General features: G+C 35.6%; 4 protein-coding genes across 5 annotated transcripts; 1 reads left to right on the top strand and 3 right to left on the bottom strand.

The window, feature by feature from the left end:
• Positions 1–6,246: 6,246 nt before the first annotated feature.
• On the bottom strand, positions 6,247–7,533 carry LOC107892730 (uncharacterized). Its single transcript, XM_016817784.1, has one exon. It carries the CDS (start codon positions 7,531–7,533, stop codon positions 6,247–6,249), a length of 1,287 nt encoding a protein of 428 aa, XP_016673273.1.
• A 29,491-nt stretch (positions 7,534–37,024) lies between these two features.
• On the top strand, positions 37,025–38,766 carry LOC107892168 (30S ribosomal protein S21, chloroplastic). Of its 2 annotated transcripts, none has more exons than XM_016817174.2 (2): positions 37,025–37,673; positions 38,512–38,766. In XM_016817174.2, the coding sequence occupies exons 1-2, from the start codon at positions 37,249–37,251 to the stop codon at positions 38,618–38,620; spliced, it is 534 nt and encodes a 177-aa protein (XP_016672663.2). In that variant the 5' UTR covers positions 37,025–37,248; the 3' UTR covers positions 38,621–38,766. The 2 variants fall into 2 exon arrangements, with proteins under 2 accessions (XP_016672663.2, XP_016672664.2); XM_016817175.2 differs by having other exon boundaries at positions 37,066–37,673; positions 37,790–38,766.
• A 746-nt stretch (positions 38,767–39,512) lies between these two features.
• Positions 39,513–42,078, bottom strand: LOC107892731 (uncharacterized protein At4g15970). The gene is made up of 3 exons (XM_041100173.1): positions 40,134–42,078; positions 39,992–40,005; positions 39,513–39,903 (listed from the first exon to the last, which is right to left on the bottom strand). The coding sequence occupies exons 1-3, from the start codon at positions 40,386–40,388 to the stop codon at positions 39,513–39,515; spliced, it is 660 nt and encodes a 219-aa protein (XP_040956107.1). The 5' UTR covers positions 40,389–42,078.
• A 24,316-nt stretch (positions 42,079–66,394) lies between these two features.
• LOC107892169 (uridine kinase-like protein 1, chloroplastic) lies at positions 66,395–71,252 on the bottom strand. Its single transcript, XM_016817177.2, has 14 exons — positions 70,646–71,252; positions 70,351–70,442; positions 70,189–70,258; positions 69,973–70,091; positions 69,608–69,704; positions 68,873–68,952; positions 68,343–68,537; positions 67,938–68,021; positions 67,781–67,841; positions 67,570–67,630; positions 67,286–67,379; positions 67,124–67,196; positions 66,882–66,964; positions 66,395–66,783 (listed from the first exon to the last, which is right to left on the bottom strand). The coding sequence occupies exons 1-14, from the start codon at positions 70,788–70,790 to the stop codon at positions 66,637–66,639; spliced, it is 1,401 nt and encodes a 466-aa protein (XP_016672666.2). The 5' UTR covers positions 70,791–71,252; the 3' UTR covers positions 66,395–66,636.
• Positions 71,253–72,089: the final 837 nt, after the last annotated feature.

Below are 72,089 nucleotides of genomic sequence, written 5' to 3'. Positions count from 1 at the left end.
TTTTCAAAAGTTGTCTGACACTCTTCATCCCATACACCTAGATTGTGTTTCTTAAGGAGACGAAATATGGGGTCACATTTCTCAGTTAATTGTGAAATGAACCGAGCGATGTAGTTTAGTCTCCTTAAAAAACCTCGAACTTCTTTTTGAGTACGCGGCGGAGGTAGTTCTTGTATAGCCTTTACTTTTTCTGGATCGATCTCAATTCCTCTCTCACTGACCACGAACCCCAGCAATTTTCCTGATCTGGCCCCGAAGGTGCATTTCGCTGGATTTAACTTTAGCTGGAATTTTTTTAACCTTATGAACAATTTTCTAAGGACTCGCACATGTTCACCTTCTGTTCTAGACTTCGCGATCATGTCATCAACATAGACTTCTATATTTTTATGCATTATGTCGTAGAATATGGTTACCATGGCTCTCTGATACGTTGCTCCCGTATTTTTTAGTCCAAACGGCATCAGTTTGTAGCAGAATGTTCCCCACATCATTATGAAGGTGGTCTTCTCTATGTCTTCAAGATGCATTCTAATTTGGTTATACCCGGAGAAACCATCCATGAAGGAAAACAACGAGTAACCGACAGTGTTGTCAACTAAGGTATCAATATAGGGTAACGGGAAATTATCTTTGGGACTGGCTTTGTTCAGATCTCTGTAGTCCACACACATTCGCACTTTCCCATCTTTCTTAGGTATAGGGATTATGTTGGCTACCCATTCCAAATACTTGACCACCTGTAAAAAACCAGCATCAAATTGCTTCTTAATTTCTTCTTTTATTTTCAACAAGACATCAGGTCTCATCATTCGGAATTTTTGTTGATCTGGTTTACATTTTTTCTTTATGGAGAGTCGGTGTACCACTATATCAGTGTTTAACCCGGGCATTTCTTGATAGGACCATGCAAAGAAATCCTTGAATTCTTGGAGCAACTTAATGAGATCTCGCTTCATCTCCGCGTCAATGCAAGCTCCAATTTTCACTTCTTTTCCCTCCCCTAAGCTCACTACTTCTACCGACTCTTTATAAGGTAGGATCTATTTTTCTTCTTGTTCTACCATTCTTAACAAATCAGGAGATAAGTTACAGCCTCGATCATCTTCAAAATCCTATGAATCCTCTATACCCATGTCTTGCTCAAAAGGGGACTCTGAGTTAGTAGCAGTGTCGCTCATATCATTAATATCTGAGGACCTGTTATTGAGGTGAAAAGTAGATTTAAAGAAAGAATCTAAGAATAATTATATGCACAGTATGTTTATGAATGAAATGGAAAGAATAAAAGAATATTTGCTCAAAATGAGACTGAATGATATATTTCATTGAAATAAGATTTTAGACATATACCTTTTACAAAAGATTCTTGTTACTCCCAGGCTCAGAGCAACAAGTGTGTTCTGAATATTACTCTGAATTGACTTTAAAAGTTACAGGGATCTTCTCGGCAGTCCAATTATTTAGAACGCTTCCCGGCTCATAAGGGCGAATGCCTGATGAATTCTCTTATCCAATTTCTTCCTCGTATATGACATTAATGCTTAGATCCCCTAACATCCCTTCTGCAGTTCCTTTTCTTGACGTCCTTCGTTAAGGGTGAATAGTTCCCCCTGACACGAATGTTTTGGATATGTGGGGGAATGTCATGGGTTCCCATTTTGTTTCCTCCCCACTCAAACGTGCCTTTCTTCTTTCCTACTTCCTCTCCACCTCTTTCCTCTTTTGCCTTGCATCTGGCCTATATCCCAAGCCAAAGCAGTCTCGTTTGTCCACCAATCTGGGTACCTCCATTCTCCCTTGGAGGTATTTCCCAAGTCCTTTTCTAGGTAGAGCCCCTCTTCCAGCCATCATTTGTAAGCTCATCCTCGTTGTTTTGGATATTCTGGGTGTGGGGATCTTATTCCCTTCAACAATGAAGGTTGCGTTTACAAATTCCAAAGATTGGAATGAACATTCAATTGCTTATTCTTCTGTCCCTATATAAGGTGCGTCACTAGTTACAGCCGCAATGATGTCCTCCTCTACATTGATTGTCACCAGCCGACCCTCTGTTACCAGCTTCAACTTTTGGTGCAACGATGAAGGTACTGCTCATGCTGAATGAATCCAAGGTCTTCCTAACAAACAATTGTAAGAATGCTTGATGTCCATTACCAGGAAATCTACCTCATACGTGCTTGGGCCGATTAGGAGGGGTATTTCAATCCTTCCCATTACTCTTCTTTCAGTACCATCGAACGCCTCACTATGTTCTGGCATGTTTTCATGTGCGAGCTGTCCACGGGCAACCTATTCAGGGTAGATAAGGGTAAGACCTTTAGGGTTGATCCATTATCAATTAGTACCCCTGGCAACGTATACCCCTTGCAGCGGGTTGTAATGTGCAGAGCTTTGGTCGATCCCATGCCTCTCGGCGGTATTTTATCATCATTAAAGAAAATAAAGTTATCAGCGCTTATGTTACCAACCAAACGGTCTAACTTGTTCACAGAGATGTCATTAGTGACGTAAGTTTCATTTAATACTTTCATTAACGCGCTGCGATGTACCTCCGAGCTTAAGAGTAACACTAGTTGTAATAGCCCGATTTTGACCCAAATCGGAACAGTGGCTTCGAAACCACACATCTGAGTCTGAAAAATATTTTAATATTTTTTTTCTGTGTTTATTATGTGTGAATTTATATGTGTGAAAGTTTCGTGAATTAATTTTATTGTTTGAGTGCTTAATTTGAGAATTGGGCTTAATCGCATAAAATAAAAATTTAGTGGTTATTTTTAGAAGGGCCAAATAGTCGTTGTTCTTTTAATATGAAGGTTTCATGTTGCAATTTTTCCATTGAATTAATGAATGGACGGCACTATGTATATATTATATAGTTTTTATAATAATTATAAAGGTTATAATAATAAATAATATATTATAAAGTTATTATAATAAAAACAAACAAACATAAGTTAAAAAGCCATTATCATTTTTTTGTTTCTACTAACCGAATGTAAAAGAAAAGAAAAAGGAAAGAACAAGCTAAGGGTTCGACCATTTTGAATTTTGATTAATGTTAGTTCTTTGTTCGGTTTTTGATAATTTTTACGTTTTTGATATCGTTGTTTTGTGTTCTTCAAAACCCATGCTTCAATTTTGTGAATTGATGATGATTTTGAAATGTGCCATTGATGGATGTTTGAGTTTTATGATGTTAGTTGATGAAATATGAAATATATGTGTTAGATTAACATGTTTTGTTTTGGAATTTTTGATAAATTTGAGTATTTAGGGCTAAATTGTGAAAATAAATTTTTGAGGGACTAAAATAAGTAATAATTGAAATGCATAGACTTGTATGAGTATAATGAAGTTTCAGCCTAACCATAGTATAGTCAAAATTTGAATGTTTTGTGTTTTGTGTAATTCGGACTAAATTGTGAAAAATGTAAAATGTTAAGGGCAAATTTGTAATTTTCCATTTATGTGTTTTTGGATTAAATTGAAGTTAATAATATTTAAACTAGCTCATTTTGTATATGTTTAGATCAAGAACCAAAGAAATCGGAGCTAGATCGGGGAAAAACCAAAATCGTCGATTAATTATCCGATTTCAATTTTTCACTATCCGAGGTAAGTCTAATAGCAATTTAAATGTTATAAAATTGGAATTTATATAAATATATCTGTCATACATTTAGTAAGCTGGAACTAAAAGAATATAAATTGAATAAAACTTAGTGATTTTTTTATGTGATAGCCGAACATTGAAATTGATTTTGGGAGGTTGATATTAATGGTATAAATTATATGTATATTAGCTAAAGTATGCTTTAAGTTCAATGATATGAAACTAATAGTAGAATTTATATGGATAAGTATTTCAAATGTAAGATTTAATTTCTTGAGTTGAAATTAAAGTTATGAATTATATGTATAAAGTTTGAATGTATGATATAAGTTCTTTGAGCTGAACATAATATTATGAATTATATGTATATGCACATATGGTTCGAATATATATATTTAAAGTTCTTCAGCTATATTTAATGTATGAATTTTATATACATATGTGGTTCAAATATAGGTTACCAAGTTTTTGAGCTGAATTTAATGTATGAATTTTACATACATATGTGGTTCGAATATAGGTTACAAATTCTTTGAGCTGAATTTTAATGTTGTAAATTATACATATGTGGTTCGAATGTTTGTTTGCTATGAAGAATTGAATATAATTCAATTCTTACAGAGATACGGTTATTGTGTAAGACTTATGTAAACATAAAGAATTATACGAAAGATCATCCTTGTATCTGAGATTTTTAGGCTTAATGCCTAGCAGACTTGATGTCGGTGAATTACTTCAGATTTTATGTCTAGCAGGCTTTGTGCCGGTGAAATGTATCGGGCTTTGTGCCTAGCAGGCTTTATGCCGGTGTTTTATACAAGGTTCTATGTTCTATAAATCTTATGTGAAAAATAGTAAAAGCAAATAAATGTGTTAAGAAAGCTAAATTATTCAGGCATGTGTTAGCCATTTACTTAATTAGTGTTAAGGTAAGTTGATTATTTTAAATTGATAATAGTTTCAAATGAAATATCGAGTATGAGTTAACCATTTGAATATAAGCATGTTTTGGCATAATGATTTGTTGAAAATTTGGCTTTGCGAAATATTTATGTGTATTTGGCCATATGGTTTGTTTATATGAAAATACAATGTGATTTTTATTAAATTGTTATATGGTACAAAATATTAGAATATTTGGTTTATTTTAACTTAATGATGGAATAAGTATTAGTATATATATATATGAATTTTTTCTTATGACTTACTAAGCTTTAATAGCTTACTGTGTGTGTTTTTGTTTACCTCTGTTTTATAGATTTTGGGAGCCGCGTTACGAGCTCGGAGATCATCAGCATAGTCTATCACACTATTGACTTCTTTTGGTATTTTGTTAAAGTTGAACTCGATCTTATGGCATGTATAGGCTTGATTATGTTTTGGTTAGTTTTGGATCATAATATATAAATAGCCATGCGAAAATGGTTTAATTTCCATGCTTGTGTTCGGTTTGGTTTAAAAATGGCTTGTGCATGATCATTTTGTTTAAATTGGGTTTTATGTGTTTTTGAATGGGTGCTTGATGTGTTTAATTTTTATGCTTGAATTTGACTACATTTGATCATGATTTGAGCTTGCATTTGAATGAGATTTTCAAGTTACATGTATGTGATAAATTTGATTTATGTTAGATATTAAAGTCTTGTGATATAAGTTGAATAAAAAGGTGATATTTAGTTATGTGTTTCGGCAATAAGATTAATATTGGATGTTAGTTGAATTAAGATTATGTTATGTGATAATTAGGTATTTAGAAATTTTGTATATACATGTGGTGTATTTAAATTATGTTTGATTTGAAAATGTAAGTGATTATATGATTCAGTTTTGGTGTTCATATTTATATTGATAAGTATGTGTTTTGGAGAATATTAAGAAAACATAAATATGCTATGGTTTGAGTGTTATAATGACCGAATATGTCTTAATTAGTTTTGTAGTGATAATGAAATATGGATGTTCGGAAATAACCCATTTGGAATACACACATGCATAATCTTGTAATAGGTTAATAAGTGTTTAATATATACATAATGAACTAATTATGATTAGTGTATTAAGCCTACTTACATACGGACATGTTATATATATTAGTGATGAGTTTGTTATAAATTGCTAATTTTGGAACAATATATTTTAGTTCGGTACTATGTAATATTAATTGCGTGCCATGTAATTTAGTTGAATGAAAATAGTTATTTACTAAAACATATGAATTAGCAAGTTTATTTTCAGCTTTTGTATTTGGGTTTGACCATTTGAATAGTGACTTGTGTTATAATAAAACTAGAAGGGTATACGTGTTTTAAGTAAATTGGTTTTGTTATTTGAATTTTAATGACTAAGTTGTATATAGAAATATAATGATAAGTCTATTAAATTCAGTCAATGTAAGTTATTGAATGTAAACGCATGATGTGCCGATTATGAAAAAGTGATTTTTGATTTATTTGATATTTTTGCTTATGATTTATGTGACTATATATATGTTCGTTTTAAAATATGGAATAAATTATAAAGAGTTTATGTTAGCTTTATGATTTAAAATTTCATTGATTTAAGAGACTTGTTTATGTGTACTTGTAAATTGTTCGGATGTGTGCTTTGTTTAGTAATGCCTCGTAACTCTAATCTGGAAATGAACGCGGGTCAGGGTGTAACACTAGTACCGAGATACGAGCTGGTTGTTTATGTAACTGCTCTACGACACTGTATTCACTATGTTTTAAGAACTTTAGAAACTCCCTAACTTCATTCTCCGTTACTAGCTCGTTGACAGGTGATTCAGTTAGGACCGCCTTTTCCTTCTTTCGTTCGACCACCAAGGCTTTTCCTTTTGCAGGCTCTGTTTTTGAAGTTGCTGGATCGTAACGCTTTCCACTACGTGTGTTGAATCCATCATCATTACTCTTTTCTGAAACATTTATCGGGTTCCCCTCTCCTGGTATTGTCACGTTATAGTCATAATTCCAAGGAACCTTTTTGTTATCCTTATAGGAAAAGGGTACTGGTTTTTGGATTATGACTTTCGGTGGTATTTGTATCCCTGCTTCATTGCTCATTGGCTGTGAAATAATCACCACTGGGTGATTGACCATCTGGAACCTTTCTATGGGTCCTTCCTCTGAGGCGCAGATCTCTCTTTCTTCAAATTCCTTGAATTCTTCATAAAACTCTATCTCTTTATTGTCCATCAGATTTTGCACCATGGTCTTGAACTCTACACATTCTTGGATATTATGACCTTTCTTGGCATGGAACTCACAGTATATTCCTGCCCCTTTAGGCCTTTCATCTAAATCTTGAGTGATTAGACCCCTACATACCATCTGTTCCCAAACACATTTCAATGGGGTTCTTACCTCCATCACATCTGCCTTAATTCTCTTACTTCCACCCTCGGCTATCGCATTTACCCCTTTATCCGTATGATCGGGCAACAGGTTTCCTGCTACATTTGGACCGGAGGGGTCATCTAATTTTACAATATCCATTTTGATGAGTCTTTCGACCACCTTCTTAAATGCAGTACAATTCTCAATCGAATGCCCCGTTATCCCTGCATGATATTCGCATTGAGCGTTTGTGTCATACCACTTAAGGAACGGGGGTTGCATGGGTCTTAGATAAAAAAGAGATACCACATGTGCATTAAATAGATTTTGGTACAACTCTCTATACGTTATCGAGATAGGTGTAAACTGGGGTTTTTCTGACCTCGAACTGGACTCCTGCCTTGGAGGGCATTGATGACTGGTAGCTACCATCCTTGGTGAACCAATAGTGATTGGCTTTGAAAATCCCTTGTTGTATGTACTCACATTATTTACCTTGCCTTCTTTCTTCCTCGAAGTCGGTCTTTTAAAGTTTTCCCCCGCATCTATTTTACCATTTCTTACTGCATTTTCAATCATTTCACCGGTCATCACTATATCTGAGAAGCTCTTAGTGGCGCTTCCCAACATATGAGTGATGAACGGGGCCTTTAAAGTATTGATGAAAAGCATTGTGGTTTTTTTCCAGAAGAGGTGGTTGGACTTGAGTTGCCACTTCTCTCCATCTCTGGGCATACTGCCTAAAGCTTTCATTCTGTTTCTTCTCCATGTTTAGTAGCATGATCCTATCGGGTGTCATGTCCGCTACGTGGCTATATTGTCTCATGAAGGCTTGTGCCAAATCTTTCCATAAGCAAATTTGGGCTCGACCCACCTGGTTATACCATTTGGTCGCAGCTCCGATCAAACTTCCTGGAAACAGTGAATTAACAATTGATCATTGTTGATATATCCCGTCATCCTCCGAAAGAAGATAGTGATATGGGCTTCAGGACAGCTAGTCCCGTTATACTTCTCAAATTCTGGCATTTTAAACTTAAGCGGGAGAACTAAGTTAGGGACCAAGCTCAAGTCTTTGGCATCGATCTTGCAACGGTAATCAACACTTTCCATTGTTTGGAACTTTTCCTCTAACCACCTACACATATCTTCAAGTTGCTTCGGTAAACCCACCTTTGCCTTCTCTACTTCCGCTACATCGTCTAGATCAGGGACAATAGGGTTTGTTGGATTATCTCTTGGGTTGGAACCCGAGCCTGTCTGGAAGTTCATCGGTGCCGAGGCGCTGACTTGGCATTGAGGTCTAATGTGATCACGCACTCCATGTGAACACATATCCAGTTGTGCCTGAGTGTTCGTTGGGGCAAAACCTAGAGGATAAACAGGGTCCTCCTGATCATCTCCCAAATTGATTACAGGGCTCTTTCCTTTATCAGCCAATAATTATGCCAGTTGGCTCATCACAGTTCTTTAGGATTCCAGCGCATCTTGTTGGATTTTATCCAATTGTTCTTGCATCTTATCTTGCATTTCTTTTTGCATTTGTTCCAACCTTTCTAACCCTTGATCCATTACTTTTGTCTTCTTTCTTGTGCCGTAAGGATGTTCCAGGATAACTGTCATAGTTTTAATGAATTAGGGCCTTTTTTTGAAACTTTAATGCATATGATAAAATGCGATGCAAAATGAATGGATGCAAAAAGGCATTGATTCTAATTCAATTTCATTAGAAATACTTGACTAGAAAATAAATTTCTTTACGTAAAGTGGATTACATATACGGCTTTGCCTTTATGCTTAAAGCCTTAACTCTCCTAAGGATCCAAGCTAACTCTCGACCCCGACTTGATTCCGATTCATATTTCAAACTTATTATATCGGCCTGGACCGCTAAGGTTTGCAAATGATCAGCCACTTCCCGCACTTGAGTCACAGCTTCTCCCATAATGTAATCTCTATCTCTAATTTGATTTTGAAAATGATGAAGCTGCTCTTGGCACTGTTCATTGCGTCTTGCAAGAAGTTCTACTCGTAATTCAGAATTTTATAATGCGTCTTCAAGCTCTCCTATCTTTTCCTTCAATTCTTCAATTTTACTCAAACTTGCTCTTAGCTCGACCATAGAGTTATGACTACGGCACAAGTGAAGTGACTTTTCTAACTCCGCTACTCGAGCTTTTAATCTTGCTTTTTCATTTCGGTATTCCAACAAACTTTTCTCCAAAGTGCTCTCTTGAGCTTGGGTGTCTTGAAATTTCTTTTCCCACTAATCAGCTTTGGTCTTCTTTTCCTTGATCTCCTGTCGCCATTTCTCCGACGTTTTACCCAATCCCGCAGTTCTTATTGACAGACGCAGCTTTTTATAATCTGTTTTTAGACTATCTAAATCCTCTTCAGCCTTGTTCTTCCCTTTCCTTAACTTTTCAGCTTCCAACTTGTAGATATCAACATCTAGTCCCAAATGCATCTTTTCCTCTTCTAGCTGCTCTATCTTCTTTCCCAACTCCGAACTTATTTTCTCGAAGTCTTGTTTGATGATCTCTAATTCTGATGGAACTACTCATAAATGCTCCTCTATAGATCGAACGCATTTTTCTCTTGGCCTAGGGATGTTATCATTAATCCTCTTACTCCGCCACCCATGATATTCGGGGGTTGTTGTTGCTCCTACGGTAATTCTTTTCATCTGGTGAATTTGTTTCCAAGCGTTAGACATCTCTCGAATCTTTCCCCTGTAATTATTACCCTTATAAGAAAACTCACTTCGGCCAGCCCTTGTGTTGCCGGTATGAACTGTCTTGATCTATATTGTCTTAACACGAGCAAAAGGGTATATCTGACAGCTCCCTAAATTCCAAGTAAAGGGACCCAGTCGAAGTCCCCACATCGATACAAAATCTCGTCGAGTACCATCCAAGGAGCTTTCCATTCAACATCTTCATCTTGGAGATTTTGAAGGATCATTATCCATCTTTCCCCTGTAATCTTGTCACGTCTCGGTGTCACTACTAATTCCTTCAAAGGAGAATAATTTTCAAAGAATACTTGATAAGAAACCTTATCCACCTTCCAAAAGTGATTGTGGAACCAAACTAACAGGAGCTGTGCACAACCAATGAATCTTCCCTCACCCGTTCTCCGAAACGCACTCAAAGATCTGAACGTTTCGGCCAAAATTACTGGGACGGGTGTGACCCTCCTATCAAGTTGATCGAACAAATCTACAACTGCTTCGTCTATATGTCCTAACGCTTTAGGGAAAATAACCAACCCGTAGATACTCAAAGCAAAAACATCGACCTTTTACTTTGGATTAGGTGTGCCAAAATCTCATCTCGCAAACTTTTCCAAGGGAACATTTGTTTTCTCCTTTTTGTTTGATTCGTGCCGCGACCCATTGCTCGCTCATTCCGGTGATTTTTGTTAACTTCTTTGTAAAAGTCAAAACATTGGCAGCTCTAGAATAAAATTTTTCCACTTGGATTCTCGGACAACGAAGTAAAGCTGTATACTCCTCCACAGTAGGCACCATGTCTACCTCCTCGAAAGTGAAGCAGCTATAAGCAGAATTCCAAAATTGGGCCAAAGCTTGAAATAAATGTTCATCCACCTTGATGTCGAGCAAGTATGGTAAATCACCATAATTATAGTATTGACTTCATCATCCCATTGAGCCCAAATTTCTTTCAAATCTTGAAGATTATTCTGAGTTACGTTGATACTAGTGAAATCCCATAATTCTGATGTGTACCCCCTCGTCAGACTATCACCTTTCTTGAGTTGCATTTTTTCTGACCATATCCGGATAACCGCATTATCTTCCACTTTATCAAGAAATTCGATTGGCTTTTCTATCTAGTAATTGAATGTGAACCAACACCTTTTAATGAAATGTCATATAGTCAAAATGCCATGCAGCCAAAACAAAACAACAAGTTAGTATCAAAATAAAACCCAATAAAAGCAAGAAATAATAAAGCACCTATTTGGGCATCTACTAAGGGTTCGAAGTAGTTCTTATCTAGGGTGGGTTCCTAAGGTTCACTCTATGTGGTTTGGTTCTAAAACATAGGTACCCGAACCAGCATATTCCTCGATCCTCACCCGTTATAGGCTCATATGGACCGAGTTTAGTTCAAGGGGATACATTTCCCTATGGCTGCACGGAGATGAAAATCTCACGAAGACATAGGTATGGATGTATCCCGAAAGGGATCCACTATCCTGCACGGAGGCGAAAACCTCACGAAGGAATAAATTCTCACTCCCACTTAAAAGGGTGTGACCCACGGTCATGCAATGCAATGTGCAAGAATATCAAAAGGCTTGAACCAAAAAAGTAACCATATTAAAGACCACAAAAACAACGGACAAAATGCAACGAAAGGATCATACATTTAAACCAAAATTTTAATTTTTGACAACCAGACAAAAATTAATGAACTCGTGGCTTGACTCTCTTAATCATGTCCCCAGCGGAGTCGCTTAGCTGTTGACACTATTTCTTTGATAAAACAGGGTCGACTTGGATTTTGAAAAAGAAAATAAATACGGGAGTCGCCACCAATCTTTTTTAATGAGGTGTGATTGGGTCACTTCAAAAAGCAGTTGTTTTTAACAAATGATTTGGTTTTATTAAAACAACGATTTTGGTCCTCGAAATACAGAAAAATAGGTTCGGGAGTCGGTTACGTACGAGGAAGGATTAGCACCCTCGTAACGCCCCAAAAATTGGTACCTAGTTGATTAATTAATGTCTTAATGTTGAAAATTGAAAATTTTAAAGAGATTTAAAGTACTTTCCTTAAAAACTCGAATGACATGGATTAAAATTTAGAATGATATTTGGCTATTTGGTCGAACGAGAAACCGAAACCCAGCACATTAGGGCACGTTTTCTCAAATTTCCAAACGCAAAACATTGCTTTATTTTGAAATTTTTAAAAGGATATTTGGCTATTTGGTCGAACGAGAAAAATTGAAACCCAGCACATTAGGGAACGTTTTCTCGAATTTCCAAACGCAAAACATTGCCTTATTTTGAAATTTTTGAAAGGATATTTGGCTATTTGGTTGAATGAGAAAAATCGAAACCTAGCACATTAGGGCATGTTTTCTCGAATTTCCAAACGCAAAACATTGCCTTATTGTGAAATTTTTAAAAGGATATTTGGCTATTTGGTCGAACGAAAAAAATCGAAACCCAGCACATTTGGGCACGTTTTCTCGAATTTCCAAACGCAAAACATTGCCTTATTTTGAATTTTTTAAAGGATATTAGTATGCGTAACAAAATGTTAATGAATACGATGGTGTAGCATACGAGTAATAGCAATGAAAATAAATTGGATAAAAAAGGGGAAATCAATGACATACAAAATAACAATACATATAAGCAAATAAAATCAAAACATTCTTTCAAAGTAATAATGAAAATGTAAATAAAGAAATAAACAAAGAAAATGAATAGAACTATAAAAATATAAAAGATATATATGTGTATATACATAAAATTATGGAAATATGAAAAATATATGTATGTATATATTTCAAAATTATTATATAAAATATATGTATATAAATATATAAGTAAGCATATACATACATATATACGTATGTACATGAAAATATGTATATGTACATGCATGTTTATAAAAATTATAGAAGGTATAAAAGTATGTATATATATATGTATGTATGAAAATAAAATATGTACATAGATATATAGATATGCATATAAGTTATAAAATATATAAAGAATGTATAGGTATATATGTATATGTAGACAATGTATAAAAATATGTATATGTATATATATTATAAAAAACGCATGTATATATATATAACAAAATTTAAAATTTAAAATTTAAAATTTAAAAAGTATAAATGAATAAATAATAATAATAATGGTATAATATGATAATGATAATAACATTAAGATAATTAACTGAATAGTAAAATTGCTAAAAAAACACAGACTAAATTGAAATAAAACGAAAATATGGGGCGAATTCGAAATAAAGAAACGTAAAGGATTAAATTGTGACACGCGCATAAGGAGGGGTACCAAAACAGGAAATAAACCAAGTCCCCAAAATGCAGCGCTGCAATGGACTAAAATGAAGTAAAAATAAAACTATGCAGCTAATTTAAAATAAAAGGAAAGAACGAAAAAAAAGGCTAGATTACAACGCGTTGTAAAATCGGAGGGACTGTGCAGGCAAATACCCCTTTAAGGCAAAAACACGTGGATCCTGGTCGAACAGGTCGAGTCACCCATGGGTCGCGCCAAACGGTGCCATTTTGGCACCTAAAGACTCTGCATGAAATGGTGTCGTTTCAATACTAGTATAAAAGTTGAAATTTTTTCAAAAAAGGCTCATTTCTTCCTCTTTTTTCAGAAAAAAAACTTTATTCTCTCTCAGACTCTCTTCCTTGGTCATAGAGTCCGGCAAAGGGGCCACCGCATTGGCCGCCGGTCACTGGCGATGGCACCGCCGTATGCGGTGGTCGGAAAAGAGAAAAAACCTCCGACCCAGTCTTTTCAACCCCTTAAACCCAAATCCGTATTTAAAATCCCCAAACTATTAACCAAAAGGCCCCAAAAGCTCAATAAACCTTTCAGTTTCCAGCCGCCTATCCTCGGAGGTGGCTTCCTCGGCCGTCCATGGTTTCGGAGACCTGAATATAGGTTAGTTCCTTACCTTTTTCTTTTTATGCTTTTTGTTTTATTTTCGTAACAACATGTAAATAAAAATAATAAAAAAAATGGACTAGAAATGAAGCAGAAATTAAAAGATCAACCTTTGGACTGAAATTCCTCTTTGTATTCTGTTTTTTTTTGTGTAAAAAAAATACATGGTTAACTTTGTGGCTTTTATAGCCACGATTACACAGTTGGTCTATATTACTGTTTTCTATTTCTCTTACTGTGTTTTTTCTTTTGTTTCTGCCTTTTATTTTCATTGTCGTTTCTGTGCTACTTCTTTTGGTCCTTTTTGCAGGTATTAAGGGTCAACGGAGGGGAATTGCTATTTTGGTGCAAATGGTGGCGGCCTCGGGCGACGAATGTGCTGCTAAGGTACATGGTTAGTAGGGGGAACGACGCCTTAGGGTTAGGGTTTCAGTTTCAACTGAAACCAGTTAAGGTTTTGGGCCGTCAGGCTTTGGGCCCGTATATTTGGTTTTAGATATTTATTTTTGGGTTGTAAGCCTGGGCAAATTTAGGCTATTACAAGGTTTATAACTAGTTTGTTTTTAAATTTAAGGAAATAGGCGATTTTGGTGAGATAATCGAAAAGTACATCCAATCGGGCGTGTTTTCTCTCAATGGTCGTTTCAACATTGGCCGTGCAACGGTAAAAAAAAATTTAAAAGGGACAACGGTCATTCTTTTTACCTATAAATACCCCAAATTTTATTTATTTTTACTTACATACTATTCTCTTAATTCTTTCTAATCTCCTAACTCTCTCAAATTTCTCAAGTTCTTGTTCTAAATTTTTTGATATTCTCGTTTAAACATATTAGTTTTTTTTAATTATCTTGTATTTTATTCTTTCGGATTAAGTTTTCACAAATGACAACCTCTTTAATTTGTTTCGACGACAATCACATTTCTGCCACTCAAGCAGTAATGGTAAGACAAAAATTAATTTTCATTATTTTCGATTAAGTTAAATTTAAATTGTTTTTTATAAATTAAAATATTTTTTGTTGTTGTTATAAGTAGGCAAATGATCGTGTTTTGGAGGTGTTCATACATAATTTGGCAAAGCCTCCGATCACTAGAATTTGTGGTTACTTGCAATAGGCAGGATTCTTGCATACGTATCATTTGCTTGAGGGCTGCAAACTCGACCCTAGACTCATCAGCGCATTGGTGGAAAGAAGGAGGCCGGAGACACATTTTCCATCTTCCATGCGATGAGTGTGCAATCACACTGGAACACGTGGCGTTACAACTCGGTCTGCCAGTGGATGGGTCGATCATCACGGGAGCAACGATTGTTCTTGGTAAAGAAGATCTCTATGCGAACTTATTGGAGAAGGTCCCAAACAAGTTTGATGGTGGTTGGATATCGATGAATTGGTTGGCAAAAAATTTCGATAAGCTTCCTATGGTTGCTACCAAGGTCGTCAAAGAACAATACGCCCGAACATTCATCCTTTAGTTAATCAGGCCATTTTAATGCCCGATAAATCTCAAAATTTGGTATACATAAGGTGGCTACTACACCCAGTAGACTTCAAAGAATGCGTAAAATTGAGTTGGGGATCAGCCATGTTGGTCACATTATATCAGGAGTTGTGTCGGACCATAAAACTAGATTCGATGTTAATCGATGGTTGCCTGCTCCTATTACAGTCGTGGGTCTCGTGACAACTACCATTTCTACATCCCCATATGAACAACCCATACACGTTTCTGTTGGTGACAATGTAAAAATAATTTATTACTAAGTACGTAGCCTGTACAGTAAATGTTTTTATTTATTATATGTTTGAACTAACATATCACTTTTGCAAGTGGGCCCATGGGCCGAGTTACATTGGACTATCTGATGAGTTGGAACTTGGAAGATATTAAGTTATTATTAGATCAGCTCGGAAGCTGATGTTAGTTACTTATTCTTTCAAACCTATATTAATTACGCAATGATTTGTAAAATAAAATTTCGTACATGTTGAAATCTACAATTGTGCATTTCAGTTTCAACGAATGTCATACGCTGACACCGATATCATATATTGCATCCTATCGGAAGTATTGACCAATCAAGGGATGTAGGACACGAAAGTGTCGTTGGTAGTGTATGTGATGGTGGAAATGCATGAATCAAATCGGGTGATGCAGTAGTTTGGTATCGGTAACAAATTCTACTAGCACTACGAGACTTGAAGGAGCTACACAATATGGTCATGTAGGGGAAGAACAACGAGGATTGGCGAGAGATGCACAAGGAATACATCGAGGCTTGGGATTGTAGGATGGAACTCTTACCCATCCGCGAACCATTTTTCTCAGCAGACACAATGGCCTATTTAGAGTACTTGTCGTGGCTCAGAGTTGCTGGCAAGTCGTATCTGTTATCGGTAGGCTGAAAAGTAGGCAACTTTGTCAGAAGAGGCAATGAAAACCATTTGAGCGGCAGCGTAGGGCCACATGTGGTCACACGTCAGGTTCGTCATTGACTCCGCTCGAAGAAGTGCCGCCTATGTCTACGCAATATTCCAATCAATTCACTCCACTAATTCCTATTCATTTCACTAACCTCATATTTTTTTCACAAGCACCGCACTATGCACCACCGCTGCACGTCCCTAATTTTTCTGTTCTCGCAAGTACAAATTTTGAGGCATCGACGTCTTGTAACACCCAAAACCCATATTCGTCGCCGGAATAAGGTTATAAAACATTACCAAAGTTTTCAAATCAAACAGGGAGTTTTCAAATCAAACGAACACATATTTATAAACATTTTATATCATATAAATAAACACATTAAAACCAAGTCAAAACATACATATTGTCCCTTAAACAAGTCATTGAGGCCTAAAATACGCGTTAGAAATAAGTCGGGACTAAATCAAAAACTCAGAGAATTTTTCAAAAAACATTGAAAATTTTAAACACTGCAAGGGTTACACGACCGTGTGACTCGCATGTCGAAGTAAGGACACACAGTCGTGTCCTAGCCCGTGTCTGTGCCCGTGTAACTCACTGACTTGGTCATGCAGCCAAGCCACACGCCCATGTGCCAGACCATGTATCATTCGAAATAACCTCACACGTCCGTGTGCCAGGCCGTGTGCTAGGCCGTCTAACAGCCTGACTTGCAACCCTTCGAAAGCTATAGAGGACACATGACCATGTTGCCTGGCCGTGTGTCACACACGGCTTAGACATACGTCCGTGTCTATGCCCGTGTGGATGAAACAAGGCCATTTTACAAGCCATTTTTCTCACCCAACAAGGCATATGCCTACAACCAAAAATGCATATATATACAACCATAACAAAGCACCAAAATCATGCATATTTTAGCGTCATACATATGATATAATCAATTATAACCAATATACCCTTAGGCACCCCAAATGACAACATGTAAACATGTATAATCATGTACTCTATTTGACCAAAATACTCAACTAACTTTTAGGCATATTTGTACCAATACATACCATTGAATTTACTAACCAAAAACTTGCCAAATGGTGCCAAATATACAATTCAACAAATAGCATCAATAACCATATAAGCCATTCAAAACAAAGTACAAATTCTCAACATTTCTAACAAGTTACAAGCCATATATAATATACATATTTAAACCATAACTTCACATCTTCCATAGTTCAAGCATATCAAGCCAAACATCATCCATATTAAAGCTATCATTTACATGCCAAAACTAAGTTCATTTCATCACTAAAATGCCATAACACAAGCCAAACCAATTGGCTATTTCAACCACCAAAACATATAGGCCAACATTAGCCAGAATACCTATACATGCCATTATAACCAAAATTAAACATTCAAAAGTACCAAAAAAGTCGATGGATAGTGTGATATAGCTCCGATAAGCTTCCAACCCAAATGAGCTTCCGATTCACTGAAAGACACGAAAAGTAACACAGAGTAAGCATTTGAGCTTAGTAAGTTCATATAACAAAGAATATAACTTACCATTTAGTCACACGGTAAGCAAACATAACATATGCCAACATAATTTGGCCAAATGCCTAAGCACATAGACATCAACCATGTTAGCCATATAAATACATATATAAGCTAGTAAATCATGAATGAGCACAACAATTGATTAAGTTTCATATACATGTATCATCCAATTCAAGTTTCCATATACAATGTAACAACATTTCTATATAATTTATATGTATCCCTATATAGTTCGTATAGAATTCTTACCATTTTGTATCAGAACATTGCCCGTTGAACCATTTAAAATACTGTTGGATACCCGAGATAGCTCAGACATAGTGTGCTAAATCATATAATTGTAATCCGTCAAATCTTGTACAAGTATGCTCACACGAGCCGTAAATCGATATGCTCTCAAAAGCTGTAAATCGGTATGCTCTCACGAGCTGTGGGTCGAAACGTAGCTACACGATGCTGCTCACACGAGCTGTGGAGTATCCGCAACACATGTCGGACCTCAGGCATGGTAGGATCCCGAATCATGTAAACCCTAATGACATGTCATTTGTATCCTACGTATTCTTAAGGTTCAAAAGGGGCTCGGTAATCGTCGTATGTCGTTGGATATGCAATCAGTATATATCTATGCATGACGTTCCACAACACATATATAATTCAATTAAAACATATAAACATGATTTAATTACAGAAACTTACCTCGACGAGTATAAGTAGATACTGAGGTGATTAATCCGAGACTTTCTCTTTGCCTCGATCTAAAGTCGTACGAGGTTTTTCTTGATCTATACGGATAAATTTAACTTAATTCAATATATATTTTATTCAATTTAATCCGAAATCATATTTTTGGAAAAATTACCATTCTGCCCCTATATTTTTAATTTCTATGTAATTTAGTCCCTAGCTCATAAAAATGGAAATTCATGAAATTCTATTACAATCCACTATAGTCAAATATTAATTAGGTCCCTAGCATGCCCTATATTTCATTTATTTCATAATTTCACCATGTAAAATTTCCTATTTTTCAATTTAATCCCTAACTTACAATTTCATCAAAAATCTATTTACAAAAGTTGTTTATCTAACAACAACTATCTGTTTTCTATCATCAAACATCAAAAATCATGTATATTAATTAATAGTAAAACCCTAATAATTTAACAGTTTCACAAATTAGTCCCCAGGCTAGCTAGGTTAAGCTACAACGATCTCGAAAACATAAAAATCATCAAAAATAAGAAAAAAATACATACCTAATCAAGCAAGACAAGCATAGCCGAACCTAGCTATGGTTTCTCCTTGCTAAAATTTGTTGAATTGTTTTATTGAAGAAGATGAAAGCATTTTACCTATTTTAATTATCATTTAATTACTTAATTACTTAATTAACCTTTAAAATTAATCAAAATTTCAATATTGCCAAACCATTCTCATCCACTAACATATAAATAGTCTGATTACTATATAAGGACTTAAACTTTAAATTTCTATAGCTATTTAATACTTTTAGCTACTAGAACTCAACTTTTTCACTGTCCGTGATTTAGTCTTTTTATCAAATTGAGCATGTAAACAGCAAAATTTCTTAACGAAATTTTTATACGGTATTACTATCATGCTGTAGGAAATAAAATAATAATAAAATAAATTTTTTGACTTCAGACTTGTGATCCCGAAACCACTGTTCCTATTTACTGAAAACAAGTTGTTATACGTCCCCCACATTTTACACCCTGATACTGACCCAAATGTCAAGCTAGATGTCGACACATTCACGGTTATCGATGACGACACTGATACAGACATCGATGTCAGTGTGGATGCCCATGTCAATATCGACGTATCTGGGTTTTGTGGCACCTTACGGTTACACACCAATAGTGAGACAAACTGTAACACCCATAACCTTTCTCTATCGTCAGATTAGGGTTACAGAGTATTACCGTATAAATCGAAACAATTAACATCACATAACAAAAAATAATAAATTTAAAATAATAACATTCAATCTCAATATTCATTCATAGCATAACCACATTTATGGATCTTAAATCGAGCCTATGAGGCCTTAAAAATAGATTGAGAACATTTAGAGACTAATTTGAAACAAAACATAAAAATTTAAAAAATTTAAAAAATTTTAGAAACAGGGTTCACACAGCCGTGTAGCTCGAAGGCAAGACCGTGTGGCCAACCGTGTACTTAAAATTAAAATGACACACAACCCTGTGGTGTGATCGTGTGTGGAACACGACCATGTGACAGCCTGCGTCCCAGGCCGTGTGCTACTAAAATGACCCGTAATACATGCTAGATTAACAACCCTTGCCTGGACACCAATCCAAACATTTTACAATCATCTTCACATGGTTAAAAAACATTCACACATGCCAAAAACATGTCAAATCATTCACCCCATATGCCTAACCAATATGCCATCACTTGGCACCACAATTTATACACCAAAACAATTCAAACACAATGTTACTAGTTCACACCTTATACATATACCAAACATGCCAAATAACCATTTCAATCTCATTCCATTCTACCATAAGTTTCCTACTTTCGAAAGGCATAGCCAAAATATCCATATGACACATAAACTTAGACATTTACAAGCCAAACCAAAACCATATTTACAAGTAGGCTACAAGTAAGTTCAACCCACACCATATTAAAAAAATAGCATAAAACACCTATTACATGACATTTATAACCATCAACATAACAATCAAAATCTACCAAAATGTGGGATGGATAGTGTGAATATGCTCCGATAAGATTTCAACTGATCGAGCTTTCTGATGATCTACAAGACAAAGAAAACAACTACATCAACAACTAGTGCTTAGTAAGCTCGTATAATGAAAACTTAAACTTACCAAACATATTATGTTTAAACCATTCAAGCATAATTTCATTAGATCATGAACATACTTTTCTTTCCTATACACACCACTTCACAGGTTAATAGGTGTATCAAAGAACATATAAATCCAACCAAAACATGGAACATCTCATAATAAGCATTTCAAATACATATTTCATCCATTATATACTTAATAAACACCCTTTTCAATTTAAATACTTATATCAACATTTTCCATTTCATCTTTCCAGATTATAAATAATTTCATATACATATATATTCGTTTTAAGCTTTAGTCACCCGTTGAACCAAATGAAATAACATCGGATACTTAAGAAATGCTCACACAAGCTGTGAATGTAACATGTAACAGTATATGCTCACACGAGCTATGAAATGGACCTAATCACATGAGCTATAGGTCGGGATGTTAAGCTACACGATGCTACTCATGCGAGCTGTGGAGAATCTACAACAAATGCAGGATCTCAGCCATTAGTAGGATATTCGAGACCAGTACCCAAAACTGTAAATAACCCCCTAATGACATGTCATTTGTATCCTAATTATTCATGAGGTTCAAATGGGACCACTGTACATATCCAAATCCTTTAATTGCATTCCATTATACCATTTCAAATATACTTCCATGAAATACACATTTTTGAAACATAATATTCAAAATTTGATTAACATCATAATTTGATCATTAATACCAAAATATTATACAAATATCAATCTAAACTATACACAGCATAATATTTATCAACATTCCATTCAAAACATCAATTAATAAATTTAACCCTTATACGAACTTACATTGACTAAAATAGTTGCAAAAATAGAGCTGACAACTAGTCTGAAACCTTAACTTTTCCTCTATTTAAATTCGGTTGGTGCGTTTCTTAATCTAAATAGTAATTTCATTCAATTAATACCATTCCAACAATTAAATAAGCAATTTTATACAATTAAGCCCTTCCATAATCATTTTACAAAATTACCCCAACATTTTACCTTTATGCAATTTAGTCCCTAAACCTAAAACTTGCAAATTTACCATCTTAGCCACCAACCATGCTAGCTGAATTTCTTAGGGCTTCTAATCAGCCCATATTTTTCATCATTTCATAATATTTACATGAAATTTTACTATTTTTGCAAATGGGTCCCTAAACATTAAACTCGCTAAAAATCACTTATCAAAATAAGCTTATTTATCTACCAAGTTTAATATTCTATCAATTAAGTTCACAAAAACACCCAATTCATGCTTGGTAAGTCCCTAAAATTTTAAAAATTTTACAAATTGATCCCCAGTTAGCTAGATTAAGCTAAAACGATAACAAAAATGTAAAAATAACTAAAAACTAACCTAAAAAACACAACCATGCAAAGGGGGAAGCTAGATCGAACCTCCTTGTCTCAACAATGGTACTTTTTTGGCATAAGGAAGAAGAACATAAAAATTATAATAAAAGGTTTTGCTTTGTTTTATTATAGTTTAACTTAATAACCTTATTTTTTATTATAACATATAAATTAGTTAAATTAAAACACTAACCATGTATACCATTAGATTATGGTATAATTGCCACATAAAATTTTATAACTTTAGTAATTTAACTATTTAGTACTTTTACATTTTAGTCCTTTTTATTTAATTAACTATTTAAACGTTAAAATTGCTTAACCAAATTATAATATGACTTTAATAAATGCTCATAAATATTAAATTAATAATATTTACTAACTTTCTTATAGGAATTGTGGTCCCAAAACCACTTTTTTTGATACCACTGAAAAGAGGTTGTTACAAAAACACCACCCGCATTATTATTTTATCGGTGCGGGTCATCGGTGCAACCCTCTACCAGTGGAGTAAAGGATACATGATGGGAGGCTAGGACGACACCGCACTCGAGCATGGAAGAAGGCGATGGAGACGAAGGAGAAGACGAAGACAAAGATGAATATGAACACGAACACAAAAACGTAGACCAATACAAACACGATGACAACGATTGAGACGAATATGAGCAAGAGAGTGGGGCTGAAGGAAATGATGATGAGAACAATAGCAACGAGGAAGTTTATAGGCTCGCATCTTTGGTTGTACGTAGAAATCCTCCTCTCGAACATTATCGACCGTCCTGTGGCATACATTCTCTCCCATGACACGATTGATGTATTTTTTATTACCACTATGATGTAAATATATATGACATAAATAAAGAAACCATAAATTTTCATTCCAACACTATATTTGTCTTCGTTACATTTTAAAATGAGTTATGCGTAAGTTAATAAGAAATAACAAATTTTGAGCACTAGAATAATGAAAGCATTGTAATAAATATATTCTCTAAAAGAAAATAATGCAATCGAAGTTGAAGCCCCAAAGTACCCTTTAACACAAAACATGTTGCCTACGCCTCAGGTTTCTATAGTGCCCGCATAACCTCTGTTGACCGTCCCTCTCTCGAATATCCATATTGTTCCGTATTTGGATGGTTTTTTGGTAACCTTTTAAGATGTGACGTAGGTTCATGTTCAGTGCCAAATCATACGACGCTCTAGAAACTAGCGACCACGTACTCTCATCGGGGACAGGTGGGAATTCAGGACTCCATACCTTATGCATACGTTCTAAACTATACAAACTATTGATGTAATACATGTACTCAATTCTTAGGTTCCCACATGCGACAATTACATGTGCATATGTGAAACAAAATGTTTAGAACCTTCTATAATCACAAGTCTCTCCTGCTAGGTCAACATAATATGATGTCCCTGACATGTCCTAGTCCGGTCTAGCGTGCTCCATGACTCGAAAATCTAGGCTCAGACGTGAGTGGCACACTACATATATAGTGTTCACTCTCGTCGTATTTCATCTATTTTTTTTCATTACATCCTTACACCAAGTATGGCCACCCATTATCAGTCCAGTGTATATCGCCACCCACTATCTGTCCAATGAACACTATCGGCCTCTTTGGAAACTACGCAGTCAGGTAAAAGTATGTTTCTTTCACAATCGAAGTTATCGATAAATGGCGCGTCCCTTTTAGTACGAAATTGATACACTCGACTAAGTTTGATGTTATGTGCGCATACCGTAAACCCCCGTAATACGATTACGTTCACTATTCGAAGGTTATGTTAGCGAGGTATGCCACACCCTAGCTGTTGATGGTGCCTAAGTTGTTCAAAATTTCATGGAAATGATGTTGGACGAGCTCATAACCTATCAAGAAAAGCATACCCATGAATGCAAACAACGAACGAAATAGGGTACAATATGATCGTACAAGTAGTGCCAATTACATACCCATGTCGATGATTGCATCTCGCTCACTATTCAAAGGCCATTTTTTGTGGTAGTTAAATCTGACATGTCGTAAGCAGTACCTATGATGGGTGTGATCTCAAAGGCTACTATGCCGCTTAACTGCAGACAGGATTCTGATTCCCCTGTATTATATGACACATATGTTGGCTTGCAGAAAAACACGACGATACAATCGGCTCAAGAAGAAATCACTGGCGTATGTCGTTTCTCCTGGAGTTATTGCAAACTCAATTGGCAAAATCCTCTGATTATCATCCTGAGCAATGACAATCAATAACCAATGCTGATTATTGCCTTATAACTAGGTGCCGTCAATTTTTACCAAAGGCTTGCAGTGTTGGAAAGCTTCTCTTTAGTACTCAAATGTGCAAAAGAATCAATGAAGTACTCTTTTCCCAGGGACTAATTAATTGTCAAAGTACGCTAGGTGCATTTCTAGATCGATTATGGAACCTGGAACGTACAGATCTAACACTTAACACCATTGTCATAGATAGTTGCACGAACTGTCCCAACCATGATGCAACTTATCCATAGCCTTTTGTTTTTCAACCCACACTTTGTTGTACGATAGAGTGTGGTCGTACTGGCTATGGATGTTCGCAATCAACACTGGTCGAAAATCTTGGGACTCGCCTTCACCATTGATAAAATAATGTCAAAAATCATGTTAGAGTCTAGCCTAAGATGATCTTAACTTGCTCCTGCTGTAAGACATGTATGTGGATCATAATACTTATTTATCATTCACAACCCAGTTTTTTCCTGTAAAGATGCCATAATTTTCCACTTACACCTCTCATCACGAATTACGCACTTTTTTTAAAATTTTAAGAACGAGATTTCATGATGTGGTAGTTCACACTGTTATTAAAGCTGTACCACTTCAATACAGCAAGGAAAACATCTTTGCTTGGGTATTCCATACCAACTTCTAGTACTTGTACATTGCGCGATATGCTTGCATGACAGGTGTTTTGTACAGTAGACATGGAAAATCTAAACCATTCTTAGCCAATAGGTCGATATTAGTCATGTAGGGTAGAGGTTCATATGCCATGTATCACAGATCTGGATCTGGAGCATTATCCAAGTTGTCATCATCAGACTTGTAAGGTTCTAACTCTGTTAGAACGGACTCTGATTTGGAAAATAATGCTACCTCTAAACCATCAAGTTCGTACTACCGGATTGGCTCTGAATCCTCCCCGTCAACTACATCAGCTGTCCCTTATTCCTCACATACATCTTCTTCCTCGGTCATATCTTCTTCCTTATCTACATCTTCTTCCTCGATTGCATCTTCATCATCATCTATGCCTTTATTGTCCCCTTCAAGAAAAGGGTTCGATGTACCCTCGTCGATCTCAATCGAAAGGAGTAAGTCATCGATTCTTCTATAACTCATGTGCTCGCCAAAATCTGCATTAGTTTGGTGTCTGATGTACATCGATGAACCCCTGATATAAGTGCTTCCGGCCCATCGCATTGAGCCCACACTGAAGTTGAAATCGAACACACTGATTTAATGTCGAGCTTGAATATTGAGATTAGGGTTATGCTCATAGCCCGACTGGTACTAGCTCTCAAAGTTTATATCTCTGCCAAAGACCAACGAGTGTCTACCCATAGATGTAACACAGGATTGTTTGATGTGAGTTCTTAGCTAATTATTGAATGCATTATTGTATGAATTGTTGTGTTAAAGTTCTGGATTCGATAGGACATTCTACAAGTAGAGATAAAGGCAAAAAAAGCTAGTTTGAGCTTTTGGCTTTTCGACGAAAGAGTAATTGGTGAGTGCTTGGTATAATTGTTTGTGGACATGATTCAATGTGTTATTTGGGAATTTAGTAGTATCCTAAACCCCTACTCTAAATTCTGAGTGTAAGCTTTCTCATACCTATGTTATCGTGTGAACTATGTGCTTATGTGTTTGTGAATATGTGAATTGAGATGAGATGCTATAACATATGATATGTGATTATGATAACCATTGTGAAAGTGCAAATGTGTTATGTATATGTTAAATGTCAGTGACAGTGTTTTGCTAAAGATATAAATATGCAGTGATAGTGCACGAATAATCGATAAGTGATATTTTCGAATATTTTGGCCTTGTGATCTTGAAACTGTTAGATATAGTTGGCATGCCATAGGATTTTGAGTGCTCACCTATATGTTCAGTGATTTTGGGCATTGAGGCCCTAAGACATGTTGGAGGGAAAATGGAGTGTGAGCTAAGCTCCATTCAACGAGACATGTGAGGGGAAATAAAGAGAGTGCTAGATTTATGCTTCACTTTTGAGACATGTTTGACTCTATGAGCCTATATTTGGTGTGTTGGAGATCCGTGTATACGTTGAGTGATGATAGAGCTCACTTTTACGTTTCATAGCTCAAGTGTCAAATTATATTAAAATGTATATATGTGTAATGTCATGTATGCCTAAATAAGTATGTGGTTGCTATGCAGATTATCTTAAATTATGAATATGTGTATTATGTGTTTATATGATATGTGACCATTAGGAAATTTATCTATAAACATGTTTTTGAGTATTATGATATATGCTTGAATGTTATGTGATTATATGAGTATTGTGATATATGCTTAAAAGTTATGTGATTATATGAGCATTGTGATATATGCTTAAAATTTATGTGATAATATGTGTAATGCGATATATGCTTAAAAGTGAATATGATTGCCATGTAAATGAAGTAGTAAATAATGCACGAGTGAGTATAATATGACACTAGTGTTAGAACTGTTGAGGTTATGCTATATGATTGTTTCGTTGGTGCTTGATGAATTGTTTACATGGTAGTTATTCTAGGGATTCACTGAGTTTGTTAAGCTCACCCACTCCTTCTAAACCATTGCAGATTAGTTGTGTGCCGGTGTGAGCAGTGTGGTTTCCGAGAGGTGATCCAAGCAAGTTCTTTTCCATGATTTCGTAGGTGTTATTTTTATTTATTTACATTTTGGTGAATAAGGCAATGTGGTAGACTTGTTTATATCCAGGTTAACTTCTAGACATTTTGTCAATTTTTGGTTCGGTTTATAAGGATTACATGTTATTGATATGCTTGGGTTCATGAACATGAGGATGGATTGTCGCTACTTGCTCGAACACAATTTTGCGATATTGAACTGTTAATTAGGTCGTTGAATGATTATTTGTCGAAATAATTGATGTATGATGTTTACGAACTTAATTAGAATGGATTATTTGCTTACGTATGCTGCATTTTTAAGGTCTAGAGTAGAGGTATCGATAATCAGGTTTTAAAATCGATACCTCTGTGTTTTGAAATGTGCAGGGAATCAGAATAGAGATTTGGTATCGATACCTTTGCTCGAGTATTGATACTCGGGGTTAAAATATTAATATTTCATGGCAGGTACCGATAGTTTTTGAGACTTTGGCTTTTAATTGAGAAATATAATGTAAGTTTGGTACCGTTTTTCTAAGCGGTATCGATACCACTTAAAGAAAATATTGATACCCTAGTGTTAGTACCGGTACCTCCGTGACAGTTTTGAGATTTTGTTAAATGGAGCTTACGCATGTTTAATTATTGTTATAAGACTATTTGATGTACGGTTTGCATGTAACATTGATAACTAAAAAGTATAATTGACTTAAAACCTATACGGATACTAAAATGGAGGATGCTTCGTTTAGAATAAACTTTTACTTATTGTATATGGCATGAGACAGTGGTGTGGCATCCCTTATTCGGGCTTTGCGACTAGGCCGGGTATAGGGTGTTATAGCCTAAGACTGTAGCAATATCAAACACCCGTCTATATCTTGTGTTTCGTGCTTTGTTGCCCAATAAAGCTCACAATACAACACTACTAAGCCCCAACCGTTCGAACAAACATCTTCCAAATTAGACATTAGGGGCAAGTACATCTAGCGCACTTGATTATTATTTGAGTCCAACATAAGTACCCCCTATTAGTTACAGTATATAAGCCTGAGCAGCGCACATCTTCTCCCATTCAGTAGCACTACTCGATAAGGTTTCGAAAATTTCCTTCAACTAGGAAAATTTCAAACTCATAAATCTAGCTTCACCATCACCAGGCAAGCGTCCAAGCAAGTGATAGCAAAGAGTCGCAAGTTCGAACACTTTACTTGAACCTGTGATCACAAAACCGTCAATTGGGGGGCCTAAGTTGTAGTGTAACATCTTCTAAGGTGACAGTGTACTCCCTATATGGCAAATGAAATGTGTGCATCTCCGGGCATCACTGCTCAACCAATGCGGATATTAAGTCGACCCTCAACTCGCTCATCTGGGGCAATGTCGCTAATCTAAATTCGACGACATCCGAATACGGCATAACCCGTTCGTCCAGTCGATAGCTTGAACCATGGACACACGCCATCAAGGCGCGGTACTCACCCTGACGATATTAGATTAGCACATTAGTTAAAATCTTCCAATTAAATAAAAATTGAGTGCAATTTTATAAATATACCCATGAATAAGAAATAACATTTTTTACCGGCACATTAATGATCATTGTTATGTGATCATTTGCTCTAATCAAAAAACTCATTTCGATATATGCACAAACAATAAAATTCTAATCATCGACTGAACAAATAGACAATATACAAATAATGAAAATAAACTTTTTTCCTTACCCATTTTCATAATTAATTTTTTTAATCTTAATTTTTTCAAAATATAAATTATATTTTAATATTAAAATTTTTAAATTATTATTACAAAATAAAAAAATACAATACTAAAACTATTTTAATATATCCATAAACCTTAAACACAAATTTAATTTTTAAAACAAAAATATAATGTTAAAAGTTATATCTAAAAATTAACAATAATCTAATCTAAAATTATAAAAAATATTTTTTAAATTTATTATTACAAAAGAAATTAGCCTACCTTAATAATTCTTATTTTTCTCCTACAACTCAAAATAAAAATTAGTTTTCTTTCAAAATTTATTCAACCCTTTTTTTTCCAGAACTCAAAATTTTTTTGTCGACCCCTTTTTTTCTCTTTCCTGGTTGTGTGGGGTAGGGGGCAAAATACAAATAAAAGCCTTTTTTTAAAAAATTACTGAAATGGGCCAAGTAAAAAATTAATTACTAGAATGACCCTATTTCTTCGAAAACGCATCCACGTCAGCGCATTGCCAGGTGACGAAGCAGAAAAATGCTTCCTCAAGGAAGCGTTTTGCCCGTGTCTCCTACTAGTTAGGGTTTGGGGTTTTTGGTTTAGGGTTAGGGTTTTGGGGTTTTTAGGTTTAAGGTTTTAAAGAAAAAATTAAATAAATAAGAGTTTAGGGTTTAGGGTTTTTTAATTAAATTAATTATAAAATTTTCAAAACTGGATTAGGTTTTGTGTTTATGGTTTTTAAAGAAAAAATTAATTAAATTAGGGTTTAGGGTTACTTGAGTAAATTAATTAAAATTTTTTAAAAAAATTAGATTAAGGTTTAATGTTAAGGGTTTTTAAGGAAAAATCAAATAAATTCGGGTTTAGGGTTACTTGAGTAAATTAATTATAAATTTTTAAAAAATTAGATTAGAGTTTAGGGTTTAGGGTTTTTAAGGAAAAACTCAAATAAATTAGGGTTTGGGGTTTAGGGTTAGTTAATTAAATTATTTGTTAATTTAAAAAAGCTCCCATGTGGATGCTCTTTTACTACAGTAGTCCTGAAAAAATAATTTTGAGAAGACGATTCTGAGAAAATAGTGTCAAAAACGCTTTAAGTAGGATGCATCGTCAACAAAAGTACTGAAAGAAGCTCCCACGTAGACGCACTTTTGCTACAGTAGCTCCTGAAAAAATAATTTTGAGTAGACGTTTCTAAGCAAATAGTGTCAAAAACGTTTTAAACAGGATGCTTTGTCAGCAAAAGTACTGAAAAAAGCTCCCACGTGGATGCGCTTTTGCTACAGTAGCTCCTGTTTGGCCTGAGGCTATAAATGAGGAAAATTTTTTTCTCAGATTGCATATGTTACAGCAAAAAAATTTCGAAGGATAGAAATTGAAGATGAGTGAACGTATTAGTATTATTTTTTACTATGAAGGTGAGGTTCATCACACCGAGAACGGTGTTGTTTTTTTATCAGAGAATACATTGCGACTGGTTTTTAACCAGAACATAGATTTGACAGAACTTCGTAAAAGAATTAGGTGTAAAATATTCAGAATAAAGTCAATGAAAGTTCTTTCTATTACGTATCAATTTTGTTTTTCTGTTAATCCGGTGACATATGACTCGTTCGACGTAAAATATGCTCGTAGCTTGGAGGCAATGGTGCAGACTCATCTCACTAGTGCAGCACCTTATATTGAGTTATATGTACAATTTACATCGCCAAATGATGCACTTACGACTATTGTTCTAGAGGTATACACGACCCTTGCTCGACACTCGGTTAGTGGGTTACAAAACACGGAACAACTCATGTTAGTAGCCGTATGGAATACGTATCCCTTGCACGACACTCTGTTAGTGGATGGGACATGCATCTCGGTGGGTCAATGTTTGATGCCGAAAATACGTATTTGGGAACGGCATCAACTTATAGTGGTTGGCAATCTACATCCAATTGGGGACTTTATGAAACGTCCAAAAAAAGAGATGATGTACTCCCTACGACGTCTACCGATGAGGGGACCTCGTTTGTTGCAGATGATGGTGGGTTAGAAGATGACTCCAATGTGGATCCACCTCAAGAGTCTAGGCCCGATGGTACATGAGTTGAATTATTTTTTGAACAGGAGCCTATTCCAACCGAACCTGAAGATGTTGAAGGGGGTTCAGATGAAGAAGAAGATCCACGATTCAAGGCATACTCACCTCTAGCCCACACGCATAATGTTGATTTGTCTGCAGATGTGCGTTGGAGTTTCTAGATCTACCACACAGGTTGCGTGATCGTACAAGTTCGCTACTGGATTTGGGTGAATTTGAAGTTGGTAATGAGTTTTCCAATAAGGATAGTTTTATTGGTGCATTGAAACAACATAGCATCACTAACGGCGTTAACTACCACGTGGTTAAATCCAAAGCTGATAAGTTTGAGGTGAAGTGTGCAGTGCAAGATGGTACATGTTCATGGAAAATCTAAGCCTCGTTGAGGAAAAGGACAGGGTTGTAGGAGATAAAAAAGTACAAAGGTCTACATACATGTGCTGCAGGTACAATATTTAGGGTTTCTAAATAATACTGTTATTATGTAATTTTTCATTATTTAATGTACTCCGTTGATAGGTATTTCACAATATCATCCCAAGATGGATTCAACTATGTTAGTTAGCTTGATACTACCAGGGCTTCAGTGCTGGTCTTAATTGCCAATATTCGTAGCCAAATGGGGTACACGCCCTCTTACCGTAAGGCTTGGATAGCTAAGCAGAAGGCGTTGGAGAAGATGCATAGTAGGTGGGACGCTTCATATAATGAAATATGGCAGTGGTGTCAAGTGCTAGAGAGATATGTCCCAAGTTGCATAACAGACCTTGAAACGGAACATGCGTACTACAACAGCCGGTTGTTACGTGGATGCCAAGTGTTCAAACGTCTATTTTGGACCTTTAAGCAATGCCGAGACACATTTCCATATTGCAAGCCATTGGTACAAATTGACGGTACCTTTATGTTTGGTAGAGATACCCATCGGCTATTGCTAGCAGTGGCATAGGATGGCAGAGGGAGAATTCTTCCAATTGCGTTTACAATAACACCGGGGGAGTCAGCTGATGACTGAGATTTCTTTCTATCTAGGTTAAGGAGGCATGTGTGCCCCCAACCTGATATCTGTGTTATTTCAGATCGGGGTACCGAAATATTAGCTGTAATTGATCGATACGGAAGCTTATGGCAGCACACACACCATCGGTATTGCCTAAGGCACGTTGCTTCCAACTACTATAGGCAATATCGATCTAATAGTGAATGATGACAAGTCACCAACATGGGTATTTAGTCTCTATTAATAGGACTTGCGAATGTCATTTTGAATTTATTCTAAATGAAAGCGTGGTTTGTAATACTCGCTATGAACTTATATTGATAGGGTATGAAATAAATTAAGGCCATTTTCATGAGATGTTGGCAGTTTTGCGATCAATTAACGGTGAAGGCACGAATTACATTTGTAACATACCTTTCGAACAGTGGGCACAAGCATACGATGGCAGCCTACGATATGGTCATATGACCTCAAACCTGGCTGAATGCATAAATTTTGTTCTAAAAGGAATGCGCCGTCTATCGATAACATCGGTTGTACGAGAGATATATTTTCATTTAGCGACGCTATTTCTAAAGCTAACAGCGAGTTATGCAGGCCAAATGCAGGGAAGCCATGTATGGTGCAGTAAGGTAGTGCAAGAAATTAACAAGGTCAAGGCGCAAGCGAACACCATGCACACAGTGTGTCATGATCGAGACAACTTATGGTTTGACATGACAGAGTTTGATAGATCGCACCAAGGTGTTATTGGCTGGCAATATCATGTACACTTGCGAAATAGGACTTACGACTATGGGATGTTTGACGCACTTCGTTATCCATACGCTCATGTAATTACAGCTTGTCAGAATCTCCGTCTGGATCCGATGAGCTATGCAGATGAAATGTATAAATTAGAAAACATATACAGCATCTGGAGACACGTATTCCCATCGGTCCCAGATGAACGTAAGTGGCCGTCTATATCGCTTGCTCCCTTTAAGCTGTTACAGGATAGAAAATTGCGTCGCAAACCAAAGGGTCAACCTTGCTCGAATAGAATACGTAACAATATGGTATCCGAGAAATAGCGAGTCAACAGAAGTTGTACAGATGGTGTAGGAACCCAAGCCAAACAAGCCGATCATGCCCAAATCACAATAGTTGAACATTATTGTAAAAAACTTTGTATTATTTATATTTTTTAAATCAAATAATATAGAAATATCCAGAATATTGACTTATTTAAAACAAAATCTATTTTATTAAAAATATTAAAGTAAATTACAATTACTTTATTCAAAACAAATTTTCATTTTATTAAATGAAATAATATAGCAATATTCAGAATATTACCTTATTTAAAAGAATTTCTATTATATTAAAAATGTAAAAGTAAATTTCTCTTTTATTACATGAAATAATATAGAAGAATTTCTATTTTATTACATCAAATAATATCAAAATATTCAAAATAAATCAAATAATATAAATCTCCGTGCCCGCCGAATTCAGTGCCACATGGCGGTCGTCGACGGTTACGATCTGGATTCCTCCTTTGTCCAGCTTCTGGTGGGGGTTGTGGTTGCTCCGGCGGGGATTTTGGTTCCTCCGGTAGGGGATCTGGTTGTTGGTGTTGGAACGATGAGCCATGTGGAGGTGTTTACATCACCAACGGCAAAGCTGTTTGAAACTCATACGGTGATGGGGATTGGTAAAAAAAAGAGCTCGCCGATGGCCCCTCTTGCGATCCCTCATGCGACGGTGGCCTATACATCGGCGGTCCACTCGGTGTAATAAAAAATGGAGATGAATCGGGCCATTGATTCCAACTTGCTATAGGACTAGAAAAGGAAACATATAAGGGTTAGGATATATAAAAGGGCTAGATACGCACCTGGCATCATCTGAAAAGGCTGTACTGTGGGTATCACCGGTTGAAGTGCTGGGCCGGATGATTGTGTCAGTGCTGTTGCTGGGCCTGGTGATTGTATGGGCATGTTGATGGGCCGAGTGATTGTGTGGGCGTTGTTGATGGGTCTGCGTCGTCGTCCCTTCTTCTTGGATTTAAAGGGCCACGTCGTTCCCTTTGGACACGCAATTGTCGCTGCCTCTCCTCTACTGACAGTAAATATGACTTGCCATGAATCTTAAACCATGACATGTATTCCGGCACGCACGCTAACTGTGGAATGATGATCGGTTCCCGAGTAGGTATATAATCATACTGATCTTCCCACATTTGGATGTAGCGTGACCAAAATCTCGGCCAATCCGTATGCAATTGCCGTAGGCCGATTTTGTGATGATCATCCAGCACCTCAGGTGCCACAGAAATCGGTTGTCGGAATCCAAATTGCCGTAATACTATGTCTGACTGGTGCATCTCCACGGTCCCAAAGTTGACCAATGGGACTTTCACATGCCAAGCATTTGGATTTTGGAAGTACTCATCCGGAATTACTGCCCGAATTGTCGGATCCTCGTATGGTGTCCATTGAAACTATATGAACATAATGAAAATATTAGTTATATACATAATACATAATACTAAATAATAAATACCAATTGACTATCTCATGATGAAAATATCTATTTTATTTAATACTTACTTGTGCTTCCGACCGTTGGTCTAATAGAAGCGTATATCTTCAAGAAAGGTGGGTAATCGAGTATAACTTGCCGAATGGTTCCACCTAATTAAATAAATTTTTAGCATACGGTTATATTTTAAATCTACGTAATAATTGTAAAATCTAATATAAAATTTACCTCGTTATGAATGGGAATGTATATGGGTGGTCCACTCGAGGACGTAAAAATGGAAAGCAAAATTGTGCCCATGACTGCAGTAGTGATAAGCAACCTTCGATTTTCGCTTTATTCGGTCGCTTCACCCCGCACATCTCCCGATACAATGTTGCCAACACGGCAGACCCCCAACTAAATTCACCAACTGCTCTAAAATTAACAAGTTTCAACAGCCATCTTAAATGTACAAGGTTCAGTGACAAGTTCGGCATCAGATAACCTCTAATTATCTGAAGAATGTATGCCCGAGCATATCGGATTCTTTCTAGTTTGGTTGAATCATCATTCTGCTCCGGGAATGTGTCTCGTAACCAGTCCATCTCGATCCGACCTCCGTTAATATTATCCGGAATAGCACCCAAAAGCTTGTAGCATACCGCTCCCCAATCACCAGATTGAACAGACCCGGTGACTGCGTACCCGTCCACCGACAATCCTAATTGCAAATTTATGTCTTCCAAAATGACAGGACACTCTCCACATGGAAGATGGAATGTGTGCGTCTCGGGTCTCCACCTCTCAATCAACGCACTGATGAGTTTCAAGTCTAACTTGCATCCCCGGCCTATCGTTGCCACGTGCCAAAAACCCGCTTCCCGCAAGTAATTCTCTACCAACGGTGATGGAGGACCATGCATATTACAGATATAACATTGCAATATCCGATCTATAGACTTTTATAAGAAATAATAAAATAAAAATTATTTAAAATTGCATAAATAAAAAAATCTTAAATAATATTTAAAAATTAAATTTAACACTTACCATTTTCATTTGTTTGACGGATATGTGCTTGTTATCGAGATGAATTAATTCTCCGGCCATTGCTAACACGATCAAATTTTATGATTTAAAAAAATTCAAAAAAATAAAATTAAGCTTTTTTTAAAAAAATTAAAGCTTTTTTTAAGAGGAATTTGAGAGAATATTGGAGAGAAATTGAAAGAAAGGATTTAGATGTGAAAAAAATGAAAGGAATTTGAAATCTTTTTTTACCATTGGGGGGGTCACTAACGGTAAAAAAAGTAGCCATTATTATTGTTCACGCGCGGGCAAAAACGCTTCTTCAATGAAGAGCTTTGTCCACGTGGACAGAAACGCGCTTCCTTGGGGAAGCGTTTTCCTGCCTCGTCACCTGACAACGCGCTGACGTGGATGCGTTTTAGGAGAATAGGGTATTTTCGGTAATTAATTTTTTACCGGGCCCATTTCAGTAATTTTTAAAAAAATGAGCTTTTATTGGTATTTTGCCCGGGGTAAGGGGACCAAACCTCCTTTTTATATTAAATAGAAAATCCTTAAAAATTGAAAAAAAAATGTTGAAAAGCCAAAGAAGAAGAGGGATTTGACTATTTTTTAGTATTTTTAAACAACAATAAAGAAAATATTAAAAAATATCGTTGGTGTTGTCAGACAACAACATCATTAAAAATATATATAATTTTATTCCGGTATATAAAAAGAAATATTGATATTTTATTTAAAATATATATTGATATCGCTTAACACAATGACGACACTAAAAAATTTTTAAAAAAAATGACTGCGGCATAATTGGAGAAAAAGAGGGGTAGTACTGTCGGTGGAGTCAGGCAACACCGATAGATACTTAATTATTTTTATATTATTAGGGTAAAGAAAGCCTGCTCTTACGCTCTCTCGGCTTTCCAGCTTCAATTCATTATTCTAAAGTATTTTTTCTAGTTTTATTCTCAATCTGTAAATTTTACTTCGCATATGTTTCCCTCTTTTTAACAAGCCATACACGTGTGATATCACTACGTACTTATCTATATATAAATATTTTTTTGAAATATCATTTCGGTCATCAATATCGAAATTTAGGATTAAGCTGATTTCAAGCCTTATAATTATACGCTTAACAATTTTTCAAATGTATTTATATAGCAAATTCGATCAATCATACGTTGTGAATTAACTCAAATATTTTTTAATAATAATGATTATTGAAAAATATTATATCAAATATTTAATATGTTAATAATAAAAATAATTGAAAATTATTAAAATATATTATTATTATTATTGTTTTTGTTATACTCCATCGTGACAAGCCAGAGAAGTAGTCAAACGGTAAATCTGTCACCAGTAAGTTAGGAGGTCACCTGTAAACTCACTTTCTCGAGATAATCATTCGAACATATGGTCTAATTTTTATCATGAACATAAAGTTGTTGGTCACCAAACATCACGTGAGTTGTCAAGAGTTCTTAGTCTCTACATTCTCTTGACTTCCACTATTCATAACCTTCCACTATTCATAACCTTTGACTCTCTGTCCTAACTCAGTAAATCAGAATTCATAACAACCACCTTGCTCCCCTCTATACTCCTCTCTTTTCATAACATCGGACTTTTCATCCCGATCAACTTACTCCTCTTATACTCCTCCCTTGTTGTATAAGTGTAATTTATTTTTATACAATACCTATAATTATTTATATCTCATCATCAACTTTTAAATAAGAATATAAACGCACTTTAACATACTCGAATTCATATCCCTCGTATCAACCGAGGTAAAGTAATTTTGTAGCTTCAACATTACAGTCGCATGAGAAAAGTGGAGAATGTATCTATATTTGTTAAATGGAAATATGGTAAAGTAACTTGCAAACCTCATCTATATCAAGCCTCCTGCTTTAATAATTTGAGACCCAGATGGCTGAACCAAAACAATTTGGATGACATAGTTATCCAAAATGATCCCAAATTAATCTTCTTATGTTGATGTATGATAAAACCAGCAAAGCAAAGCCAATAGAATTCCCATCCACAAACACTCCACCAATCCGTAATAATGGCTACTTGGCTCTCTCTTTCCAAGTTCCTCTCCTCCTTTTTGCCTTCCATTCCTCCACCACCACCGCCGCCGCCGCCCAAAGCGCCTCTTCTCAACAACCTTTCACTCTCATCCCAAAAGCCCAAAAGCACTCTCCTTTCGTTGTCAGCTCAAGAGGATCAATCTCCTTCATCATCAACTGAATTGTCATCAGTTATATGCCCTTCCCTTGCATATTCGAATACTCTTTTCTTCAAATCAGCTTACAACGTTCAGGTTATTGTGGATGATAATGAACCTGAAGAAAAGCTGCTTAACAGGTTCAGAAGGGAGGTGATGAAAGCTGGTGTTATTCAAGAGTGTAAAAGAAGAAGGTTCCATGAGAATAAGCAAGATGAGAAGAAACGTAAGTCACGCGAGGCTGCTAAGCGTAATCGTAGAAGGTAAAAAGATAAGAACTTCGGCTGCTGTGTCCTACGTGTAGCTTCCTCTTTTTTTTCTTTTGAATTTTTGTTTAATTTAGGTTTTGTTTTAGCTTTGAAAGTTTTGGTTTTTGTAGGTTTTATTGGTTCTTGATTTGAGGGGAAAAAAGAGAAGGGCTGAAGAATTCATATGAAATTTAGGCAAATTTGGTTTCTTTTGTGAAGCTTGAAAAACAATGGGTGCAATGATAAATAGAGCTAGAAATTGTGAATTCAGTTTAATTATGACTTAAATGCTGATCACAAGCCGTTTTGGTTAGATATTTGTATGTTAGCCATAGAAAAAAAAACTTTGAAGCTTGGTGAAGAATTCATATGAAATTTAGGCAAATTTGATCCCCTTAGTGAAGCATGAAGGAGAGTACGTAGGAGAATAGAAATGATGCAAAGAGAAATAAAGCTAGAAATTGTGCATTCAGTATGTTAGCATTGGAAAAAAAAAACCATTGAAGCTTGTTGTAGTTTTCTTTGGTTTGATTTTACCAATACAATGGTTAAATACGAATTCAGTCAATCTATCTCCGGTATATGGTTTTAGGAGACAACTTCATCATCTTACAATGAAGGCATCAAAATTTAGCACATACAGTAGTGTTTAAGAAAGGTGTAGCATTGAATCTCAATGGATATATAGCTTGTTTATTTGTAGTTTTTATTAGTTTCCGATGAACTTGGTAGAGCCTCCCCTTCTTAGGTTCTTGTTGAGTTTAGGGTCAAAATTTTATTTTGTGAATGGTGAGCATCCTCCATGTTGTTTTCTGCTATATTCTATTATTGTCTTCTTCATCACTCTGAGCAGGCGTCCCCAAGCAAGATACTCGCAACTGAGCAAACAAGAAGAATCTTCAAAGAAGGACGAGGATGACGAAGATAACTGGGACATGCCCGATGCAGACTTTCCCTATTGACTACATTTAGCCATGCCTTTTTAGTTACTAATCTTTATCTTTGGTTCTTGGTTGAACCCTCACCCTGTAAATGTTTTGAGTATAGTAAAAATGTTCACTCCTTAATAGCTTTCAAGGCAGTTTATACATCACCATGATTTTCCTGACCTCAGTAAGGCAGTTAGTATCAGTTATATGTTGAAATTTGTGTTTATGTTTTCATTTTTCATTTTGCTCATTCCCTCATTGAGTTGCAAAGGAAGGTGTGAAATCTTATTCTTAGGTATGCCCGAGTCTTCTTTTCCAACTTTGGCTGTGGATCACACGATGAAAGAAATATATTGGAGCTTGCTGCTTCATGTTGAGATAAATAGGTTGGTTGGAATTTAAACAGGACAGACTCGTAAAATCTGTTGAATCAATGGCAGCTATAAAACTAATCTGTAAGTCAGTTCTCGAACTCTTGAAAATCAAATTGCTTAAAGCGTTATTGACGAATCTCTTGGATAGTTTCAATCCTAATGTTTACTGAATTCTGTTAGGTAGGTGCTTATGAAATCGATGGTTTCTTGCATTGTTTGTCGGATTTATTTCAGCCAGTTATATTTGGCATGTCTTTGCTATAACCTTGTGATTATGTATGACGTAAAAGACATTGGAGCAATCTTAAAACTGAGGTAATGTCTCAGGACAACTATCAATTTATGTGAAGTTGCAATCCATACAATGATTGGCAACTGACCAACCTTTATCGGTTTTTGGTTTTTCATGTTTAGAATAGGAAAATGTTTGAATCTATGCTGTTTTGTCTACCGTAAAAAAGCTATAAGATCGGAAACATCTTTGTTGGATTCACCTGGACAGCTTACATGAGGGCAAAAAACCTGTCCTGGGGGCTGTCTGAGAATTGAAATCACGCAATACATTTCTGTGGAGCTCTCCACGATAAAGGCGACCATTTCGAGCTAGCATTATTTGCAGACAGTTCTTTGAACTTTCTCCAGTCATCAAGAGCAAGCTTCAGATCATGGATCTTGCTATCAATGTCTTCACAGCAGTTTGCTTGTATGGTATATATCTGATTCAAATCACATGGCAGACAAGGTCTACCAAAATTCACTTCACTGAAATATGAAACTTCCATTCCAATAAGGTCGATGAAGCCATCATTCCCGGGAACTTTGCAGAGGGATTGGTGCTCAGAATCAGGGTACAAAACCCTTTTTAAGTTGAGGTTTTTAATGAATTGGTAAGTTCTTTCGTTGGTTTTGAGATGAAAGAATCCTCCCATCTCCACTGATAACCTAAGTTTCAGCATCCATCAGATAAAGCTCACAAGCGATTGACAACTCGATATCAGGTACGAGTTTACTAAATGGATTCCTCAGCTACATTACATCTGCATTCTGCAATCTTAAACCAGAATTAAACTTGCCTCAAAAGCAAAAATGATCTCAATTTTCAGAAAAACTTATAAACTTACGGTGAAAGCAACATGGTAACCCAATTCTACAATTTGGGTTAATAAAATTACTCTGCTGGGACTCAACATGAGGTTCCTTGGGGTTCTTGATTGTATCTTTGGGAAGTTTTTGAGTAGGAAACAATGGGGATGCTTGGAATTGCAGTACTGAAAAGCTTGGCTATCTTCAGCAATGATAAGCAGATGGTTTAAGAGGCGTTTCGTTCCTTCGCCAATTCGAAAGCTTTCGAGGAATAGGTCCAGGATTGATGACGGTTTCGCCCAATCTCCGTTAACGACCATCAGGATTACTGTTCTATCAGCCATTGAAGCTTTCCTTAATGCTTGCAGCAGAGTTTTCCTTTCAAAATCCTGAAGTTAAAACACCAACAAACATAATAATAATAATAATAATAATAATAATAATAATAATAATAATAATAATAATCTGACATTAAAAACAAGCTTAGGGGGGAAGATATTTCTTACATGTTGTGAGTGGACAAGAGATTGGGTGTTTGATTTGTAAGAAAACTGATGTAAAATCAAGCAAACGAAGAAGAAGAACATCATCAACGTAACAATAAGACAATATGGCGGCGGCTTTTAAACTCTCCTCGACCCTTTCATGTTGCTCTTGATGACTGAAACAAGTTTGCAATAACATTGATATTAAAATAATATTTAGCACATTAATTTTCCATTTTTCTTATTAATTTTCATATTCTTTCAATTAAAATATTAATAAATTTTCATATATTTTCAATAAATTGTTCTAGATTTTTCATTGCTGGCAAAAAGGTACGAATCCGGCATTTGAAATCAGGGATTTCTTTCTTTCTTTTTTGTTCAAAGAAAATAGTAAGCTTAATTGTTAATTTTGGTAGGTTTTATATTTGTTATAATTGACTAATAAAAATTGGTAATTGAAAAAAAAATGAATTTGGAAGCAGAAAAAATAACCTATACTATTATTTAAATTCTTTACTGGTAATAGAAAATAGTAGCTTACCTTGGCTTCATTGTTAAATTTCGTTTTTACTTGTTAATCTAATTCCCGGTCTTGCTATTTTTGATTTGGACTACTTGCTTAGTGACATGGTGGTTGACAATGGTATTTGGAACCTTGATTTGTTTCGGCTTTGGTTGTATGAGACTGTCATTTGAAAGATTATTGGGATACCTCCACCCCATTCAACAGCAAGAGCTGACATGATTGTATGGGGAGGAATAAGGATGGGTTCCTTCTTTGTTAAAAGTGCATATGGAAAAATTCGGGAAAGTTCTTTGAAACAGAAGGAAGATATCTGTAAGATCCCTTGGAAGTTTAAAGGCTCCCAAAGAGTTAGATTTTTTATCTGGCTAGTGCTTAAACAAAGATTATTCACCAACACAGAGGGAGTCTGTCGAGGCTTAAGTCATAGTTCGGCATGTAGAGTTTGTGGTCATACTTCAAAAGATGTGTTGTATGCCATAAGAGATTGCACTGAAGCAAGGAAAATCTAGAACCTTATAATCCCTACTGATCGACTTCGTAGGTTTTATGCGTGTAATCTACAGGAATGGCTCATTTCAAATCTGCAGAACCATTATGACATTTGTTTTGGGAGGTTGATTGGAAGTGTCTTTTTGGGATTATCATCTGGCATATTTGGAAGAACTGCAATCTTTTCATCTTTTAGGGTGTGACTTGGAGCAATAATAATACTATTAAGGTCTCGTATAGTTCGGCCAAATAATTTTTGATGTCTGATAAGAGGCCAGCGGGTGCGTTTCAGGCTCCGATCTTGTGCTCTAATTCATTTGGGAGTGGGATATATTTGAACACAGACGGATCCGCTAGACTTGAGGATAGTTTTGCGGCAGTAGCAAGAGTTGTGAGAAACCAAAATGGGGAGTGGATCACTAGTTTAATAGGTTCTTGGGTAGCTGCTTAATATTCGAGGTTGAATTGTGGGGCATATTGGATGGCTTGAATATCTTAATTGATTAAGGTTTAGATAATGTGTTAATCCAGACGAACAATCTAGAGGTGGTTACGGCCATCCAGGAAAGTCTCACAGAATGGTCAAACTTGGGTTTGATTAGGAGGATTCTTCAGTTATTGTTTCAGATTTGTCATTGGAATATTTGTCACATACCTAGAGAAGAGAACTAGAAAGCTGATAGGTTGGCCAAGTTGGCACACTTGGATAGTCAAGGATTGTGCATTTTTGAAATATCCTCGTTCGGGGATTTAAGTTTGTTGATGTAGGTTGTGTCTTGTAATTTCTTATTCATCACAAAAAAAACCGTTTTACTCGTAATTTAATCTAATTTTTTTAATTTTAATATCGTACATATTTCATGTGTTATTATAATTACTTAGTTTCAAGTAGAGGTGATCATGGATTAGGCTACCGGCCCGGCCCGACGGCCAGCCCGAAAAATGAGAGGGTTCGGGTAAAAATATAGGCCCGAAATTTGGGTTTGGGCAAAAAAATAAGGCCTGTTTAGAAAACGGGTCGGGCTCGAGTAAAAATTTTTTGGCCCAGGCCCGGCCCGAATTATATATTAAATATATTTTTTTAATTTTAATCAAATATATATTTTTTATTTTTAATCAAATATATATATTTTATATATATTAAATATATATTTAATATGGGCCCAGTCGGCCGGGCTCGGGCTTAGTAATTTTCTCTCGGGCCGGGCTTGGACAAATTTTTAGGATCATATTTCGGGCCAGGCCGGGCCCGAGCCTAAAATTTTGTCTGGGCCCGGCCCATGAATACCTTTAGTTTCAAGCCTTATGTTTCATTTTTATTGTGTTTAAAAATAATTGTAGTGGATTTAGTATTGTTTATCAATGTATTTGTGTGTTTAAATTTCGTTTTACTTCTAATTTAATCTATTTTTTTTTTAAATTTTAATATTGTTTGTTTCAAAACCTATATCTGTTTATCTGTCTTCTTGTTGCCGTTGTGTCCAGGGAGGACGTTAGGCGTTGTGTGAAGACGTTAGGATAACAGGCCGGTCTTAGGTACCAGAAATAAACATTATGGAGCAAATCGAGTGTCAGTTTAAAGATAAAACTTGTGATCATATTACGCATATAGACTCTAGAAATGAAAATAACATTTCATCTCTGAGTAAGGGTATTAATAGTCTTGTTGATATGACTTCTTTTTATTTTGGTAGGTTATTTAGTAAAGTCAGTTCTGTAGAAGAAAAAATAAATAACTTAGGTAATATAAAAGATTTAGACTTAAACCATGAGTCTAAAGAAATATTAACTAGTGTTAATAATAAACTAGATCAGGTTTTAAATAATAATAATATAGAGTCCGATGTAAATTTAGGTCCTTTATATTACGGTAATGGTCAAGATCATATTTTTGTTTTATCTGATGAAGAAAACACTTCATCTGATGAGTCGTCATCTATGTTAAAAAATTATAAAAAAACATAAAAAAACGTAAAAAAAGATGATAAACAAAATAAATATGATTTCCAGTCTTATAAAACACTTGTAGAACATTGGAAAGAAAAATTTACTACTAGTAATGATCAACTAGAAAGAGTTGAATATTGAAGAACTTTATGAAAAACATAAAGATCTATTTAGTATGTTTAATTATCATTATATGTTAAAATATGATGATAGTAGTAGTTCAAGTAATTCTGAAAAAACAGAATTATATAAGAAACAATCTGATGAAGAAAAAACTTCAACAGATCAGGATGAAGACATAAAAGTCTCAACTTATAATTCTGATGAAGAAACCACTTCATCTGAAGAAGAAGATATAGATATCCCAGATCCATATGGAAAAAGGAAAGTTGAGTCAGATATTCAAACAAATGACTATCTGATAAATTTTGACCAAAATACAATCAGTATTTTAACCAGTAAAATAGACAATTTAAATATTGATAAACTAAAATCTAAAAACTCATGCAGACTAAATAATAAAAATTTATTAAAGTATCACCATAGGCACAAAAAGAAAAATTATAATAAACCAGACAATAAATTTTCAAGATATATTAAGAGCTAGTTTTTTAAAAGAAAACCTTTAAAAAAAACAAAATTACATATTAGGTATTAAGTTAGGAAATATTGTCAAAAACTTTTCTAACAAAAGAAAAATGACTAGGAGAAATATTAAAAATCTTGAACAACAAGATTTAAAAAATTATTATCAATTAAGATCAAAAACTGATATTAAGGAAAATATATTTTTATTAGAAAATTCTAAAAAACTAAAACCTATTATTCAACAAATGAAAATTGGGAAAAAGGATATTATCACTCTTTCAAATTTTCAACCAAAGAAATATTATACATATATCGAAAGTAATTTTCAATTTAGAGATTATAAAAAATATTCTCTACATGCTTTATTAGATACTGGAGTTACAACCAATAGTTGCAGAAAAAATGCTATTCCTATAGAAAATGGGAACCTATGAATAATCCTATAAGAGCAATTGGAATAGATGGTAACGAAACCATAATCCAATATAAAGCTAGAAATATACCAATCTACATAAACAATGTTAGGTTTGTAATACCAAAGATTTTGTGTTTTCCTGAAATGCATGGAGACATATTATTAGGAAATAATTTTATATATCAACATTTACCTTTTTCTATTGATAAAAATTTTATTATTCTATCTGTAGAAAATTTCTCAGTGGAAATACCACTTGTAGAAAACCATAAGTTTGTGTGTGATGAAAACTTTACACCAACAAAAAAAGAACAAATTAAACAACTAGAAACAAATCATTGGTTGTTTAAAATTCTTGAAAATAATTTTAGTGAAGAACAATTAAAATTATGGAAAAATAGTCCTAGGTACTGTGAAATAAAATTAATAAATCCTAATAAAATCATTAGGGTTAAACCTATAATCTATACTAAACAAGATATAGATGAATTTGATGTTCAAATAAATGAACTTCTAGAAAAAGGATTAATAGAAAAAACTAATAGTCCTCATTCCAGTCCAGTTTTTATGATAAGAAACCATGCTGAAATTAAAAGAGGAAAAGCTAGGATGGTCATTAATTATAAGAGATTAAATCAGAATACTATTTTCGATGGATATTTTATTCCAAGAAAAGAAGTATTAATTAATCAAGCTAAACATGCTAAATATTTTAGTAAATTTGATTGTAAATCGGGATTTTGGCAAATCATGCTAACTGATGAATCAAAACCTTTGACAGCCTTTAGTGTCCCTAATGGTCATTATCAATGGAAGGTAATGCCATTTGGTCTTTGTAATGTCCCATAAGTTTTTTAAAGATGGATGGATTCCATTTTTAATAAGTATAAAAAATTTTGTGTGGTATATATAGATGATATCTTAGTCTTTTCAAAAACACTTGAAGAGCATAGAAAACATCTAAATACTATTTCTCAAGAATTCCTAAAACATGGAATTATTTTAAGCCCTAAAAAGATAGAGCTTGAGAAAACAGAAATTGAATTTTTAGGACTAAAATTATCAGCACATGGTCTTCAACTTCAAGATCATATTATTGTAAAAATAAAAGAATTTCCTGAAAAAATAGAAGATAAAAAACATCTTTCACAATTTTTAGGAATAGTCAATTATGGAAGAATTTTTTTTTACAATGAATATTACGATATTATTTCTCCAGAGACTCGTTACACCGGCAGCTCTGATACCAATCACGGGGGGGTTGAGTACAAGGGATTTGAGAGTATGAGCGGAAGGGAATATAGACTCTTTATTAACAAAAGGAAAAGTTTACAAGAGAGAAAACTAAAAAGTAAAGTATTTGGTAATTTACAAGATGTCTATACAATTGAACTTTCCTCCATATTTATAGAGGAATTCTAAAAATTCTATACAATTGTATTTTGAATCCCAAACAGTGTTTCTGATAAAGACTCGGCTTCTTTGTAGATGTGGTTGCTTCCACGTTTCATGTTTTTTTGCATGGCTATGGTTGCTTCCATGTGTCATACCTGCATTTATGACCGCTGTTGTCACTGCTTGTGTCACAGTTGCTTTTGTCATCTCTTACATCATCATTGTTTTAATGATGATTAAGACTCGATTAAGACTTTTTGTCTTCACCTGGATGTTTTTATCAAGCATTAATGGTCGCTTCCATCTTGCTTGCATCATCAATCTATTTTGATGTGATTTATCATTAATGGTTGCTTCCATCATAATTCATCCCTCAAGATGATGAATAGTAGATATATCTTGATGACAATTTTCCCATGTACTTCTGATTTGTTGCAAAATGTTAGATGGAAAATCTTCTATGTTCATGTCTGCTATCTTTTTTAGCAGATTGATGCCTTTATCATTTTCTTCAATAAGATATAAATGATATGCTAATATTCTTCTTCCATCAGTTCTGAATTGATAATTTCTTTCTTGAAGAAGATATTTAGCTTTAGCCATTAAATCAACACCGGCTTGGATTTGATAATAGCTTGAATTTTCTTGACACTTGTCAATTGTTTTTGCCAAGTATTCTTTATCTTCATTTACAGTTGATAGTCGGGGGCTTCCGAGCATTCTGCGAATTTCCCATATTTGATATGGCTGAAAAAATCTTTCTTTTTCAGAAATACCAATAAGAGTACTTATTTGAATATAAAAATAATAGAAAAAGTCATCATTTTTTATGATGGTTTGTAGTAAAGATTTGACAACTGCTGGAAAATCTTTTAAAAGATGAAAAGAAAGATTTTGTACTACTATTTCCCTAACAAAATCCCATTCGATACTTGTTATATCAAATGGTTCATGATCTAATCTAAATTTTATAGCTGGATATTCTTTACTTATAAAATTTGTAAAAACATAAGATTGTAGAAAATATTCAGAAAAAGATTTTTGGAATTGAGTCTGCTGGTTACAGATAATTCCATTGATTTTGTTAAATATTTCTATTGGTACTAGATTTGTTATATAAACAGATTCTAAATACTTTATTCATAATAGAATTGTTTTTCCCTTTATGAATAAAATATTGAATGATATCAAGAAGATTGTTTATCTCCTTTATATCCATGAATTCTAACTAGAATTCATCCCATTCTCTATATAAAATAGATTTTAATAATAAATTTTCAGCTTCATTTTCTTTAGTTGTTTTTTCAACTAAGAATAATGAAAATTTGGTAAGAGCTCTTCAGAAATTGGCTCTTTGATTTGAAATATGGGTTTTCCATATCTCATTTATAAAATCATAATTTTCTGGTGATAAACCAGGATTATAAAAATCTTTAATTTTTGAAAGATCTTTTAATTCTTGAATTTGTTGTTGGTTCAACAAATTCTCAGCTCCCTTAATGATTTCAGCATAACTTGTTTGTGACACTGAATTCGGATTTTGGGACCATTGTGATTGACTCACCGTATTTGGGGTCAATGAAAAAGTATTTCCCATTGGTTGGTTTACCATCGGATAATTTAAAACATTTGATCCAAGTGGTTGGTTTACCATTGGATAGGACACATAATATCCTTGGTTAGGATAAAATGGTATTTGTGCAGGTACAAATCCTTTTTTAGAGTTTGATTCTGCTTTCCCTTTGTTGGGCTTTTTGTGAACGGTTGTCCATTCACCGACTATTTCTTTTAGAGGCTGTTTACCTCTATCCATGAGGCCTGCTCAAAAAATCAGCAAGTAGATTTTCATCACTTTTAATATAAAAAACTTCAAAATTAAAAGTACATAAATTATTATATCACCTAATTCTTCTAGGAACAGTTTCTAAACTATTGTTAGTTAAAAACTGTTTAACTGCTTGATTATCAGTTCTTATAATGAACTTTTCAGGTGCTAAATAAATAAGGAAAGTTTTTATCCCTTTTTTAATGGCTAATAATTCTTTTTCATAAATAATATAATTAACCTCATTTGGTTTAAATTTTCCTGAAGTATAACCACATATTAGTTCTTCATTATTATTAGCTGTTTTAGCTTTCAGAATACATCCCCAATAGTATTGTGATGCATCTGTTTCTAAAATTAGTTTATCACCTTTTTTAGGTAAATAAACTTTTGGATTATAAGTTATTTCTGTTTTTATATTTTTTATAATTTGTTCATCTTGTTTAGACCAACAAAAACAAATATTCTTTTTTAATTTATCATATAACATTCCTATTTTTTCAGCTAATTTTGGAAAATAATTGTAGTGCATTTAGTATTCTTTATCTAATGTATTTATGTGTTTGTATTTCGTTTTACTCATAATTTAATCTAATTTTTTTATTTTTAATATTGTGCATATTTTGTGTTATTATCATTACTTAGTTTCAAGGCTTACATTTCATTATTTAATTTATGCTATTTTAAAATACACATTTGTGTTCTATATTTGTGGTTTCGCATACGTGTGCGATAGAATTTCTATTAAAATAAAATTTTAATTGAGTAATAAATTAAAGGTTTTGTAATACCCAAAATTTTACCCTGCCCACAATAAAATAAAGTCCATCTTTTATAAACCCAATTACAAGACAAATTACATGGCCCGATTTCAATTGGTGGCCCAGTTACAAACACAGCCCGAAATAGATGAAGAAACCCTAGGGTTCTTGAGTAAAGCTCCAGCCGCCGCAACTCCAAATCTTGGCCGAATCTCCATGGATTCACCTGCATAGCAAGAAAACACGAAAATGGAAAGGGAATCAAGAATATTTGTAAATCAAATCAAGAACAAATTTCTTTCCTTTTTAGATCTATTTCATACTACTATAAAAAAGCCATAAACACACTGTAATAGGGGGGATTTTTTTTTCGAAATCAATAAAAAGGCTCTACTTTTACAACACAAACAGAGAGCATACCCGATTAAAGGTTGATACTTGCATTTCTATTTTATTTTTCTGTTATTTCTATTTATTTTTTTATTTATATAAATAATATAAATATAAAAAGAAAGGAAAAAACCTGTTTACGAGCCCTAACCGCAGCGGAAGGCCGAGGAAGTCGTCACCGAGGATTGACGACCAGAAGCCGAAAGGTTTCTCTACTTTTAGGGGCCTTTTTGTTAATTTTTTCGCGAGATTTGAGCCCGGATCTAGGCTCAGGGGGTCAAGAAGGTTAAAAGGGGATTTTTTTTTAGCAGTGGCCGGTGACCGACCGATGGCCGGAGGGCGGAAGGGTTGAGAGAGTTTTAAAAGGATTTTTTTTGTTTTTTTTTCTTGAAAATGTTTTGAAATGGTTTTTTTTTTAGGAAGGGAGGCTTATATACGGTACCAAAACGGTGCCGTTTTGGAGGGCCTCTAGACGCGCAAAACGGCGTCGTTTTGAGGCATCCGACCCGAATTCGACCCGACCCGACCCAGTTTTAGGGTCCGCGTGTTTTATATGGAGGGGCTAATTGCGCCTTTAGCCCCTCCGCCTTTTCACATATTTTCAATTAGGTTTTTTTTTTATTTTTTAAATTTGACCTTTAATTTATTTTAAATTCCAATTTAATCCTTTTGGAACGGCGCCGTTTTAGAGGAGAAGGGAAAATTGCCCTTCCAGCCCCTCTATGTAATTCGCGCGTTCAATTTGGTCTTCCAGACTTTATTTATTTGCGGATTTACCCCTGTTTTTTTACTTACGACCCAATTTAGTCCTTTTTCCATATTTTTCTTAAAATCAGTATTTCTGATTTTTTTTTGAAATTATTATTATTTATATATATAAATATGTTTCTTTTGTAGGTATTTATACCTTAAAAAACTAATATTTTTCGTATATTTATAGACACATGTTTTTTTAATTAATTTTGATATTATTTTAAATTTATATATTTTTATGGGTACATGTATACATTTTTTGTTTATTTCAATCATTTGTCTATTAATTTAGGATTACATATTTTTTATTATTATCTTGCCCATTTATTTGGTATTTTGCATGCTATTATTTATTTATTTGTTCATATATTTGCATTATTTCTATGCTATCGTAGTATTTATTATTGCAATATATATTTAATGTAGCATAACATTACATTTTTTACTCGATCTTTAAAATCAAACTTTTTCAAAATGGGATAATGCTTGTATTTAGGGTTTTCAAGAAAATTGAGCCCTAACGTATTGGGTTCCGATTTTCTTCATTAAATCTAGCATTCGAGCATTCTTCTTTAATAAAAAATAAGAGTTCATTATTGGGAATTCAACACGTTGTGTCCTAACGTATTGGATGTGACGCATTGATTTCTCGAAATGAAGATTCTTTTTTCTAAAAATAATAAATGAAATATTTCGAGTTTGGGATTTTAGAGGAATCATGCCCTAACGTATTGGGTGTGATTTCTTAAATCTTGGATAAGTGGATGTTCTTTTAAAGTAAAGGAAATATTCCGAGTTTGGGATTTTAGAGGAATCGTGCCCTAACGTATTGGGTGTGATTTCTTAAATCTTGGATAAGTGGATGTTCTTTTAAAGTTTTATTGCACTAGTATGTTGGCCTAATTCATTTTGGAGGAAATTAGAATGTTGTGCCCTAACGCATTGGGTGTGGCATTTTTGCTTCTCTAAATTGAGAAGGGTCTTAATACGCAACGTTTTAAGTTTTTTTTTAAAGATTATATTTTTAAATTTTCGACATTAAGACATTAATTAATTAACTAGGTACAAATTTTTGGGTGTTACGAGGGTGCTAATCCTTCCTCGTACGTAACTGACTCCCGAACCTGTTTTCTAAACTTGTAGACCAAAGCTGTTTTTAGGTGATCCAATCACACGCTAATAAAAGATTGGTGGCGACTCCCAATTTTCATTTTTTAAAGTCGACAACCTAAAACTTTAAAAAAATGGTTTCGACAGCTTGGCGACTCCACTGGGGAAGTTTTTTAAAAAAAAAAGAGAGTCGAGCCACAAAGTTGATTAATTTTTGTCTTATGGTCGAGAAAATATTTTTTAAAAAACTCATGACATCCTTTTGCCTTCATTATCTTCTTGTTTAAATATTGTTTGCATTCTACATTTCATGAGTTGAACAATTTTACCCTTTTAAGTGGGAGTGAGAAGCTATGCCTTCGTGAGGTTTTCACCTCCGTATAGGATAGTGGATCGTTTTCGGGATATATCGGTACCTATGCCTTCGTGAGATTTTCATCTCCGTATAATCATAGGGAAAATGTGTCCCCCTGAACCAAACTTGATCTATATGAGCCTATAATGGGTGAGGATCAAGGAATCTGCTGGTTCGGGTACCTTTACTTTAGAGCCAAACCGCATATAATGAGCCTTAGAAGCTTGCCTTAGGTAGAACTACACTAAACCCTAGTAGATGACCTAATAGACGTTTTACTCTTCCTTGATTATATGCTTGCATTGGATATTGACTCTTGTGTTTTGTTTTGTTTGCATGACATGGCATTTCATTTCATCATAAAAGGCGTCAGTTCAGATTTGGTTGCTAGATAGAAAGCTTAACATGGAAAAAGGGTTTCTTGATAAAGTGGAGGACAATGCGGCTGTCTGAACTTGGTCTAAAACAACGCAGCAAGAAAATGGTGATAGCCTGGCCGACAGGTATGTATCGAAATTATGGGATTTTACTCGCATCAGTATGGCTCAAAACAATTTGCAGGAGTTGAAAGAAATTTGGGATTAGTGGAATAATGAGGTTAAGCAGTTATTTTACGACAATTATGGGACTTGCCTTATTTGCTTGATGTGAAGGTAGAAAAATATTTGTTTCGAGCCCTCGTCCAGTTTTGGAATCCTGCTTACAGTTGCTTCACGTTTGGGAATGTCGATTTGGTACTTACGATAGAGGAGTATGTGGCTTTACTCCGATGTTTAAAGTTTCAAGTGGATAGAGTCTACTCGAGAGCGGTAAATGTGCCAACCTTCTCAAAGAAGCTGATAGGTATAACAGGGATGAGTGAGTAGTGGATTGCTGCACGAGTTAAGTAAAAGGGGGACAACAAGTGCATTCCTTGGAGAAGCTTGAAGGATGCAATTCTCACACACCCAGATGTAAGAAAGAGGTTAGATATCTTTGCTTTAAGTATATACGGCTTGGTTGTCTTCCCTAAAGCCTTGGGGCATGTGGACGAAGCAGTCACCGATTTATTTGATCGGCTTAATAAGAAGGTTACACTGATTCCGGCAATTTTGGCAGAAACCTTCAGATCATTGAGTGCATGCTGAAAGACGGGTGAAGGTAGATTTATCAGATGTGCACAACTTCTACTCGCATGGTTTCACAGTTACTTTTGGAAGGTGGATAAAGTTTCGTATCGGGTCTTCTCTGGAAATTATTCACCACTAAAAGAGATAGTTGCTACATCGAGGAGAAATGACATTTCGGAGGAAAAATGGATGGCCATTCTTCAAAATCTTCAAGAGGAAGATGTTGAGTGGAGAGCTCCTTAGTTACTACCAGATGAGATCCTATATAGGTGTGGAAATTTCGATTGGGTACCTTTATTAGGTATTTGGGGAGCTGTCGGATATGCCCTATTGTTGGTGCTAAGGCAATATAGGTCAAGGCAGTTTATACCTGCGACCTAAGGGATAGCTGATTGTGAATTTTTATACAAGGATGATGGTTATAGAAAGAAGATTCAAGAAATGTCCAATGTGTGGAAACAGACTCGTCGAATGAAGAGGTTAGCTGTGGGGCCGATGACAACTCCTGAGTATCATGGATGGTGGGCTAGGAGGATTAATGATAACACACCTAAGTTAAATCATGAGGACGGCCAGTCAATAGAAAAGCATTTGCGAGTCATCCCTTCGTAATTGGAAATTGTAAGACAAGATTTTGAGAGAAAGAACGCGGATTTGGAGAAAATGATAGAGCAAATGGAGACGGAAAAAGACGAACTTGAGATTGGACATAGATGTTCAGAAGCTTGAGAATAAGAGGTTGAAGAAAGAGAAAAACAAGGCTGGCGAGGAACTGGGCAGTCTAAAGACGGATTATAAAAAGTTACGTTTGTCAATAAGAACTGATGGGTTGGGAAAGACGTCAGAACAGTGGCGAGCAGAAATCCAAGAAGAAAAGGACAAGGCCGACAGATGGGAACAGAGATTTCAAGAGATGCAAAGGCGAAATGAGGCTTTAGAGAAGAGTTTGTCAGAAAGCCAGAAGGAAAAGGGCGAGTTAAAGGATAGGGTGATTGTGTTGGAAAGATCTCTTCGTCAATATCGAAGCCGAAACTCTACGATAGAGTTGAAAGCAAGCTTGAGCAAGATTGACGAAATAAAGAAAAGAATCGAAGAGCTAGAAACGGCACTGTAAAATTGTGAGATTCAGATAAAGCACTTGAAAGCAAATGAAAGTCGTAATAATGAACAACTTCACCACTTTTAGAGTCAAGTTAGAAGCAGAGATCATCTTATCGAGGAAGCTGTGGTCCAGATTCGAGAAGTAGCTGATCATATACAGACTTTAGCAGTACAGGCTGACACGCTGAGTGTGAAGTATGAATTAGAATCGGATCGAAGGTAGGAATTAGCTTTGTTACTTAGGAAGATTAAAGTTCTGGGTACTAGGGCAAAGTCTTATTTGTAATTCGCTTTATGTAAAGAGATTTGCTTTCTAGTAAGGTTTTCTTATATGAAATTGAATCAAAATTGACGTCTTTTTGCATTCATGCATTGCATTACTTCATATGCATTTAAAAACATTAAACGATTCTAATTAATTCAAATCACTCCTCAGCTAATCTGGAAACCAACCAATCAACCGAACACCGTTACGGTACTCGATCGAAAACTAGAGACATGGACCAAAGGCTAGAACGGTTCCAGAAAGAAATGCAAGAGCAAATGAATGAGCAACTAGAGAAGATTCAACAAAAGATGATGGATAAAATAATGGAATCTCAGGGGAGTATGATGGCTAAGTTGACTCAGTTATTAACTGGAGGAATTGACAAAGGGAAGGGCTTGGTGGCCAACATTGAAGAAGGAGACAACGAGGGACCTGTTTATTCCTCAGGACTTACTTCTCAACAAACAGGGATATATCCGCGCAAATCCTCTGTCACTATTAAGCCTCAAGACGATACTGAAACACCAATAAACTTCCAAGCTAGAGACAATCTTGCTAATCCTGTTATCCCAGACTTCGACGAGACGATCGAGAAAATAAATGATGAATTGCCGAAACAGCTCGAGGAAAAATATAAATGCCTGGAGGAAAAACTTAGAGCGATAGAAGGTACTGAGAGCTACCATGGAATTGATGCTAGAGAATTGAGCTTGGTTCCAGGTATGGTACTTCCTCACAAGTTCAAAATGCCAGAGTTCGAGAAGTACAACGGGACTAGTAGCCTCGAAGCCCATATTACTATGTTCTGCAGGAGGATGATTGGATATGTTAATAATGACCAGTTGCTGCTACATTGCTTCTAGGATAGCCTCGCAGGGGCTGCATCTAAATGGTACAATCAACTGAGCCGTACCTAGGTTAATTCATGGAGAGATCTAGCACAGGCATTCTTAAAACAGTACAGCCATGTGACTGACATGGTACCTGATAGAATTACTCTGCAGAACATGGAGAAGAAGCCTGGTGAAAGTTTCAGGCAGTACACACAGAGATGGAGGGAGGTTGCTGTCCAAGTTCAGCCATCTATTCTAGAAAGAGAGATGACGATGCTTTTCGTTAATACATTGAAAGCCCCATTTATTACGCATGTGCTAGGGAGTGCTTCCAAAAGCTTTTCTGACATAATTATGAACGGGGAAATGATAGAAAATGCCATCAGAAACGGGAAAATAGATGCTGGGGAAAGTAGCAGAAGGTCAGCTTCGAAGAAAAAGGAGAACGAGGTTAACAACACAAGTTCATATTCAAAAATGATTACAGTCAATCAACTAGGAAAGACGGCTGTTAACCAGTAGGGTTCATCAAAGCAGAGATCTGACACAAGACAAAACACAGAGAAGCTTCAATTTACGCCAATACCAATGTCGTATAGGGAGCTATATCAGAATTTATTCAATGCACTTGTGGTTGCCCCTCACCACTTAAAACCCCTGTAACCTCCATACCCTAAGTGGTACGATGCGAACGCACAGTGCGATTATCACACGGGAATTGTGGGGCATTCTATAGAACATTGTACGGTGTTCAAGAAGCTGGTAGAAAGGCTTATAAGCACAGGCGTGGTTAAATTGGATGATTCGCCTAGTATAGAGAATCTGTTACCTAATCATAATGATAATGGAGTGAATATGATAGGTGGGCACATGGGTAGAAAAATTAAGGAAGACATAGCAGAAGTAAAAATTCCTTTAAGGTGGGTCTGGAGAAATATGGTAGAAAGGGGACTGATTATTTTGAATTCAGAGATAAGTTTCGAAAAGGTGGAAAATTACTGTGAGTTCCATCACGAGGAGGAACATAAAATCCAGGAATGTGCAGAATTCAGAGCTTTGGTTCAAGACCTGATGGATAACAAGGAGATGGAATTTTATGAAAAAGTTAAAGAGGAGGGGAGCATTTGCATATCAGAGTCTTCGAAGGTTCCAAGAGTAGTGCAACCTGTGGTCATTATCTCGCGACCCAAGAAGGAAGAGATGAGAACACCAGCAATGCCAAAGATCATAATAAAGAAACCTGCAACCTTTCCTTACCAAGACAGCAAGAATGTTCCATGGAGCTACGAGTACAATACAACTGTCCCAGGAAAAGAGACTGCAAAGAGCCAGTGTGTGAGTGCCAATCCAGAATCTATGAAAGTGGCCATAATAGGGAAGCAAAAAGGGAAAATAGTTGAGCCAGTGAAGGAGGAAGAAGCTGTGGAATTCCTCAAATTTTTAAAGTATAGTGAGTATAATGTCGTTGAGCAGTTGCATGAACAACTGGCCCGCATATCTGTACTGTCCTTACTCTTGAATTCAGAAATACATCGAAATACGTTGATGACGATGCTAAATAAGACCTATGTGTCTAAGGATATTTCTGTCAGTAAGCTAGATCGGTTGGTCAATAATACCAGTGCTGATAATTTCATATTTTTCAATGATGATGAAATACCTTCTGGGGGCATGGGATCTACCAAAGCTTTGCATATCACTGCACGATGCAAGGGGCGTATTTTTCCAGGAGTACTGATTGACAATGGATCAGCTTTGAACGTATTGCCGTTATTCACACTTAACAGGCTACCCATAGACAGTTCGCACATGAAAACGTGTCAAAATGTAGTGACGGCATTTGACGGTACGGAAAGGAAAGTCATGGGAAAAATTGAGGTACCCTTACTGATTGGTCCAACAGTTTATGAGGTAGATTTTATTGTGATGGACATCAAACCTTCCTATAACTACTTATTAGGAAGACCATGGATACATTCGGCGAGGGCAGTACCGTCATCATTACATCAGATATTGAAGTTAGTGTCAGATGGTCGGCTAGTGACAATAAAAGCCGAAGAGGATATAATAGCAGCTGTATCCAATGAGACGCCATACATGGAGACAAATGACGAGTCAGTTGAATGCTCATTTTAATCTTTGGAGTTTGTAAATGCAGCATTTATTCCTGAATGGAGCAAAATTTTGGTGCCAAAATTATCCAAAACTACTGAGATGGGTTTACAGTTGTTAGTAGGAAAAGGAGCTTTACCTGGAAGAGGGCTGGGGAGATATCTTCAAGGGAGGACTGAGGTTCCAGTACTGAAAGAAAAGCAGGATCACTTTGGCTTAGGATACAAGCCAGATAGGGGACAGAGAAAGAACGAAATAGAAAAAAGGCAGGAAAAGAGAAGAGCGCATTTGAATGGGAAAGAAGCTAAGTGGGAGCCAATGATAATTCCCCACATATCCAAAACTTTCATATCTGGAGGAGTTATTTATCAGGAGAGAAGGAAATCGGTTGAGAAAAGCATTGAGGAAACGTTAGGAAATATGCACATCAATGCCATTCATGAGAATGTGGATGAGGAAAGAAGCTGGCTGGACATTCGCCCTTATGAGCCCGGAAGTGTTCTAGACAATTGGACTGCGGAAGAAATACCTAAAGTCTTTAAAAATGTCTCAGAGTAATGTTCAGAACAAACTTGTTGTTTTAGCCTAGAAATAACAAGAATTCTTTTGTGAAATAGGCCTATGTTTGAATATCATTATTTTGATAAAACATCTTTGTAATCTTTTTGAGCAAATATTCTTTCATTCTTTCCATATATTCTTTCATCATTGCACAAATATTGTACATAAATTCATACATTCTTTTGAAACCCTATTAGGTCCCTGTGTATCAATGACATGAATGACGCTGTTACAAGCTGAGAGTGCCCTTTTGAACGAAACGTGTGTTTAGAGGGAACGCACGACTTTGAAGGTGACAAAGATAGTAGTTTATCTTTGGACTTGTTGAGGATGGTAGAATAAGAGGAAAAGCAAATCCTACCTCACAAAGAATCAGTAGAAATCGTGAGCTTGGAAAAAGAAAAAGAGGTGAAAATTGGAACTGAGATTTCCGAGAAGACAAGACAAGACCTCATTGAATTACTCCAAGAATTCAAAGATGTCTTCGTATGGTCATACCAGGATATGCCCGGATTGAGTGCTGACATTGTAGTGCATCGCCTACCCATAAAAGAGGATTGCAAACCAGTTCAACAGAATCTCAAAAGGATGAGGCCGGATATTGTGCTCAAAATAAAAGAGGAGGTTAAGAAATAGTTTGATGCTGGGTTTTTATAGGAGGTCAAATATTCTAAATGGGTAGCCAACATTGTTCCAGTCCCTAAAAAAGATGGAAAAGTACGAATGTGCGTGGATTACAGGGATTTAAATAAGGCAAGTCCAAAGGATAATTTCCCATTGCCACATATTGATACGCTGGTGGATAATACGGTGGGATTTTCGCTGTTTCCTTTTATGGATGAGTTCTCTGGATATAATCAGATAAAGATGCATCCGGAAGATATGGGAAAGACTATGTTCATTACTTTATGGGGAACATTTTGCTATAAGGTGATGCCATTCGGATTAAAGAATGCAGGAGCAACATATCAGAGAGCCATGGTAGCCTTGTTCCATGACATGATGCATAAAGAGATTGAGGTTTATGTTGATGATATGATTACCAAATCCAGAACGGAGGAGGAACATGTGCAGGTTCTGAGAAAATTGTTCTTAAGATTAAGGAAGTTCCAACTCAAGCTTAATCCGACAAAATGTACTTTTGGAGCCAGGTCAGGAAAGTTGTTAGGCTTTGTAGTCAGTGAAAAATGAATTGAAATTGATCCAGACAAAGTCAAGGCAATACGAGATTTATTGCCACCACATACCCAGAAAGAAGTTCGAGGCTTCTTAGGAAGACTAAAATACATTGCTCGGTTCATTTCATAGTTGACTGAGAAATGTGATCCTATATTTCGCTTATTGAAGAAACATAATCCTGATGTCTAGAATGAAGAATGCCAGAAAGCCTTTGAGAAGATAAAGCAATACTTATCTAACACTCCAGTGCTGTCACCACCTAGCCCAGACAGACCCTTGATTTTATATTTAACGGTGTTCGACAACTCTATGGGATGCGTACTAGGTCAACATGATGCGACTGGAAAGAAGGAAAAGGCGATTTACTATCTCAGTAAGAAATTCACTGATTGTGATATGAGATATTCGCCTATCGAAAAATTGTATTGTGCCCTGATTTGGACAACCAAGAGGTTGAGGCAATACTTACTCTATCATACGACTTGGCTAATCTCAAATTAGACCCTTTGAAGTATATAAAGGAGTCGACAGCATTGAATGGAAAAATGGCTAGATGGCAAATCTTGCTCTCTAAGTTTGATATCATATACGTAAGTCAGAAGACCATCAAAGGGAGTGCGATAGTAGATTTCTTGGCTAGCAGAGCTCTAGAAGATTATGAGCCTCTAGATTTTGATTTCCCGAATGAAGATTTGATGTATGTGGCAAATGCTGAAAAGGATCTCCAAGAGAATCATTCTTGGAGATTAAACTTTGACGGAGCATCGAATGCACTAGACAATGGGATTGGGGCAGTCCTGGTGTCTCCGAATGGAGATTATCATCCTTTTACCAGTAAATTAGACTTTGATTGTACTAATAACATAGCTGAGTATGAAGCTTGCATCATGGGTATACGGACAGCCATAGAGCGGAAAATCAAGACATTAGAGGTGTATGGAGACTCAGCATTGGTAATATACCAGCTAAGAGGGGAATGAGAGACAAGGGACCCTAAATTGATTCGTTATCGGAGATTGGTTTTGGAATTGATCGAAGAGTTTGACAACATTACCTTCTGTTATCTCTCACGAGAAGAAAATCAAATGGCGGATGCTCTTGATATTTTAGCTTCCATGATTAAAGTGAATCAATTAGATGACATGAAGGACATTCAAATTAGTATTTATGATATCTCAGCCCACTGTTACAGCATTGAAGAAGTGGAAAAGGACGATAGTCCTAGGTACCAAGATATATTGCTATATGTGAAGAATCGCGAATATCCTGATCAGGCAACGGAGAATGATAAGAGGACATTGAGGAGACTTGCTATTGACTATGTCTTAGATGGGGAGATCCTATACAAAAGGGGAAAGGATCGAGTACTGTTGAGATGCGTGGACGCTGTAAAGGCTAAGGAAATTTTAGAAGAAGTCCATGAAGGTGTTTGTGGAACGCACGCTAATGGATTCACAATGGCTAGACAGATTATGAGATTCGGGTATTACTGGTCCACCATGGAAGGAGATTGCATCAATCATGCCAAGAAATGCCATAAATGCCAAATTTATGGGGATAAAATGCACGCACCTCCTTCTCATCTTCATGTTATGACTTCTCCATGGCCTTTCTCCATGTGGGGTATGGACGTCATTGGACCAATATCACCGAAGGCTTCTAATGGACATCGTTTCATTTTTTTGGTTATTGACTACTTCACTAAGTGGATAGAGGTAGCCTCATATGATAATGTTACGAAGTCAGCAGTCAGTAAGGTTTTGAAGAAGGAGATCATATGTCGATATGGAATGCCTGAAAGAATCATATTTGTTAATGCGTTGAATCTGAATGACAGCACAATAGCAGAAGTCTGCGATCAGTTCAACATTAGACACCATAATTTATCACCATATCGCCCGAAAATGAATGGTGCAGTGGAAGCAACGAATAAAAATATCAAGAAAATCGTGGCGAAAATGGCTGAAACTTACAAATATTGGCATGAGAAGTTACCTTTCGCTCTTCTTGCTTACCGAACATCTATCAGGACTTCTACTGGGCAACACCTTTTTCGTTGGTTTATGGAATGGAGGCAGTGTTACCCATTGAGGTTGAAATTCCTTCTCTCCGAGTTTTGGCCGAATTAAAACTGGATGAGGCCAAATGGATCCAATCTCGGTATGATCAACTGAACCTAATTGAAGAGAAAATATTAAAAGTCATTCGTCATGGCCAAATGTATCAGAAGCGAATGATGCGAGCTTATAATAAGAAGGTTCGTCCCAGAGAATTTCATGAAGGGGATTTGGTGCTGAAAAAGATCCTCCCTTTACAAAAGGATTTCAGAGGGAAATGGATGCCAAACTGGGAAGGACCTTATGTTGTAAAAAAGGCTTTTTCCAGAGGCGCTTTGATTTTGAGTGAAATGGATGGCAAAAATCTTCCGAATCCTGTAAATTCAGACTCTGTTAAGAAATATTTCACTTGAAGAAAGGGAGGAATCAAAGTGAAAACCCGCAAAGGGCGTTCTGATTTCAAAAAAAAAAGAGGAGAGGCCAATGTGAAAACCCGAAAAGGGCACCTTGAGACCAAAGGGGGTTTGAGTTGAAAACCTGAAAAGGGCGGCTCAAACATTGTTAGATTGGGGGCATATGATGATCCAGCTTCGCTAAAGTCAACAATAAAAGGATGTACGACGTTTTGGGGGCATTGACAAAGTACTGTAGATCCCCTAAACACATGGTAAGTTCAGAATGGTTCTTGGCTCGCACGGAGAAGTTCAAGCGGCGATATCCAAAGCACCTAGCCTTCATAATATTTGTACCAACTTTGTTGGTTCTTGTAAAAACTTCATTCTTTGCTGTTCTTGAATACTTTTTTCTTTTCAGGACACTTACTATCAATAAATTCTTGAATTAATTCATCTCTTACTCAGTATTTTTTTATTTTTGCGCAAACATGTCGCATTAGAATAATGATTGATGGACTAATAAACTTTCACAAAAGAAGTTTTGTATATTACTTTGGGAATTTCTAAATAATTTAGTAACTTGAAACAGGACTATTGGTTAGAACGCCCAAGATCAAAAGTCTAAATTAAGACCACCTTTTCAGATTTGGATAGTGAATAAGACAGCAAGAAGTCTGGAGGGGATAGGAAGAAATACCCTATGGAAAGAAAGCTCTTCATTTGGGTATGAGCATTTAGTAGGACACCCTGAGAGTGGTGTAAACAAATTTCATAATTTGTATCCTTGAATTACGATAGGAGAAGATTGATAAGAGTCAAATTTTCCGACTCTTAAGTTACAGTGGAAGGAATGTAGTACAAATTCTGCCTTCTAGAGGGTTGTGCTTTAAAAGTACACAATAGAGGCAATTTGATTAAGTATTTCTTTGGAGATATCATCCAAGCAAAAAGCATCAGCGACAAAGCAGAAATGATAATTCTCGAAAAATGACATTTTGCATGCATTCAAATGTCATTCATACACGTCTAGTTAGGAACATTTGATTCATTCTGATCATGACATCCTAATCTCTAGGCATAATTAAGTTCATAGAACAGATTTTTACAGGTCATGTTCCCTAGAGAACAGATCGGTAACCAGTGATCTTATCTCCCTAAGCAGTAGTGGAGCAGATCGAAGACGGCAAATCTTATCTTTCCAAGATAGTGGGAAGCAGATTTGAGCCACCAAGCCTTGTCTCCCTGAGCAGCAGTGGAGAAGGTTGAAGATTGTAGATCTTATTTCCCTAAGCAGTAGTGGAGCAGATCGAAGGCGGTGAATCTTATCTTTCCAAGATAGTGGGAAGCAGATTTGAGCCACCAAGCCTTGTTTTCCTGAGCAGTAGTGGAGAAGGTTGAAGATTGTAGATCTTATCTCCCTAAGCAGTAGTGGAGCAGATCGAAGACGGCGAATCTTATCTTTCCAAGATAGTGGGAAGTAGATTTGAACCACCAAGCCTTGTCTCCCTGAGCAGCAGTGGAGAAGGTTGAAGATTGTAGATCTTATCTCCCTAAGCAGTAGTGGAACAGATCGAAGACGGTGAATCTTATCTTTCCAAGATAGTGGGAAGCAGATTTAAGCCACCAAGCCTTGTCTCCCTGAGCAGCAGTGGAGAAGGTTGAAGATTGTAGATCTTATCTCCCTAAGCAGTAGTGGAGCAGATCGAAGACGGCGAATCTTATCTTTCCAAGATAGTGGGAAGCAGATTTAAGCCACCAAGCCTTGTCTCCTTGAGCAGCAGTGGAGAAGGTTGAAGATTGTATCTAGTCTTATCTCCCTGAAGTGGTAGTGGAGTGGATTAAAATCTCAGATCTTGTCTTTCTGAAGTTGTAGAGAGCAGATCGCATCTAGTCTTATCTCCCTAAAGTTGCAGTGGAGCATATTAAAGTTGACAATCCTATCTCCCTAAAGTTGCAGTGGAGCAGGATAACAGATCAAGCTGAAGCCAGAAGTCTTATCCTCCTGAAGTCGCAGTGAGGCAGACTGAAGATGGCAAATCTTATCTCCTTGAAGTTGCAGTGGAGCAGATTAAAGTCGGTAATCCTATCTCCCTGAAGTTGCAGTGGAGCGGATTAAAACCTTGGATCTTATCTCTCTGAAGTTACAGAGAGTAGATCGCATCTATTCTTATCTCCCTGAGATTGCAGTGGAGCAGATTGGGCAAGTATAGCCTTATACCTCTGAAATACAGTAGAAAGAAATGGGGCTGCTTGAAGAAGAAGAGCATCAAGAGCCAGTGTGACCAGGTAAAAATTGGTCATTTCTAAGTCTTTGCTCCGTTCCTGTTATACAACAACGAGCAAAGAGGGGCAGCTGTAATACCCAAATTTTTACCCTGCCCACAATAAAATAAAGTCCATTTTTTATAAGCCCAATTACAAGACAAATTATATGGCCCGATTTCAATTGGTGGCCCAGTTACAAACACAGCCCGAAATAGATGAAGAAACCCTAGGGTTCCTGAGTAAAGCTCCAGCCGCCGCAACTCCAAATCTTGGCTGAATCTCCATGGATTCACCTGCATAGCAAGAAAACACGAAAATGGAAAGGGAATCAAGAATATTTGTAAATCAAATCAAGAAAAAATTTCTTTCCTTTTTAGATCTATTTCATACGGCTATAAAAAAGCCATAAACACACTGTAACTGGGGGGATTTTTTTTTCGAAATCAATAAAAATGCTCTACTTTTACAACACAAACAGAGAGCATAGCCGATTAAAGGTTGATACTTGCATTTCTATTTTATTTTCCTGTTATTTCTATTTATTTTTATTATTTATATAAATAATATAAATATAAAAGGAAGGAAAAAACCTGTTTACGAGCCCTAACCGCCGTAGAAGGCCGAGGAAGTCGTCACCGAGGATTGACGACCGGAAGCCGAAAGGTTTCTCTACTTTTAGGGGCCTTTTTTGTTAATTTTTTCGTGGGATTTGAGCCCGGATCTAGGCTCAGAGGGTCAAGAAGGTTAAAAGGGGATTTTTTTTTACTTTTTTCGGCCACCGCGGACGGTGGCGCCGGCGCCGGAGATCGGCGGCCGGCGCGGTGGCCAGTGACCGACTAATGGCCGGAGGGCGGAAGGGTTGAGAGAGTTTTAAAAGGATTTTTTTTGTTTTTTTTTCTTGAAAATGTTTTGAAATGGTTTTTTTTAGGAAGGGAGGCTTATATACGGTACCAAAACGGTGCCGTTTTGGAGGGCCTCTAGACGCGCAAAACGGCGTCGTTTTGAGGCGTCCGACCCGAATTCGACCCGACCCAGTTTTAAGGTCCGCGTGTTTTATATAGAGGGGCTAATTGCGCCTTTAGCCCCTCCGCCTTTTAACATATTTTCAATTAGGTTTTTTTATTTTTTAAATTTGACCTTTAATTTATTTTAAATTCCAATTTAATCCTTTTGGAACAGCGCCGTTTTAGAGGAGAAGGGTAAATTGCCCTTCCAGCCCCTCTATGTAATTCGCGCATTCAATTTGGTCCTCCAGACTTTATTTATTTGCGGATTCACCCCTATTTTTTTACTTGAGACCCAATTTAGTCCTTTTTCCATATTTTTCTTAAAATCAATATTTCTGATTTTTTTTTGAAATTATTATTATTTATATATATAAATATGTTTCTTTTGTAGGTATTTATACCTTAAAAAACTAATATTTTTCGTATATTTATAGACACATGTTTTTTTAATTAATTTTGATATTATTTTAAATTTATATATTTTTATGGGTACATGTATACATTTTTTGTTTATTTCAATCATTTGTCTATTAATTTAGGATTACATATTTTTTATTATTATCTTGCCCATTTATTTGATATTTTGCATGCTATTATTTTATTTATTTGTTCATATATTTGCATTATTTCTATGCTATCGTAGTATTTATTATTGCAATATATATTTAATGTAGCATAACATTACATTTTTTACTCGATCTTTAAAATCAAACTTTTTCAAAATGGGGATAATGCTTGTATTTAGGGTTTTCAAGAAAATTGAGCCCTAACGTATTGGGTTCCGATTTTCTTCGTTAAATCTAGCATTCGAGCATTCTTCTTTAATCAAAAATAAGAGTTCATTATTGGGAATTCAACACGTTGTGTCCTAACGTATTGGATGTGACGCATTGATTTCTCGAAATGAAGATTCTTTTTTTCTAAAAATAATAAAGGAAATATTCCGAGTTTGGGATTTTAGAGGAATCGTGCCCTAACGTATTGGGTGTGATTTCTTAAATCTTGGATAAGTGGATGTTCTTTTAAAGTAAAGGAAATATTTCGAGTTTGGGATTTTAGAAGAATCGTGCCTTAACGTATTGGGTGTGATTTCTTAAATCTTGGATAAGTAGATGTTCTTTTAAAGTTTTATTGCACTAGTATTTTGACCCAATTCATTTTGGAGGAAATTAGAATGTTGTGCCCTAACGCATTGGGTGTGGCATTTTTGCTTCTCTAAATTGAGAAGGGTATTAATACGCAACGTTTTAAGTTTTTTTTTAAAGATTATATTTTCAAATTTTCGACATTAAGACATTAATTAATTAACTAGGTACAAATTTTTGAGCGTTACGAGGGTGCTAATCCTTCCTCGTACATAACTGACTCCCGAACCCGTTTTCTAAACTCGTAGACCAAAGTTGTTTTTAGGTGATCCAATCACACCCTAATAAAAGATTGGTGGCGACTCCCAATTTTCATTTTTTTAAAGTCGACAACCTAAAACTTAAAAAAAAATGGTTTCGACAGGTTTTACTAATGCAATTGGTTCGAGTTCAAATCCTTCATATACATATTTCTATTAATTTTTTAAATAAAAATATTAAATTACCCTCAGATAATTTAACCTATGTTTTGGTAATTTCTTAACCGAGTAAGTGATCCAATTGAAGGTGGCACCAACTCAGTAAGACACATAATAAATTGGTTGATTGGTAAATTAAAAATTTTACTAAACCAATTGGCACAATTTTAAATCTTATTATAGACATATTTTTATTAATTTTTGTTGAAATAAAAATGCCTAGAATACCTTTAAATAATTTAACTTATTTAAATCACAAAAAGGATATTTTCATAATTTTACTAACCGAGTTAGTGATGCTGTTGGGGGTGCCACCAACTCAATAAAACACTAAAAATAGTATAGATTACTAGTTAATTTTAAACTATAGATTTCATTATTTATTGTATGTTATTGTAGACATACATTTATATTCTAAATTTATGATTTTTACATGTTTACCCATGTGGTAGGATTTTTAATAATTATAATAATGATAACGCAGGAGATATTGTACAGTTAAAAACTGTGAGGAATTAATTAACTTTTCTAAAATAAAGAAAATCTTGGTTAAGGATTGAGATCAAAAATGTTAGAATCCGATATTTATTGAATGCAATGATTATACAAGAATTAACTCTAATTTGGTCATTTAAGTTCATCAATCCCAAATAACATAAAATAAAATAAAAGGTTAATTGCAGCATTCAAATTATGATTTAAAATTTATATTTGTATCAATCAGGGGATGGTGTAATTAACCCTAAAATAAAATAAAATAAAACATAGAAGATATACCCATTTAAACAAATATATCACACAGACCAACAGCCATGCAATGCCTCATCAGATTTAAAGGACAACTATCATAGCAGGAATTGTCTAAAATCAACTGCATAGGATTGGTAGTCATAATGTTTTACGACTTCACTGCAAGTTCGCGAATCAGAGCATTTAAAGGCAACAAGATAACAAAGTAAAATGATATGGGAGTCATCAACGGACTTTTCTCTCCATCATCCTACCCAATACCTTCTACATGTATTTTGGAATGTTACATATTCAAGCACCCGGTTCCATATGATACCTGGTTAGTTGGAACTTTGTCAACAATGGCGGATCAGTCATCAGTGCCAAAGTAACGATCCCCAAACTCACCCATCCCTGGTATAACACGGAATTCCTCATTTAGTGCAACATCAATCTCTGAAGTGACGATTTTCAATGATGGGAACCGTTTGCAAACACAATGGATTCCTTCAGGCGCCTGAGGAAAAAGAAAATGAGGTTTGGGATCAATACGTAGGAAGGACTGCAAAGTAGTAGATGCATCCAAATTCGCAGCCAACAACGTTAAAAACTTACAGAGATGAGGTTCAGGAATATAATGTGAGATTCCGGAACTCCTTTCTGTATCAGTAGTTCAATGGCCTGGTTCGCAGAATTCCCTACAAGAAAAAGTTGACTAATTCTCCACTTAATCTGATTCGTTAACCAGAAAAGATTCAAGACAACCTTCTTTTCCTTGGTCTTTCTTGCAATTCAATGATAACATCAGGAATGAAAAATGGTGCATAAAGTAGCTTCTAAAAGAGGAACAAGCTTACCTGTACCAAGAACCGGATCCAGTAGGAGGACATGTCGTTCGGAAATATCCTTGGGAAGCTTCTCATAGATAAGCTGAAATGTTTTCAAGAAAGCATATTAATGGCTAAGATTGATTTATATGCAGTACCTAACCGCATAAAGATCCAAAGAACATTTCTGACCTGTTTCCCATCATCTCCATCACGGTGAATCAGAATTTTGCCAATTTTTATTCCTTTGCAACATGCACGTAATGCATTTTCCATGCTTTCACCACTGTAATTTAAAAAAAAAATAAAAGGAGAAAAACTTGTTAGTAAATGCAGAACAAAAACAACTGAGCTAAGATTCATCATTACTTTATCATACCTAATAGTAGATCGCCCAATACCCCCCATTTTGACTAAACAAGGTCCGCTGTAGAATAACAAAAACTAACCAAATCAATACCTGATTGAAAGCTCACCTTCTAATAATGGAAACACCACACAACTTTTTGCAAAAATCAACCCCAGTATATATCGATGCTGGAAAGAAATATCAGCCAGTTTCAAACGTAAGCAAATATTAACTGTTTCAACGATGAGACATCTTAAGCAGAACATAAATTCATCATTTTCTTTTCGGACATCTCTCAATTGCAAATTATCAGAAAGGAGAACTGGGAGTTTCCTTACCTGTTGGCGTTATTACTTGCTTCTCGGTGAAAGGCAAATGTCCAAGACCATGCTCCACCACCTAAATCAAATGCAACAAAATCAGTTATATTTCGCATTCGAAAAACACTCACAATAAACAAAACACAGTTCATATATAAGTTATAATAGAAGGTACCAGACGAATAAGCCGATCTGAATAGAAGACAAAATCATGCTTAGAAATATCCCTGTCTCTAATCAAAGTATGCATTCCTCTAATCTGCACAATAAGTCTTAAATATGAAATAATTAAAGTAAAAATAAAGGACCACACACTTCAAGTATAAAAGTGCCATCATTTTCGCCAATCATGAAGCTCTAACTACAATAAGTGTGGCAAATTTCTCTCACCATGGCACACTGATGATTTACCAGAACATTCTAGGGTAAATGGCACATGAAAGAGCTGCACATGAATATAGCACAGAGGAACAGTTCTATGCTTGCTAGCAGTGAGCAATGCTGATACCATAAATGTGTTACTCTACAAGATCAAACAAGTTATAAAAGAAATAGGATAGAGATAAAACATGAGATATACCTGAAATGTTGACTGGATTACATACACATTGGGATATATTTTGCAGAGGTCATGCTCACCAAGCTTAGTGCGGATATGTTGCACAATCAAATCAATCGCAACATGATTATCACCTCCTCGGGGGATGATGACATCAGCATATTTCTTTGATGGCAGAACAAAATCATCAAATGCAGGCTTGACAAACTTCGCGTACTGCATAAATAACAGAACATTGCAATGTAATTATTGAAATGTTGAATACTTAAATGTGAGGCACATTGTTCGAAAAGCTTTCCATAAGTGTCTTAGTGGGACATATGAGAATGAGGGTGTATCCTGTTCCAAAAGCCTGTTATTCTTCCAGATATTCACTCCAATGTCCGACTACAACTGGTACACACATACACCATGACACCAACTACCGGACAAGTAAAATTAAACAAGCTGCATATCACGGAAAGTATAAATTCCACCCGAGGATTTGTGCTTGTTCAGGAATAATTTCAGGTATTAAATTACAAAGAAAAATATCGTATACATAGGCTTACTTGTTCAAGAACAGAGTTTACATCCCTACCCCTCTCAACTGTATCTCGTCTTATTCTACGAGCAAGCCTCACATCAGCATCTATAATAAATTGCCAAATAAAACCGAGAACTGTAAGAACCCATGAGAGCAAGAAAGAAGAAACATGGTCACAGGGAAAAAAGAACAGATGCGCCATTCATCAAGCAAAGAAACAGACATACACACGTTCAACTAGGTGAGGAGATAGTGTTCTTAGAGTAATTTTTCGGTGACAATCCTGGGGATCTAAGAACCCAAATTTAAAACTTCCATGAATTGATTGGGTCCACTTTTGGAAATAAAAACCATTGCTAAACCAACGTTCCTCTTCTATTGGCTCGCAGGCCACTGGCTATTTACAATTTAAAACAGTTCGTAGACAACAATTACTCAATTAATACACTAGTTGACTTTAAGCACAGTTTTATACACTAGTTTCCATATCAGCTCAGATATCAACCAGATTTTTCTTGGTGAACATTTAAATTTAATCCAGTTTCTATTAGTTCATATACTTTCATTCTTTCTTCTTTTTTTTTTTTTTGAGTGGTTGACAATGGTTATGGGTTGATTAACCTCGATAATTATGCATGATAATAAGTCTTAAGTAAAGAAAACGAATCTAGCATCTTCACTAAATCATACAAATAGACATTTCTATGGCAATCATTTTAGGATGCTGCGACAATAAGTATCTTCGTAAAAGAGGTCAAACCTGTATCAACAAAAATCTTCATATTCATAAGGTTCCTGACACGCTGGTCATGGAAAACAAGAATTCCTTCCAAAATTATGACATCAGAAGCATTAACCTGAAAATAGATTAAACACCATGCAAATCCAGATAAGCAGCCAACTTATTGAATTATCACCTACATATTTGGATATTTTGCAATGCGACGAAGAATTTAATAACTAAAAGTCTAAAAGGAGAAAGAAAAGTAAAATGCAAGTGCAAGCAAGCATTTCATCTAAAGTAGAAACAAACATCCAAAACAACCATTCCAAGTTCTTTTGAGTAGTACAATTAGCTTGCTCCAGCATCATTAAACGTAATTTAACAAGGAACAAACTAACTACCTGTCGGAAACTATCCGAAGAACGACGATGTTGCTTAAAATCATAGATCGGGACCTGAACAGATTGCCCACTTTTAAGCTTCTCAACACATTCCAGAAGCTGCTCAGTATCAAAAGCATCTACACAAGCAAAAAATCAAATGAAGCACAGTCAAGAAAATACCATCTACTATAACAAAAGGCATCAAATTCAGCAAACAAAATCCAACTAGTTTACCAGGGTGATCAAAATTATACTCGTGCACGCGTTTTAACTCTTCAGTATTTAAACCACGATAAAACGAATCCTACATCATAAGAAAAAAAGAAGAAAGAAAATATAAACTAACAGTGTAATAAAATACAGTTCATAATCAAATAAATTAACTTGAATTTGAACCTGATTGACAAGAACAACGCGGTGATCGTGGAGCTGTTGGATGATCATGTCACAGACTGTCGTTTTACCTGAAGCTGTACCTCCAGAAACACCTGCTTAATCACTCAAGGAATAAATAGAGATCAAAATTTTCCATTTTTTATAAATAAATAATAAAAGAAGGCTTCTCTTTTTATTTAATTTTAAGAAATAAAAGCCAAATTAGAGACAAGCAGTAGCTATTCAGATTTCAGTTGGTTATCGGAAAGCGATTAGTTTGTTTTGAAGAGAAGAGTGAAGTGGGGGAAGGGAATACCGATGACGAAGGGCTGACGAGGAGCGTTGGCGTCGGCGAAAGCGGAGGAAGAGACAGAGGCGGCGGTAGGACTACGGAGGCCGGAGAAGTGAGGCCCCGATGCCTTCTCCATAATGTAGTCTATGGAATTCGTCTCCTCCGGCATTGTTGAGATTTTTTTTTTCTTTTATTCTTTTTTTAAATTCGAAACTTTAAAAAAGAAGAGTTGAAATTTCAACACAACAGAGACTGTATATATAGATATGGATGTAATTTTATGTGAGGAGGCTACGATTCATTTCCCTCTCGCTCAAAAAGCTTGAATTTTTTAACGACTTTAAATGTTTTATTTTAATATATTAAAAGACGAAGAGGAAACTTTTTTTATGTGTAAATTATTATTTTGGTTTGGTTTATAGTATAGATAATGTAGCGGAAAGAATCAGATTACTCAGAGGAATATGCTTGCGTGTAGGTACGCCTATTCTTTTGTTTTGAGATCATCTTCTTCATTGGTATATTTTTATGGGATAAAGCAGTACTTAGGCATTGAATTTGGTAAACTTTTTCGATTTCAGCCCTTTCATCCTTGTTAATTTTGGAACTTGACAGCTTTTGCTAATTTGATTCTTAAATTTGGATTCCACTAAAGTGTGATAATATGATACTTTATTAAAATATCACACTATCATATAAATTTTTTATATAAAATCTAAAAAATACAGAGAAAAATTACTTTCTTTTTAAAAATCAGGTCGTGCACTGAATCAAAGTTCAAGAATAAAATTGGGGAAAATTACAAAATTTGGGATCAACAAGGACAAAAAAGAATTCATGAATCAAAAAGTAAGAAAAATTACTTAGTTTGGGGACTAAAGTTATTTTATCCCTTTTATATGTGTTATGAATAAGTATTATATAGTTCAACCTTGCTCTCAATTAGTTTTCAATTAGGCATGTTTGTGTGGTTAAAAGATAAGTTTAATTCTTGTGGTTGATTTTAACTAAGACCTTGGCTTCTTCATTAATGTGGACTCAGATAGAATGCTCTGCAAGTGTGCCTTCCGCTTGGAATTGGATGCGGCCTATTCTATATTTTCACCAATCAAAACATCAATAATACCTCAGATTGGTTGTTTCCCTTTGTCTTTATGCCGATTGTCGGAAGGTTCCGCTATCTGATTATGCGTCTTATTCAGGGGATAAGTTTCTCGAGCCACATATTATTTTAGTTGGCCCCTACGAATGGCATCCTCAATGACATCCTTTAACTAGACGCAACGCTCTGTGCTATAGCCCCACTCGTCGAGGGATTTGTAATGAAAGGGTGACTCGTTTTTGTCGAAGGTTAGAAGGCATGGTTGGAGGTTTGCCTAGAACCCCCTGATATTCCACCTAATCAAATATGACAATTGGATAACAAATAAGTTGATATGTATGATGGTGATTATATAGGACATGGTCT

The sequence above is a fragment of the Gossypium hirsutum genome, chromosome D09 (assembly GCF_007990345.1).
Source record: "Gossypium hirsutum isolate 1008001.06 chromosome D09, Gossypium_hirsutum_v2.1, whole genome shotgun sequence".
Taxonomy (NCBI): domain Eukaryota; kingdom Viridiplantae; phylum Streptophyta; class Magnoliopsida; order Malvales; family Malvaceae; genus Gossypium; species Gossypium hirsutum.
Note: the sequence above shows the minus strand (reverse complement) of the source record. Positions and strands in the feature narration are given on the sequence as shown.

Excerpts from the sequence above, each read along its gene's own strand:
- LOC107892730 (XM_016817784.1), bottom strand. The coding sequence starts at position 7,533 with ATGATTGAAAATGCAGTAAGAAATGGTAAAATAGATGCGGGGGAAAAC.
- LOC107892169 (XM_016817177.2), bottom strand. The coding sequence starts at position 70,790 with ATGCCGGAGGAGACGAATTCCATAGACTACATTATGGAGAAGGCATCG. Across the intron at positions 67,842-67,937 it reads CAGATCGGCTTATTCGTCTG|GTGGTGGAGCATGGTCTTGG; the intron begins GTACCTTCTATT and ends CATTTGATTTAG. Across the intron at positions 67,380-67,569 it reads GGTGTTTCCATTATTAGAAG|TGGTGAAAGCATGGAAAATG; the intron begins GTGAGCTTTCAA and ends TTTAAATTACAG.
- LOC107892168 (XM_016817174.2), top strand. The coding sequence starts at position 37,249 with ATGGCTACTTGGCTCTCTCTTTCCAAGTTCCTCTCCTCCTTTTTGCCT. Across the intron at positions 37,674-38,511 it reads GCTAAGCGTAATCGTAGAAG|GCGTCCCCAAGCAAGATACT; the intron begins GTAAAAAGATAA and ends CACTCTGAGCAG.
- LOC107892731 (XM_041100173.1), bottom strand. The coding sequence starts at position 40,388 with ATGGCTGATAGAACAGTAATCCTGATGGTCGTTAACGGAGATTGGGCG.